The sequence below is a fragment of the Euleptes europaea genome, chromosome 3 (genome assembly GCF_029931775.1).
Source record: "Euleptes europaea isolate rEulEur1 chromosome 3, rEulEur1.hap1, whole genome shotgun sequence".
In the NCBI taxonomy this organism is placed as follows: Eukaryota; Metazoa; Chordata; class Lepidosauria; order Squamata; family Sphaerodactylidae; genus Euleptes; species Euleptes europaea.
Window position 1 is genome coordinate 3,796,508 of NC_079314.1, and position 71,355 is coordinate 3,867,862.

General features: G+C 49.8%; 1 protein-coding gene across 1 annotated transcript; it reads left to right on the top strand.

Annotated features, from left to right (window-relative positions):
- The first annotated feature begins 10,108 nt into the window (after nt 1-10,108).
- On the top strand, nt 10,109-15,475 carry CCDC97 (coiled-coil domain containing 97). Its single transcript, XM_056846077.1, has 4 exons — nt 10,109-10,907; nt 13,162-13,416; nt 14,960-15,086; nt 15,360-15,475. Exons 1-4 carry the CDS (start codon nt 10,109-10,111, stop codon nt 15,472-15,474), a joined length of 1,296 nt encoding a protein of 431 aa, XP_056702055.1. The 3' UTR covers nt 15,475.
- Nucleotides 15,476-71,355: the final 55,880 nt, after the last annotated feature.

Here is a 71,355-nt window from a genome sequence, read left to right on the forward strand (position 1 = left end):
AAAATTGGCGCCGCAGCAAATGCAAAGATTTGACAAACCCAAAATGTCCTGCCAGTTTGGCCCCGTGTACCATTCCCAACACCTCCTTTCTAAGAGGTTCTGGTACATACACTCTACTTCCCTGGAGCCAAAAAGTCCCTTGTCGAGTAAGGTTTGGGGGAAGACTTTGTTTCTCCTCCTCCAACTGTGAGGCTTCCTTAAGCTTCAGCTGAAAAGTCTCTGGTACTCCTCGAAGAGGAGCAGAGTCATTAGCGTGAGTTTGAGACCGGGTGGTTACTGACAGTCCTGGCACTTCCCCCCTCTGTTCTGGAGTGAACAGGGACTCAATGGGTTGGTCAAAGTCATTCCGATATTGGGGAAGTCGGGACAAGGCGTCCGCCAAAGAACTGTCCTTGCCAGGCACATGTTTAAGGACAAACCGAAACTTGGCAAAAAAAACTGCGCCCAGCGAACCTGTTTTGCCATCAGCTTCCTAGTCCCTTTTAAGGCTTCTAGATTTTTGTGATGGCTCCAGACCTCAAAGGGAACCTCCGCCCCTTCCAGGAAATGTCTCCAAATGGTGAGAGCATGTTTTACCGCCGCTGCTTCTTTCTCCCATATAGCCCAGTTAATTTCAGATTGGGAGAACTTTTTGGGAAAATAAGCACACGGTTTCAACTGGCCGCCCTCATCCTGTTGTAGCAGGGCTCCCCCCATAGCAACATCAGAAGCATCCACTTGGACTACGAAAGGTTTCTCACAGTCAGGGTGAGTGAGAACGGGTTCAGATGTAAACAATCGCTTGAGCATCTCAAACGCCTGCTGACAGGCAGAAGTCCATTGCAGTTTGGCAGCCGCTCCCTTCCCTTTCGTGCGCAACAGCGAGGTTAGAGGGAGCGCCACCTGAGCAAAGTTCGAAATAAAGTTCCGATAAAAGTTTGCAAAACCCAGAAATTGCTGTAACTGCCTACGCGTGGTGGGGGGGTCCCACTCGACCACCGCCCGAACCTTGTCGGGATCCATTTCTAAACCTTGGTGAGATATGACATACCCTAAAAAGGTAATGGAGGGTTGGTGAAAGTCACACTTTGAAACTTTGGCAAACAGTTTTTGGGCGCGCAACTGCTGCAGCACTTCTCGTACCAACTGTACGTGTTCTTCCATTGTTTTTGTATAAATGAGGATATCATCCAAATAAACAACAACTCCACGGAATAACAAATCATGTAGCACTTCATTAATCAACTGCATGAACACACTCGGAACCCCCGTAAGTCCCGTAATATCACTAAATATTCAAACATTCCAAAACAGCAAGAAAAACCGGTTTTAGGTTCGTCTCCTTCCCTTATTCGGATGCGGTAATAGGCTTCCACTAAGTCCAGTTTAGTGAAAATCCGGCCCTCCTTCAATTGCGCGAGCAGGTCTGGAATAAGAGGGAGGGGATATGCATTAGACTGAGTAACTGCATTCAGTCTGCGAAAATCAATACATAGTCTTAAATCCCCCGTTTTCTTCTTTACAAAAAAGGCGGGAGCCGAATATGGTGTCTTGGAGGGGCGAATGAAACCCCGTGCCAAATTGGTGTCCAAATAGTCTCGTAAGACAGCCTTTTCGTTTGGGCTCATGGGGTAAATCTTTCCCTTAGACAGCTTGCCGTCCCCCACCACTTCAATCGCGCAATCGGTCTCCCGGTGAGGGGGCAATTCATCACATTCCCGTACATCGAACACATCGGTAAACTGGGCATACTCTTTAGGGAGCTGTGATTTGAAAATCTCGACTGGTGGTGCTTCAACTAAGGCCGCCGCCTGGTTTTTGAGCACCCTTTCCTTTTCGTGACGCTCACACAGAGTGTGAGGGAAAGTAAGGGTCCGTTCAACCCAGTCTATAGAGGGGTTATGTCCCAGCAACCAGTTCATCCCCCAAACCACAGGAGATTTGATGGGGGCGATGGTGAAATGAAGCCGCTCCCAATGTTCTCCCATGCTCATTACCACCACGGCCGTGCGGTGGGTGACTGGACCCCCCTTAAAGTCACTACCGTCCATCTGGGAAAAACGGATGGGCTCGGGCAACTGCACCCTTTTCACCCGCAGTCGCTGGGCGAGTTCCTCACTTATTAGGGTGCGAGCACAGCCAGAATCAACGAGGGCCGTTACTCTCACCAAAGGTCCCCCTCTGGGTAACATGAGGGTAATTTTTACATATACATTGTCCTCTTGCTCGCTTACCATAACTGGAGCTCCCTGCACAAGGTCCGGAGCGGTCTGCTGAGGAGCCCCTTTTACAGCAGACCGGCGGCGTTTTTTGCCGTCGGGTCCCATTCCTCCTCGTCGCTGGAGGAGGTCAACTCGGGATTTGTAATCCGTGGCTCCGATGAGCCCAAGGTTTCATTTGTAATCCGTGGCCCCGATGGGCCAGTAGCTTTTGACGCTCCGGGGTCTGGTTGTGCCTGTAGAGCCGAAGGCGCGCTCCGTCTGCCTGGTGCGCCGCTCCTGCGCACAGAAAAAAAGGAAGTACTTCTTCATACAACAAATAAAACTAAGCCTGGAATTCATTGCCACAAGTTTTGTCAATGGTCTTCAGCTCCAAAGACTTAGAAGAGGACAACTTCATAGTAGTGCAGAGTGCTGTCAAGTTGCAGCCAGCCTGCGGTAACCCACTGTAGGGTTTTGAGGCAAGAGACAAACACAGGTGGTTTGCCATTGCCTGCCTCTGCACAGCAACCTTGAACTGCTTTGGTGGTCACCCATCCAGGTAGTAACCAGGGCCGATCCTGCTTAGCTTCCCAGATCTGATAAAATTAGGCTAGCCTGGGCCATCCAAGTCAGGGCAGAGGTAAACAGAGGTGGTTTGCCATTGCCTGCCTCTGCGTAGCAACCCTGGACTTCCTTGTTCGTTTCCCATCCAAGTACTAACCAGGGCTGACTCTGCTTAGCTTCTGAGATCTGATGAGATCAGGCTAGCCTGGGCTATCCACGTCAGGGCAGAGTCCTCCTAGGACAGTCTATATGTGGAGGCGGGTTGCTTGGGGACGAATACTGGAGAAGACATGCTGCTGTTACATCCTGTATGTGGGTTTAATCTGTGCAGCCAGTCTCCAGTGACCACTCAGAAGCCTTGCTGGGTGAGGGCCCCACCTGTCCACACCTACTTTCTAAAAACACTTGGTTGGTGCCAAGAAAGATATTGGTAGACACCATGGTGTCCACAGGCTCCATTTTGGGGACCCCTGGATCAGGATCTTTACTGCTTGGAGGACCAAAGTTATATGAGTTGTTTGTCATTTATGCATGGGTACTTTCGCTCCTGCGTCGAGGCTGCCCCTCAGCGTGGGTTTTCTCTGGTTCGGCCACCGCTGGCCGGGGTGGTCCCGGATGTCTGGCCCGGGAAGGGCACTGAGAAGCAAAGTGTCCCTTACCTCCACAAAGAGACAGGCCCCGCTCTCGAAGCGTTTGCGGCGCTCCGCCACTGACGGCCCTCCCCCAGAGGGGAAGCGAGAGTCCTTCGGATCGCCTGGCCTGTCTCCACGGACTTTGGTCTCTCGACCCGTGTGCTGTTTGGATAAGAGCAGTAACTGCTTTCGGTTCTCGATGTCGGCTGCATGCCGGACCCAGCCTTCCACATCTGGAGGGTTACCTTGCATAAAGGCCCAGTGTTGCAATTCCGGATTCAGACCTTCACGGAAGTATTGCACCTGGGTAGCCTCACTCCAGTCCAAGATTTTACTTGAGAGCAGTTGAAATTCACTTGCATACTGTGCCACCGTCTTAGTCCCTTGGCGCAGCTGCAGCAAGGCTGTTTTTGCTCTCTCACCCAAATGCGAATCCTCGAACCGGTGCCGGAGGGCTATCATGAAGTCATCGAGCCTTCGCAGTACAGGGGAACGGAGTTCATATTGCAACACCATCCATGCAGCCGCCTCCCCCTGTAATAATGAGGCAATATACTGGACCCGACTCTCATCCGAGGTGAAAGTCCCAGCTTGCTCCCGCATAAAAATATCCACTTGAACCATAAAGAACGTTAACTGGTCACTCGACCCATCAAAGGTAATCTTCAAGTCCCGTCTCGTCGGTGGAGCGGGACGGGCAGGCAGAACGGGAGCGGCGGGTTGACCGCCCCCGCGGGTTGATCGCCTCCCGCGGGTGCCGCAGGCTGCGGCAGGTTCTGCCGCAAATCGTCCAGCGCTTGGGCTAAGTCCAGCATTACAGCGTTCATGGTATCCATCCGGTCAACCATCCCCTGCTGTTCCCTTTGCCATTGCTGGCGTTCCTCTTCCATCTGGTGCTGCCACAGCGCTTCCTTTCAGGCCGGGTCTTCCTCGAAACCAAGCCCGGAAAAAGCAGTCCTCCGAGACCGCGCGTCGTCCCTCGAGAGCGACCAACTTCGGGGGGACTCCAGCCAGGTACTCAACCGGCTCGTCTTGGGTTTTGTATCCAGTCCCGATCCAGCGCCGGCCCCACTGGGCGTCTTCCCGGTCGACTTCCCTTCCGCGGAGTCAGGATCGGGCTTCTCGGGTACAGTGTTGTCTCCATCCTTCTTGTCATCCCCGTTTCCTGCCATAGCTGCCCAAACAAGGTACAGGAGCAGGAGTCGGAGCAAAGGACTTGCAGCTTAATGTAAGGCTTTCCAGCCTCCCTGGGCAATTCCCATAAAATCACTCGCTCAGATGACCATCCAGAAGCAGGTAAGTTTATTGAGAAGCATCAGGTAAGACTAGGTCCTTAGCACGGTTCAAAGCTGCAAGTGCTTGCTATTACAAAAGGGTCAGAATATAAACAGTTCTACATTGCAGATATCAGTTACATGTTTTGGGAACGGAGTGATAACAGCACTAGGCTAAGCTACTGAATAGACATCAAAGACTTCAAGGAAGCTCGTTAACTCAATCCTGCAAAAGCCAAGGTCAGAGGGGGGAGGAGGGAACAAGGAAAGGAAAGCGAGCGGGACATTCCAGCAGGGGCCTACACGGGTAACAGTCCAGCCAAAGCCCGAACCATTCTACTAAAACAGGTCTGACCCGCCGCTTGTACGGGCAGTTCAGAAACAGAACAGAGCAGTCCCTCACAGGGCCCCCTGAAGAGGGGGGCAGGCCGGTCAGCATCTGAGCTTGGATGTGCGCTGCTGTGGCAAGTGCACCCAGGCTGGACATGGAAGGGACCAACAGTGGGTGTCAAGAGCCCAATATTTACAAGGAACTGGGTAAAAGCATTCTCCGACCAGGGCGGGACATGAGAACAACTCATCTGATCAGATGGCTGTCCTTGTGCCCATGAACACCCTGGGGATCCCAGCCTCAAAAGTGTGGGATGTCCAAGCTCAGATGGCGGCAAGACCCCATGAAGTGTGCGGTGAGGCTTTCACTGGGGTGGCCAGGAGAGGCAGACTGGTGATGGCAACTGCCATCACAGTAAGGGGGGCAGGCCCACTGGGTAGGGAATTCAGGACCAGGTATTCTGGCCTGAGGCAGGTGCCACAGAGCCAGCAAGCGGGGGCAGGGGGATTGGATTTTTGGCTGCATAAGGTGACATGCAAATGTGTGCATTGAATACCATGAGAGGGCAGGGCAACCACAACGAGAGCTTGCGGAACCATCTTACCACCCTGGCCCATGCTCATGAGGGAGCTGTCCAGCCACTGGCCCAATGCCTTGGCTGACGCTGGCAAGAGGTAGCCCGAGCTGCAGTCCACCTCATTGACCTTGGGACTGTCAGCTGGACTGTTACACCCTTCCTGGACTATTGTTCCGCTAGGGCTTGGTTGGGCCATAATGGTCACCCAACCCTTGCTCCCTATGTCCATAATGAGGAAACCAGAGTTGTTTGAATGCACGATTTATTATGGGTGTGGGGTTAGGGCAGGGGACGGGGATGGGGACAGGATGCAGGTGAGGTGACCATGGCCGGATGGGTGGGGCTGACTCCGGGGCTGGGTCGGAGAGAGCCACCTGCCTCGAGCTCAGGTCCTGCTGGCGTGCTTGCATGGCCTCCACACAGGTGTCCCCAGTGACACTTGGAAAGCAGAGAAGAAGGCATGGTCACTGAGTATTCGGGGGAGCATTCAGCTGGCTTGCTGCACCAGTTAATGGCTGCCTGACCTGGTGGTTGGCTGGAGCCTGGGAGCTGCAGCTTCACCAGGAGAGCTCCCGGCAAAAGGAAGTCGTGGCTGGTTGGCTGGAGGGGACCGTTGATGGTGTCGTAAGGGAGAGATGAGACAGTTCCTGGGCTTGCAGTCAAGGCAAGAAGCTTCTTGGACACAGCTCCACTACTTCCCCAGTGCTCCTGGCACCTCCTCGCTTAGGTGCCGGCGTCCTTGTCTCATCAGGCGGCAGACCAACCCTCCAGGAGAAGAAAGCTTCTCTCCAGCTTGCTGACTGATTGGACCTGCAGTGAGAGAAGACACAGAGGGTGGAGGGCCATGGAGGTGGCTGGACGGGAGGCGGCCCAAGCCGCAAGACACCCATGGGCCCATCGGGGCTCCCACCTTGGTGAGCGGCCTTGGTCCTGGCCCCACATCAGAGCAGCCAGGGCTGTGAGAGGGATATGGCCTGAGTCGGCCTCAGCTAGTGCAAAACTGGGGCCGGGGTGGCCCCAATGACACTGTAGAGTCCTGGGAAAAGTTGAGGCAGCCCTGGTCAGCATGAAGTGGCAGATCTGTCAGAGTTGGCAGAGGCCATAGACTCAATGTGGATGAGCCCTGGAGTGGAGGTGGGACCCTCGGCAAGGTAAGAGACAGATAAATGTCTGCCCACATCCTGGCTCCTCTCCAGTACCAAGAAGGCCCATTTGGAGGGTTGGGTGCCTGTGAGGGGGCTCCAGCCCTCTGGCCCCTGTGTTCGAAGCTCCCAACCCCGGCCCACGGATAGGAGAGGGCACCAGCCAGAGGCTCCTCCGAGCCAGAAATGCTCTGGCTGGGATGCTGGCGCAACAGGCCGGATAGGTGCTCAGGATGCAAGGTGTCCCCCTGGCGGAGAGGGTGCCTGAGGCATCTAATGGCAAGTGTGGCGACTGGAAGGCAGGGGTCGGCCGTGAGATGGCACTTATGAGGGGAGCCCTGCCCAGACGTTTCCCAACACCACGGAGGTGTGGATGCTTCCGGGACAGCCCCGTTGGGCCAACATCGTGGAGGGCTGCTCAGACGGCAAATGGGAGCCTGCCAGACACCGGTGAGCAGGTGTGAACACTCTGGAGAGCCCTGACCAGGAGGGCGGGTTGTAGTGAAGGACTGGCGCCTGTCAGCGTGGTTTCCTGTATTCCCTAGTAGCAAGAGTGCTTTGCTTTATTCCCTGTGGGCAAGCGTAGGTTCCCTTATTCTCTATGGGCAAGCCTTTTTTGCCTGCTTCTCTATTGGCAGCCATGCATTGCCTATGGGCTATCATAGATTGCCTAGGGGCAATCGCCGCCCTTAGTGTTCAGGTTCTCTATTGGCAAGTGTAGTTTCCCTGTTTCTCTGTGGACCAGCGTGGTCTCCCTTATTCTCCACGGGGAAGCGTGGTTTGCCTCATTCTCTGCTGGCAATCATGGACTGTCAGGGGCAGCCGCTGTCCTTCGCTTTGGCCCGTCCCCCGGTTACCCCCCTCCCCCCTTTCCCTCATGACGGGCACAACTGACATCCAAATCTGTGTGCGGATAAATGTTGTGCGTTGACAGGAAGGCGTTTCTCGCAAAATATTTGTGTCTACTGTATTCCTCCCTTATTTAACTCAATACTTGTCTTGGCTGTTTAATTTTCTTTGCTCACCTTTCTTCCCCTCCCTCCCATAACCAGAAAGACTCTCCCCGGAACCAACGTTTCCGGCGCCACGTTTCCCTCCACGGGGGACCCTCTTCCTCCGCGCGCCGCGCAGGGCGGAAGTGCGCGTCGAAGGCCGCCCGCGGGTGGTTCTGCTCTCCCCGCGAACGAGAGCGGCGGCGCGGCATGGAAGCGGGCGGGGGCCCCTCGCAGGAGCCGCCTTCTGCGGGTGAGCGACCCTCTCTGGCGCTTCTCTTGCCGCTGGAAGCGGGGGAGGGTGGTGTTGCCTGGACATGGGTCCCCCGGGTAGTGGGGTGGGTGCCTGATGGGGTGGGGAAGCCAGCAACCACCTGCTTTCACGCTCCGAAAGAGGAGTTCGTGGCAGGCCTCCTTTTTTGCAGCGAGACCAAATTATCTTTCATTCTGTGTTGGGGACGGGGCCCGTCGTCATAGGATCGCCAACCCCAGGTTGGAAATGTGGAGGGGGAAGGAATACCGTCCACCCTCCGACACAGTCATTTTCTCCAGGGGACCAGATCAATTGCGATTCTCGGAGATCTCCAGGCCCCACCTGCAGGTTGGCAACCCTGGGGGAGAAGCTGGAGATCTTAACGGTCCCGTTATCAATGGGGAGGGAGCATTTAAACTCTCCTACTTTGTACCCAGTTATTCTATTTCAGCCTATATCCTCAACACTACAGCAGTTACACTATCAATTACACACTACCGATCCACTCCAGAGCCCCGTTGAAGGCGCTGGTTTGCCCTTTAAAGCCCTGCTTGGCGTAGGACTGGGGTATCTGAGAGACCAAAATCAGAGGGAGAAGTCCTCCTGAGTGCCCCACAAATTAAAGACGCCCTTTGTGTGGGTACACGAGAGAGGGCCTTTTCTGTGGCAGCCTCACAATTCTGGAACCGCCTCCCCAGGGAGGTGTGTCTGGCCCCATCACTGTTGATCTTCAGGAGACAGTTGAAGACGGTTTTAATTAGGATTTCATTTTGATTGATTTAGCTTTTATTATTGGAGTTTTTAATCTGTGACTTTTATAGGTTTTATAATGGTTTTTTATTGTGCTTTTTGAGCCAGCATTGTGTAGTGATTAAGAGCTGCCAACTCTAATAAGGAGATCCAGGTTTGATTCCCCATTCCTCCTCCTGATTTTGGGCCAGTCACAGTGCTCTCAAAGCTTTCTCAGCCCCACCTACCTCACAAGGTGCCTGTTGTGGAGAGAGGAAGGGATTGTGCTTGTAAGCCACTTTGAGACTCCTTAAGGTAGAGAAAAGCAAGGTCTAAAAACCAACTCTTCTTCTTTTATGATATTTTATTTACATTGTAAGCCTCCTTGAGTTCCACAAGGGAGAAAGGCGATTAACAAATGTTTTAAATAAAAAAAAATTACTTCCCCCCACCCCAGGAGGAGGGAGGATAGGGCTGCCATCCATCCCTCTTCTACCACCTCTGATTTTCCCTCTTAACTTTGAATAGTTTCTTGATAGGTAGAAATAAATTAGGAGTGTTATTCCTCTCCAATTGCATACATTATAAGAGATCAGAACTCCTCTGCAGGGTGGGACCCAGGGGGAAGGAATATGTTGTAGGAATCAGCTGCCCCTGTTGAGTTTACTGCCTGCCATGCAGCTGTTGAACCAAAGTGTCATCAGAGTGGGGGAAGTAAGACCATGAAAGTGACTTGCCTAAAATGGGACTTGAACATAAGTCTGGATCAAAATTGGTTGGAATGCTTTATTGGCCAGAACTCTTGTGCAAAACAGTTTCTTCAGAGAGAATAATAAAATAATATCCAGTGCAAAATTATACGTGTCATCAAAGAACTCGGCACCTATGCTTTCGTCTACTCTATGTTCCCAGCAGTATAATTTTGGGATTCCTCTCCAGATATTTATATCCATTTTTCCAGTTACAGTTTACTCTAGCTACATTCTTCCAAGGGTAATTTTTGGAGCTTTCCATACCTGGATGGCGCAGTCTAGCCTGATCTCGTCAGATCTTAGAAGCTAAGAACGCCCTGGTTAGTGTTTGGATGGGAGATCACCAAGAAAGTCCAGGGTTGCTATGCAGAGGCAGGCAATGCCAGACCACCTCTGTAAGTCTCTTGCTTTGAAAATGCTACGCGGTCGCCAAAAGTCGGCTGTGACATGGCAGCACTTTACACGCACACGTGCGCACCCATCATGTTGTGTGACAAACCCAAGAGTTTCTTCTGTCTTTGTAGGTGTTAACTGTTTGAAGAACGTGGAACAAGGGAAACTAGATGACCCTGCTGCTACAGAGACCCCAGAGCACTGTTTTTCTAACAAGACTGAATCTGCTAGACCCCTTTGCTCTGCGCAAGAGACAGCAGAAATCCCAAAGAGTGGCAAAGGTACTGCTATGTCACTGCAGGTCTCCCATGGGGCTGAACAGATTCCCGATGACCTGAGCTCATACGGCTCTGATGCCCCGCTGCACCGGCCCCTGTGGGGGGAACAGATGTCTGGAGTCCCAGCCCTGCAGAGTGGCCCTTCAGACACAAAGGGAATTTTTAAAACATCGCATCCTAGGGAAGCACAGCATTGGAATGGAGGTTCAAATTTTCCTCCTGGCAAGTATGGATCCACCAGTATATTCTCTCCCTTTTCGATGTGGGTTGAATTAAAAACCGGAATCCCAGCTACAGATAAAATGAGTGGAGCCGCCAAACCAACCCACCTGGACAATAGGAAGCTCAAGATGGCAGCTGCTGCTGTGGACATCCCAGAGGAGGAGACGGAGGAGGATGAGGATGCTGACATCAAACTATTCCACTGGCATGGTAGGAAACTGGCGTCCATCAACTCTGAACAGTCGCCTCCTCAGCCCACCGAGGATGATGACCCTGCTTTGCTAGCCATGTTCCACACTGTAGCTACCAGCCACTTGGCTGTGCGCAGTCAACAGAAGGATGAGCCGGACTTCACACCTGTGCAAAAATTGGCCATCTTACGGGAGCTGTACCACACCAAGCCCCTGGTCTTCCTGGAGCGCTTCCGAACAGCCTTGCGGGAAGATCACCTGGCTTGCTTCCGCCACCTCTCCGGCAACTACGAGGCAGACTTCTACTGTGCCGAGGTGCGCAGGGCTGGCCTGGGCAAAACCCGCCACACCCGGGTGCGGAACAAGCGGTACGCTGCTCTGCAGCAGCTCATTCGAGGTAGAGAGGCTTGAATCCATGTGTTTTGCTCTTAGCATAAGAGGGAATTGGTGGTCTGTTCGCAGAAATTAAGACTCCTGGGTTCCATCCCTAGCTTTGCCATTGACAGCTTCTTCCCAATTCTCTTTGATTTCTGTAAAGTAAAAAAGAACATTATGTTCATCTGATAACAACTTACTGGTGGTCCCCAGCCCTAAGAGTGTGTGGCTGTCCGCAACAAGAGCCAGGGCTTTTTCGATCCTGGCTCCGGCCTGGTGGAACTGCCTTCCAAGCAGGATCAGAGCCCTGTGGGAACTTAAAGAGTCCCACAGGGCAGGTAAAGCGGAGCTGTTTCACCAGGCCTACAACTGAGGACAGCCACGATGCCATCTATGCTGGCCTCCCTACCTTTCCCCTCTCATATTATACTAGTTCAGTGGTCGGCAAACCACGGCTCGAGAGCCGCAGGCGGCTCTTTCGTCCCTTGAGTGCGGCTCTGGAAAGTGCCCTTCTCCTCCTCCTCCTCCTCCCCCCCTTTCCCTCTCCTCACAGCGCGGCCAGGTTTTGCATGCTGTGCTCGAGGGCCGGCGGCGCCAAGGCGGGCTGCGGCAGCCAATCAGCAGGCGGGATTTTTCCCGCTGGTTTTGGCTGGCAGAGGAGGCCGAGGCGCTGAGGAGGGACGGACGGGCGGCACTCTGGCCGGGGACGGAAGGAGCCCAGGTGGCGGCGGCGGCGAGGAGGAGGAGGAGTCTGATATCCAGAGCTCCTGCTCCGAGGGGAAAGAGAGGAGGAGGAAAGAAGCTGGGGACACCGATGTGCTGGAGAAGTTCGCCCCGGTCTGGGCAGCCGAAGCGTTTTTGCCGGGGGAGGATGAGGTGGGTGCCGCAGCGGTGTGGTTGAGCCGTGTGCGGGGAAGGGGAGCCGCTGAGCCCCTGGGGGGAAAGGAGGGAGGGCGGCAAAGAAGAGCTGGCTTTGCCCGCCCGCCTGTTGCCCCCCCGAAGGTTTTCCTGGGTTGGGCTGCAGAAACCGAGGTGGCCTCCCTCTCCCCGTCCTAGTTTGCTTTATCCGGGCTCCTCGTGGTGCAGGGGCGCGCCTCCTTACCGCCCTCGGAGCCACTCCTCAGTTTGTCGGTGAGCCTCCATTAGGCTTACTCCCGAGTAAGCAGGCGCAGCATCTTAGTCTGCGAGAAGCTGTCACGCTAGGAAGGTGAGGGGTTCGTTCCAAACGCTTAAGTGTCTCTGTTTTTTTAATAGTTATGACTGGGGAGGGACCGTGGCTCAGCGGTAGAGCATCTGCTTGCCATTAAAAGGTCCCAGGTTCAATCCCCGGCATATCCAGTTAAAGGGTCAAGTAGGTGATGTGAAAGACCCTCTGCCTGAGACCCTGGAGAGCCGCTGCCTGTCTTGAGTAGACAAGACTGACTTTGATGGACCAAGGGTCTGATTCAGTATAAGGCAGCTTCGTGTGTGTTCATGTGTTCATGAGGAGGAGGAGGAGGAGGTCGGGGCCCGGGGGGTGAAGCCATATTTGATTCATTTGTACTCTCTTTTTGAGATTTGTACTCTCTACATGCACATTTTCCCCATCCAGATTCTCAAAACTCTGCATGGGGGGTTATTGGCCATTTATGAATGGGAGGTTTTGCCTTGGATTTGCCACTCAGATGCACATTTTCCCCATCCAGATTCTCAAAACTCTGCAGGGGGGGTTATTGGCCATTTATGAATGGGAGGTTTTGCCTTGGATTTGCCACTCAGATACTCATTTTCCCCATCCAGATTCTCAAAACTCAACAATAAGCCTCCCTGCAGAGTTTTGAGAATGCAAATAGGGAAAATGTGCATCTAGAGAGCAGCAAATCCAAGACAAAACCTCCCGTGCATGAATGGTTGTTAAAAGGCGTTTTGGCTCGAAATCTCAATCGTTGTACTGTTGATATTTGGCTCTGTTGACTAATGAGTTTGCCAACCACTGTACTAGTTGGTGTATGGCCTATTTGGCTGCCATAGTTTAGCAATGACAATTTTTTGGTATCATCTGTTTTTAAATGTTTGTTTAAGACTGTTTTAATGACTGTTTTAGAGTTTTAATGCAGGCTATTGTGCCTGTAGGCTGGTTTTAATGTTACCCGCCCTGAGCCTGGCTTTGGCTGGAGAGAGCGGGATATAAATTGAAATAAATAAATAATAGCGGTGACTTCCCACCGTCTGGGAATCTCTTCCTGCTTTGTCCCAGGCACTGGATGTTGCAAGCTGGTCTCTCTTCCCCTCTGCAGGTGGGGAGTACTTCAGTGATGAGCAGATGCGCTGCCGGGACCCCCTGCTGTATGAGCAGTACATCGGGCAGTACCTGAGCAACCAGGAGCTGCAAGAGCTGGGCGGCTGCAAGCAGGAGGCTGGCTGCTCTCTCTCTGGCGTCCTGCTGGACTCCTACCAGGAGGACATCATCCAGCAGCGGCTGCAAGTCCAGCAGGAACAGGAGGAGGCCTGTCTGGAGGAAGAGGAGGACAGCGACAGCGACGACGACGAAGGTCAGTCAGGAGGGGATGTGGTATTTATTATTTGTTTTGTTTGCACCCCAGCTTTCTCCCTGGGGGGGACTCAAAGCTACATGCCTTGTTCTATTTTCCTCCATTTGATTCTCACAACCGCCCTGCAAAGTAGGTGAGGCTGAGTGGCCCAAGTTCACCCGGAAAGCTTCCACAGCCAGGTGGGGATTCAAACCCGGAGTCTCATCCAACGCTCTAACCACTATGCAACTCTGGTATCTAGTGGTGTCTAGGGAGCCAAGAGATTCAGCAAATTTTGTTGAGCAGGGGGGAGGTGCTGGAGGCCATGTCAGTCGTGGGAGAACATAGGGGCCTTTTATGCATAGCTGTTTCCCTTGCGGTCACCCCTCTGACGACTTTGAGTCTTCGTGTTGATTATGCATGCCATTTCCAACCATCAGAGGTCGCCTCGCTCTCCCCTTGCATTTCCCTGCGTTTTGAGGGACCTGTTTTATTTCTAATTTGAAAACATGGGCAAAATGCGGGGAAAGGCAGGGGGAGAGTGAGGCCGCCTCTGACGGTCAGAAATGGTATGCATAATCAAAACAAAGACTCGTGAAGGCAAGGGAAACAGCCATGCATAAAAGGCCAGGGTCTAGTGGATGAAGCTGGAGCCCAGGGGTGGAGGGAAAACCAGGACGAAGGAGTCCTCTGGGATCTCAAACAGATCTGTGTTAGTGTTGTTTACTGATGCTAATGAATGCATTTTGACTCCTGAACCAGTGTTTCTCAGGATTGTTGAACTCTTACCCCCTCCCCCCATTCTAAATTTATGGTGCCTTCTGAACCCCCTGCCTGCCTAAACTCAGCACCAGTGTCTGTTGTACAACTGAAGTTGCCATTCCCCTAGTCTTGCATGCCCAGCCTGCGGCTGTGTGTGACACAAAGGCCCATGGACTGAGGGTAGTAATCCCACAATGGAATGTGAAGCAACTGAATTTCCTGGATTCTCCTCCTCCCCACCAGCTGCTCTTTGTGACCTCCCGCAATCACCCTGGAATGTTGGGGTGATAAGGGGGCAGCCATCCTGGATCAATACAGCATAGATCTCAAAAGCAGCCGCTGCCTATCCTTCTCTGCACCCTCCAAAGGTGGCCTCCCCCACAGTTTGAGAACCTCCACTGTAGCTAAAAATGAGAGAGATGTCTCTGCCCTGAGGAGCTTGCAATCTGGGCATTACATCAGGGAGCTGCAGTGCCTGAATGCCGTTTCTGGATTGGGAGAGGTGCGTGAAGCAGTGAAATGGTCCCTATATTTTGGAAAGGAAGAGGGTGCTAGTGGGTAGAGCGGAGCATCCGAGGCGGTGGGGAGAGGAGGAAGGTTACAAACCAGACGTAGATCTGGTGGGTGGGTTGGGGGGAAGTAGGTAGGACGGAAGGCTGGGAACCAGAATTCTAGTCTTGTGTTTTGGAGAATAACGGGGTTAGTGGGTTGGAGGGAGTCAGGGAGTGATGAGAACCAGGGCCTGACCTCTCCAACTTCAGGAAGGTAACTCAGCACCTTTGGAAATGTTGTTCTTCACCAGCCATGGCATCCAACCCCACGGATGACTGGGTCCCTGACAGGGAAGAGAAGGCGTTCCTACGGGAGGAGTTCACCAGCCGTATGTACCAGCGGTTCCTTGACGGCAAAGACCGGGACTTCAACTACAGGTAAGGCAGGGGCTCGTGGGGCATTGGAGCAGGGTTGCCACGGGTTACCATTTTGTGGTTCTGCCAACTAGAGTGCAGCGAAGAGCCAGCTCTGGGCAACCATCGTCAAATTGCTCAGCCGCTGAACACATGAGCTGGCTGCCTAGGAAAGCTTTTGCAACAAAGGCAGGGTGGAAGTTCTGTCCCTCCTGCCCGTAGGAGCAGAGGACCAGCTATGGGGAGTGGGCACGCTTTTGGAGTAAACCCCATTTGTGACCCTGTGCTTTTCCATAGTGAGGTTGATGAGAACCCAGACTTTGACAATCTGGACATCGTGTCCCAGGATGAAGAGGAGCGCTATTTTGACAGGGAAGAACCAGAAGCGGCTGATTCCATGGAAGCTGAGTAGAGGGATCTGAAGCCTGAGATCATGACCCCGACGTAGGTCCACGAGGACATATCGGGGGCCACACATGAGTGTCTCTCTAGCCAGTTGTGCAGTGTTCATCCCGCTGAGTTGGGCAGCGCTGCCTGATAGGCCTTGGAGGAGCAGATCTGGATTGTTGGGAGGAATATGGTGGAGACCCCTTATGTGTGGTGTCTATATCTTCTTCTCCACCCCAAGAGCACCCCTAAAGTTCCTTTCCAAGCTGCTTCCTTGTTGCTAATAGAATGGCGCGGCGAAAAGGAACAGTTACGTTATAGCCATCTGTGTCCTAGGGTGTCTCTTGACTGTGATTGCCCTTGTCCGCAAACAATTCTGCCATAGAGAAGAAATAGTCTTTAATGGGACAGTCTCCCTCCCCCACCCCTTCCCTCGCTCGGCACTGATTTCTCCTTGGTCTGTAACCAAAAGAGGCAGGAATGGATCTCACCTGGGGAGTGTTGGGTCGGGATTGTAAGCCAGGCTCTACTGCTCTATTTCTCAGAGGTGAGCTGCATCCAGGGAATTTTTTTGCACGTTTTTGAGGCTGAAAATAAACAATCTTTTGAGTAATTGCTGCAACTCCTGAAAGGTGTGTTTGTGTGTGTAACAAGGGGATCCAGAACATCTGGAAATTGTGTGTCTTTTTCACCCACCTATCCCAGTGAACTGTGGCAAATGAGTGCATGAAAAGCAGCTAACTACTGTCTCCTCTGGTAGGCTGGTGGCTTTTCCCCACCTCTTGCTAGCTGAGCTCTTTTTCACTGGCGATGCCCCGGATTTTTATTTATTTATTTTTAGTCTTCCAGATGCCAAAACCAGGCTCAGAGAGGCTAACATCAGATAAAACAGCATGAAACACAATAAAAACATACAAAATTACCCCAATTAAAATCAAACAATCTCTAAATTAAAAACAGGTGACACTCATTTACAGGCACACAGGTCCCCTATTAAGATCTAATAAAATAAGCAGCAAGGGGAACAGGAAGGGAGGCCAGCTATGTTGAAAAATCGTTGCTGCCCTCAGCCATAGGCCTGGCGGAATATCTCGTCCTTATAGGCCCTGCGGAACAATGTCAAGTCCCACAGGGCCCTGGTCTCATTGGAGAGAGAATTCCACCAGTCCGGGGCCAAGGCCGAAAAAGCCCTGGCCCTGGTTGAGGACAGCCAGACACTCTTCAGGCCAGGGACCACCCGCAAGTTGGCATACCCAGAGCATAATACTGTTGGTGGGGAGCGTACTGGGAGAGACAGTCTCACAGATACGATGGTCCCAGACCGTTAAGGGCTTTAAAGGTTAAAATCAGCACCTTGAACCTGATCGGGTACTCCACCTGGAGCCAGTTCAGTTGTCGGAGCACTGGTGGAATGTGTGCCCTCTGCGGGGTCCCAGTCAGGACCCTCATGGCTGCATTTTGTACCAGCTGGGGTTTCCAGATCAGTCTCAAGCGTAGCCCAATGTAGATTGAACCTGGCTAGGGCCTTCTCCACACAAAGCGGGCGTTCCACCACTGACCCACTGCTCTCCCCCTAAAATTGAACATAAGAAGCTGCCTTTGGACCAAGTTGGGCCGTGGCTCCCATTCAGCTGTTCAACAAAGCTATGCGATGCAGGAAGTTTGTTTAAAAAGGTAGGCATCTTGGTTTGATTGGAAAGGCACAAGGACTAGGATCTTAGGTACCGCTGTCAGCTGGAGGGACGGAGGGAAGGGGGTTTGGCATGAAGTGTGGGAAGCAGGACTCCTGGGAAGGGAAGTAAGACCTCCGGAGCACAGGGAGTGTCAGAAGCCCAGACGCTTGGTTTTGGAGGAGCAGGCTTGAACGTAGAGCAGTGGCTTCCAGGCCCTTTCTGTGATCTGCTAAAGAATGCTGTGTATTATGTATGTGTTTGCTTCCAGCTCAGAGAGGGTTATGGAGCCATCCGGTTGCTCTAAACCAGGAGTGTCAAACTCAATTGTTAGGAGGGTCGAATGTGATATAAATGCCATTTGGTCAGGTCCAGGTCAGGCCATGCCTCACCAGCCCAGATCGAGGTGGGGAGGTGGCTGCCTCAGCTGTCCCGCGGGCCGAATAAGCTCTCAAAGGGCTGGATCGGGCCCACAGGCCTTATGTTTGACATCCCTGCTCTAAATGCTTTCCCCATCCAAAGTGAAAATGCATCCCATCAACATGCAGAGCTCCCTGGTAATGCTCTGTTCTGGCATGGCCAGCAGAGGGCAGCAGATAATAAGTAAGCTGAGAACAGGACTCCAGGGTACTGTCCTCAGCTCCAGGAGGGGAGTGAAGTATAGTGATTAGAGATGCGGCTGTTCTTGGAAGTCCTTTGTAACTCTCTGAGCTGTGTTGATGCTGAGGGATTTCTCCTTTCCTCTCTGCTGTCAAATCGTTGTGCTTATGGGGAATCCCTTTTCTGAGTCTGTGGCCATCACAGGTAAGGAATCAGCTGGCACCATCCTCTTGGGATTCTGTTAGGTCTCATCTTGGAAAACAGAGGCAACAAGATTATGACTGGCTACTTTTACTGAGCGTTTCCAGGATTCGCCAAAGGTGCTCCGCTAGACGTAACTCACCCCTGAGGGCTTGATTCTGTGCTAACTTCCCTATAAGTTGCATTACCCCATATGAATACATGAAGCTGCCTTAAACCGAATCAGACTATTGGTCCATCATGGTCAAGCATTATCTACTCAGATTGGCAGCTGCTCTCCAGGGTCTCAGGCAGAGGTTTTCCCCATCACCTCCTTCCTGATCATTTTAACTAGAGATGCCAGGAATTGAACCTGGGTGCTCTACAACTGAGCCACAGCTCCCATCTACCTCAAATTGTGAAGGTCCTCATTTGTGGATGCTAGGGTGGTCCCTCCCCCCACCAAGTCCTTTTTATCTCTGGAGAGAAGGTATAACACCTCCTAGCACATGGGCATGAGAAGATCATCTCTTCAGCTGATCTATGGAAATGTCTCCTGAGGCCTCTCTCTGAAGAAGAGAGGCCAGGAATTCATTTGGGATTGGGAGCCTGTAGGAAAAGATGTGGATCTTGCCGTTGGAAGATGAGGTGCTCCCCTCTCCAGCACAGGCTGTGCCACAGTTATGTTGTGAACATCCTCTCTGCTGAACTGGCAAGCGCTAGTGATGGAATACTGGCAAACGGTGCAGATTCTGTGAGCAGAGTGAGAGATCAGTTTGACTAGAATAAATTCAGTTCACACAAGGTCTCGAGGTAGAAAATTTGGAGGTGGAGGGGCTGTTAGCCATGAAAGCACTGAGGCCAAAGGGACATGGGAGGGGTTTGAAGGTCACACACTGACCCACCCGGCTGTTTGGCTTCAGGGCCATCATCTTTGTGTGAATTATACAATGAATTAGCTGCTGCAGTCCTTACGGAGTTCTCCAACTGCAAAGAAAGGGAGATGAATAAGGATTTGTGGGGGGGTGGGAAGGAATGCTAAGATGTAGAGGGTGATGTGTCATGCGTATGATGTGAGACGTTGGTTGAACATCAGAGGCTTCCCACTCATACCCCTCCACTTATTGTCCCCATATTTTCATCACCACCCCCTTCTGGCGGAGAAGGTTAGTTTTCGTGCGTCGGCTTTGCCAAAGCTCCCCACAAATGCTTGACTCACCTCCACCTCCAGCGTGGGGGTTTCCATGAAAATCCTGGCTGCTTTCCTCTAAACGCTCGAAGACTCTCCCACCTCTAAGGCCTCCTGCCCACTCGGGCATGATGAGTTATGTCTTGGCTGGGGAATAGCTGGTGGGAGGGAAAGGCGGGATCCTCCCAACTGGGACGTAGCGGGGTGTCAGATGGTGGAGCTGCAATGACCAGATGTGCCACTAGATGGCTCCTTGCATCTCCAAGTGCCAATAGGCCACCTGTTGGCCATGAGGGGAGGAGGGACCCTTTGCACCCCTCTTTCTTGCACACTTCAGAACTTGGGGGTGAATGGCAAGTTCAGATGGTTCCCCTGTGTAAACAAAAATTATATATAAAGATATCCACCACAAGGACATACAGTACAGTTATTTCCTTAATTCATATCCTGCTTTTCTCCCCAATGAGGGACGCAAAGCTGCTTACACCATTTCCCTCTCCTCCATTTTATCCTCACAACAAGCCTGTGAGGTCGGTTAGGCTAACATTGTGTGACTGGCCCAAGGTCACCCAGTAAGCTTCCATGGCAGAGTGGGGATTCAAACCTGGGGATCCTAGATCCTAGCCTGACACTAACCGCTACAGAAAACTGCCTCTCATTTACTTGATCTGCTAGGGTTGTTTTTTTGACCTGCAGAGAGGTTTTGGTTTTTGAGAACTTCAGTTGTACTCTGTTGTACGATACTCTGATAGTTCAAGCTGAAACGGAACGTTCCCCACCGGAATGTCTCCTCTGCTGTTAACTCAACTGAAAGGTCTGACAAACTGCGGTAAACCCCCACCCCCATCTGCAGAAAAGCTTATTTTTGAATTTATATTCCGCTTTTCTCCCTGGTCGGGGCCCAAAGCAGCCTTTCCCATCGTTCTCCCCTCCTCCACTCCATCCTCCCAACAACAACCTTGTGAGGTTGGTCAGGCTGAAAGATGGGCCAAAGACTATGCTGACCAGCCTAACAGGGACATGGTAATTATTACAGAAAAGTGACATGTGAAGCCATTTGAAATGTGGTGTTGGGGGCGAGTTCAATGGACACCGTGGCCCGCCAAAAAGACAAATCAGTGGGTTCTAGATCAAATCAAGTCTAAACTGACCCTAGAAACTGACTAAAGTGAGAGTATTGTGCTTTGGCCACTATACAAGAAGACAAGACTCCCTGGAGAAGCCAATAATGCTAGGAAAAGTTGAAGGCAGCAGGAAAAGAGGTGGATGGACCATCAAGGGAGCCACGGCCCTCCGTTTGCAAAACGTGAGCAAGGCTGTTAACAGGCTGTTTTGGAGGACATTAATTTATAGGGTTGTTGGAATCAACAGCACTTAACACACACACAGGTGAAGCGCCTGAGAAACTCCGTTGCTGTTTCCACACAGCCAAGATGGGGTTTGACGCCCATGGCAAGGGACCGGGGTTCCTTTCCTGGTATAAACCGGTCTTGTTTTTTCTGGAATCAACATGCAAGCATTTCTTTTAGGAAGTTCTGTGTGTGTGTGTAATATATGTGTTTTTTTTGTGTGTTTTTTGTCGGTTGCCTCTCCAAAACAAGATTGCCTGTGGCACCTTTGGTGTGGTGCCATCGAATAATTGTGAGAGGCGGAGCCTCACCAACCTGCCCCCAGGCCACAAAACTTCACTCAAAGGGATCATTAAAAGTACAAACAACTCAAAGTTGTTTGTCCTTTTAATGATCTTATTAAAGCAAGCGGGAGCGGCATTTCAGGTGGTGTTGCCTCGATCGCTGAAAGCAGCGCATCTTCAAAAAGCTTGATTCTGCAAGCCTGAGTTACAAACAAGCTGGCAACTAATTTGCATTTTACTTTTGCTAGCTATGGGGGAAGGGCAAAGATGGACTGCGCAGGCAGTGTATAGGTGCCGGGAGAGTCCCAAGATGTCCTTTTCTGTTCCTCATCTAAAGAGGTACTTGGATTAACACTTCAACTCCTTTACCCGGGGAAGGGGCCATGGCTCGGGTACAGCATGTGCTTTACATGCCATGTTCGATCCCCAGTATCTGCAGTTAAAAAAAGGACCAGGTAGGAGGTGATGTGAAAGACCTCACATCCTGGAGAGCTGCTGCCAGTCTGAGTAGACAATGCTGACTTTGATGGACTGAATAAGGCAGCTTCCTGTGTGTTCATCTTTGTGCTCATCTCTGCAAAACTACACAGGGATTTCCACGAGCTGTCAAACCGAGCGTCAGGGCTGCGGGGGACAGAAGATGGAATAGATTCAGAAGAGAGGGTGTTCCAAAGGTTTGAGCCACACTGCTGTGGAGAGTCAGTAGTAATTGTTTGGATACAAACTGGGCCCAAGTGAAAGCTCATGCACGCTTGGGTGTCCTGCAATGACTTGCATGTATAAATGAGCCACATTAGTGGGAAAGCTGCAGCTGCAACTTCGCTGTCACTTCAGGCGCCATCTTCTCCATGGAGGCTGCAGCCAATCTACAGCTGATGAGGCCTCCGGCTGACTGCAGGTGTGAATCAGCCCCAAAAGAGGAGTTAAAGTGAGGCAGGAGGAGGCAGAGAGAGATCCCCTTGAGAGGACCATTCTGGTCTCCTGGGTTGTTATTCCTTTTGATATTAGCCCAGTAGGGTCCTTCCTACCTGCCTGCCACAGAGGAAGTGTGCATACCCCAGCAGAGCTCTGAGATATCCTCACATCACTTCAGTGGCCACAATCCTCCTGGTGAGGAATGAGCTTGAATGCTTGCACATCTGTGCAACTGCAGAAATAATGCAGCCTCCTAGGTTATTTATTTATTTATTCAGTTTGTACCCTGCTCTATTTCCCGGCCAAGGCGAGACTCAGAGCAGCTACCGATCGTTGAATAATCAAACACATTAAATTCAACTAAAATCAGTAAAAATTATAAACAATGAGCCATTAAAACCTAATTATGCTAATTGGCGCCATTCATAGGACACTAAGCCACAGAGAGGAGGGGGGGATTGTCCAGGAGGGGGGACAATCAGGACCCCCACCATAATCAATAAGATGGAAAGAGAGATGAAAAAGGGTGGGAGGGGAGGCCGTTTCTGCCTTCAACCGTAGGCCTGGTGGAGGAGGCTGAAGTTGGTTCCCTATTCCCAGTGCAGAACTGTGCTGGGTCCGTAGGGCCCTGGTCTCACTAGAGAGAGAGTTCCACCAGGCCGGGGCCAGGACAGAAAAGGCCCTGGCCCTAACTGAGGACAGCCAGATACTCTTCACACTCATTCTGGCAGCCCTTGGGATATCTCTGCGCTAGTCCCAGACATCATCCTGTTTCCCATGCGCCTCAAGAAGAAAGGTTTGAGGGGGCAGATACAAAGCGGGCCTACCACAGTGGGCACAGCCACAAAATAGCAAGCGCAGGGGTGGAGCCAGCAATGAAATGGCTGCTGCAGTTTATTTTCAGTCACAGCGAAGATCTTTGGTAACTGCTGCCAATCAATATCTAAAAAAACCCTGCACATACAATGAAATGTCCAGTTGCCCATCAGAAGCCCTGCTGGGCAAAAGCCTCACCTGCCCCACTCCACTACACCTGGTAAGGTGTTGATGGGCACCACACTGGGGACCCCTGCTCAAAGGGGTCTCCCCAAAGATGAATCTGGCCTGGATACTGACTTCCAGTTACTGGACTCAAATGTAACTGATTTCCAGGAGTTCCAAGAACCCAAGCAGGTGCTTATATAAGCCTAGTCACCTGTTCGGATCCCATAAATGTGCAGAGCCTTTTGGCACCCCAGCCCGCATCCCAGCATCTTTCCCCTGCCAGGTTCCTGTTGCTTCTCTGTGCATTCCACCGACTTGAGGCACTGGGTTGATTGTCAGCAAGCTGGGACCGTGTACCGTGGGCGCTTAAACCCAGCCCCAGCCAGCTGCCTCGGGGCAGAGCAAAGGGCATTGCCCAGCTCACTTCTTGATCTCTCACTACTTTCCCGGGGAAACCTGAGGGGAAACACCCCCCAATGATTCAGCTGAGGTTGCTAAGCGACCATCAGGCCTCGCCTCGCTGCTAGGCTCATCCTCAGCCTGCCACCTTTCCCTGAGAAACTTGTATAGGAAGAAATATCTTACGAACAGGATGCCGTCTGGCTAGGCGGTGAGGGTTTCCCCCCAAGGCGTAGAGATTTTTCCTGACTCACAGGGCTTGCAAGGACAGCCTGAACCATGTTCCGGGTGTCTGCATATCTCTGGCACAGTTAAACCTGGAAGTTCCTCGCTGGCACCTGTACTGAGCGGCAGGCCCACACAACTCCCCTGTCTGCTCTCCTGGGCTTCTCCCCTGGCACACACCAAATTACACTTGCTCCCAGATCCATCTGAACATGACATTTAACACACCAACTCAACTCTCTTGTTTCCCACACCCACTTTTCTGCCATATGCTGGATGATTGGGACATCTGCCCTTGAAAGTTGTTCCCAAAAAGGTCTGAGTGGGTAGAGCAGGAGTCCCCAACCCTTTATGAGCCTGCAGACACCTTTGGAATTCTGGCACACCATGGTGGGCGCTGCCACAAAATGGCTGCCTCAGGAGGCAGAGCCAGCCACAATATGGTTCCCCACAGCTTACCTTCACAGGTAAGTCCTTGTGCTGTGGTGGCAGCTGCTGCCAAAGCAGCATTTGTAAAAATCAAATCTCCAATGGTCAAACAGAAGCCTTGCTGTGAAAAAGCCCCACTGGCCCCACCCACTGTCCAAAAACACGTGGTGGGCACCAGAAAAGGTGTTGGGGGCACTATGCACCCCATGGGCACCTGGGGTAGGTAATTAGGCCTGCATGGAGAATGATTTCTCTGTGCATGTTCTGATATGGGAAAACAAACCAACAACAAAAAATCCTGATCCAAATACTCTGCATCAAGAAAACCCGAATTCTGCATAAACGATGCAGTTAAGGCATATTTGCATATATTTTGTGTGATTTATTCTGCTACTGCTATCCATTGGCGAGCGATTTTGGGGGAAGTGTGGCACAGCATCTGCTTTATATGCAAGACAGTCCCAGGTTCAGTCCCTGGCAGCTCCAGGTAAAAGTAGTCAGTGACAGGGAAGGCCTTCATCAGTGAACCTGGAGAGTTGCTGCTAATTTAGACAAGACTGACCTTGATAGACCAATGTGTTCTCTTTACCCGACAGCAAGTTTTCAGTATTTTCCTGGGACAGTTGTCAGAGGTGTGAATAAGGGCATCTCTTAGATCACCGTGAAGGTCCCACATTAGATCACCCACATTCACTGTGGCGGAGGTTTTCTCAAGCTGGGCCTCACTTCTTTGGATGCAGGGTCGCTTTTCCTTGCCAGATATGTATGCGATAAAAGAACGTGGTGCACAGACAGAAGGAAGGCGGGGCAGTTGTCATAAATGGGAGCCAGAGTTCCCAGCATATATGTCTCCAGGACTGACAGTTCTGGGATGGGAAATTTTTGGGGTGGAGCCTGGGAAGGACAGAGTTTTGGGGTGGGAGGCAGCTCAGCAGGGATGTGATGTCATAGGTTCTGCCTTCCAAAGCTCCCATTTTCTCCAGGGGAATCTATCTTGGTAAAAATAAATAAAGTAGTCTGGAGATCACAGAGAATTCCAGGAGAATTCCAGGCCCTCCCTGGAGGCTGGCAACTCTAAATAAATTGCAGATCACAGGCAAAAAAGTAGATCCAGTCGAGAGTAAACAGCCCACTAGAAACGTAAAGTTTCTTTCAAAAATACTTTCTTGGAAGGCTGGGTCTCTTCGCACATAATGCCCTGAAGATAAAATGGTGGGGTACGTGCAGTACAAGTGGGAAGTCACAGCAAAGCATGCAGGATGTCTTTGCTCCCTGGCTGGCTTTCTCAGCAAGGGCCATCCATGTTGGCAGTTTGGAACTGGAAGATGGTGGAGAGGAGTCTCGCATGCTGAGGTCACAGCTAGGAAGATTACAGGGTGCAGTTGGCCTGGGAGACGCTTGTGGTTTGACACAATGGTTTGTTTTTCTCTGCTTGTCGCTCTCTGTCCTGTTTCCCGGGAGCTTGTGGGAGTTTGGTTTGGCTGCGGCCCAATTTGCTAGGTCCCGAGAAACTTTCCCAAAGGACGGTCATTTGTGTGTGAGTCTCCAAGGATGAGGCAGTGCAGGCAATCTACCAATCTACCTCAATCTCCTCTTTCTCACCCATTTAATAGACAGATTCAAATCCTACTAATAAAATCTTAGGGTTGCCAACTCTGTGTTCAGAAATACATGGAGATTTGAAGGTGGAGCCTGGAAGAGTGGGGTTTTGGGTGGGGAGGGATCTCGGTAAGGTATAATGCCAGGCAGTCCACCTTACAAAGCAGCCTTTTTCTCCAGGAGAAGTGGAATAAATGATTTAAATAAATAGTGATGTAGTCTGGAGATCCCCAGCCCCCACCTGGAGGTTAAACAAACAACAACAAGCACTGATGGCTCACAACTATTATACTGACATAGGTATGATCCCATTCAAAATATAACAATATACAGAAAAATCAATGAATCCCGAAAAAGTCTGTAAGATTTTTACAGAAGGTAAGGTGTTATACTGAATAGTGATGCGGCTCCAGTCGAAGCGGAGACGAGGCGGCGCTCCAAGAAGGTAAGTGGAAAACCTGGACAGGAATTCTGTGGCGCAAGACACCAGAGGCGTGTGTCAGCGTGTTCAATGAAACAAAATTCATCTGATAGGGCCGCAATTATGATGTAATATTACTTCGTCCCGAGATAAGAGACCGGTAAAGCCCCTTTCGCCGTGGCTTTGTCCATCGGAGAAGTATGATATAGCAAGAGATGACTATCTATCTGTATAATATAAAATATAATTACAATGGGATTTCAATACTAAACAATATTCTCTCTTAAACTAATATTAATAGCAAAGAAGGGTATTGTGAGGGCCATGTGTCTCTGACTCCCCTTCCCCTTTCTTGCTTCCCCTATCTCTGTTCCTTTGAACTCGTAAAAGCAGTTCACACCTCCCTTGCCTTCCTGGGCCCCGGCGCCTCATCTGCCTTTCCCAGGTGCCGCTCTTGCCCTCCCCTGTTGCGCTTCCTGCATGCACTCCCTCGGGCCGAATATGGCCTTAGGGATCTGATAGTCCTAACAGTCTCTCTGGGACCCGTTTGATGTTTTGTATTGCACCAATCTATCTTGTAACTTCCCACGACAGAAGAGCCTTGTGGTAGATATATTCTGTAACCCCGATAAGCTAGCTCACTTGCAACTTCAAACCCGTGTCTGTCTTGTACTATCTGAAGTCTTCAATAAATCCTTTGTTTCTGCAGCCAAGTCTGAGCAAGTGATTTTGCGAAGTTAGCACAGCTAGGTTGAGACTCTCACATTAAGTTGCAAGTCTCTGCCTTTTCGTTCTGCATCTGTACCTTAAGGGACAGTAATGCCAGGCGAGGAGGATACCTCTTCTCCCCCGGGTTCACCGGACACATCTGAGGTTCCGGAGAAACCGGACCCTAAGGAGGAGGGTGCCAGGCGGAAGGTACCCGATGCTCCCCACCCGGGACCGGGCTTGGGTACGAAGCCCAAGAACACCTTTAATTCCTGGCTGGACTCTCCTAAGGGCTGGTCGCTCTCCCGGACTGAAGCGAAGCACCGCCGCTTGGGGTTGTCCGGTACGGGACTCGTGGGGAAGTTTTGATGGACGAGGAACGGAGGCAATGGCAGGAGGAACGCCAAGCCATGCTGGAGCGGATGGATGCCATGCAAGCCGTGATGGGTGAGATGGCTGCCGCCATGGACGCGCTGAAGGTGCAGCCTCCCCCCGGTAACCCCCCGGATGGAACGCTGGCGGCTCCCCCCGTTCCTCCCAGCGCTCCGACCTGCCGTGACCTGAAGATCACGTATGATGGGTCGGGGGATCAGTTAACCTTCTTTATGGTTCAAGTGGATATTTTTATGCGGGAACAGGCCCGGACCTTTACCTCGGAAGAGTCCCAGGTCCAGTATGTGGCCTCCCTCCTACAAGGCGAAGCGGCCGCGTGGATGGTGTTACAGTACGAGCTCCGCTCCCCTGTGCTGCGGAACCTGGATGAGTTTATGATTGCGCTCCGCAATAGGTTCGAGGACCCGAACCTGGGGGAGCGGGCCAAGGCCACCCTGATGCAACTGCGCCAAGGGACTAAGTCGGTGGCGCAGTATGCGAGTGAGTTCCAGTCTCTGTCGAGCAGAATTCTGGATTGGAGCGAGGCTACCCGGGTGCAGTGCTTCAGGGAAGGACTAAACCCGGACCTGCAACATTGGGCCTTCATGCAGGGGAACCCCCCGGACGTCGAGGGCTGGGTGCGCCACGCCGCCGACATCGAAAATCGGAAGCAGTTGCTGACCCTGTCCAAACAGCGCACCGGCTGCGACCTTAAACCGAGGGGAGACAGACTAGGTGGTACCAAAGACTCCCGAACCCCGGGCGGCGGCGGCGGCCCCTCAACGGCCGAGCGCCGCAAGCGCTTCGAAGCCGGGGTGTGCTTGGTGTGCGGAGGTAAAGGCCATTTTGCCTCGCAATGCCCGTCCCGTTCCGGACGCCCGACTCCCCCTCGCCCAACCCCGACCGAACCGGAGAAGACCCCGGCGGAGGGCCAACCTCGACGCCGAAGCGGCGCCCCCGGACGCCGGAGCGCACCCACCGCACTACACGCGAGCGCCCAAGAGGGAGCATCCACCTCCACTGGTCCATCGGGACCCCGGATTACAAATGCAGCTTTTGACTCGACCGAGTCACGGATTACAACTACCACGTCTCCTTCATCCAGTGAGGAGGAAGAGTGGGAGATGCCGGCAAAAAACGCCACCGGTCTGCTGTAAGAGGGGCTCCTCAGCAGACCGTTCCTATCGTTGTGCAAGGAGCTCCACCGATGGTAAGCGCCCAAGAGGAGAATGTGTATATCAGGGTCCACCTGTCTTTACCCAAAGGAGGGCCAGTGTTAGAATTCCCCGCACTAGTTGACTCTGGGTGTGCCCGTACCTTGATTAGTGAGGAAGCAGCCAAGAAATTACGCGCCCGACGTAAACGGCTCCCGGGTCCTCTCTGTTTCTCTCAAATGGACGGTAGTGACTTTAAAAAGGGGCCCGTCACTCACCGTACCACTGCGGTGGTCATGGCTGTGGGAGAACATTGGGAACGACTGTACTTTACCATTGCCCCCATAGTTGCCCCCGTAGTTTTGGGGATGAATTGGTTACAGGGACACAACCCCTCCATTAACTGGGTCAAACGAACACTCACTTTCCCCGAGGACCCCTGCGCAATGCACGACAAGGACCAAGTGCTTTGCGCTCCGGCCGCCGCGTTGGTGGGTTCCCCCGAGCCCATCCCCGCTACACCCCATCTTCCCTCGGAGTACTCCCAGTTCGCGGATGTGTTTGATGTGAGGGAGTGTGATGAACTACCCCCACACCGAGAAACCGATTGCGCAATTGAGATCGTGGGAGATGGCAAGTTGTCCAAGGGGAAGGTTTACCCCATGAGCCCTAATGAAAAAGCAGTGTTGCGGGACTATTTGGACACTAACCTAGCGAGGGGCTTCATACGTCCCTCCAAAGCTCCGTACTCCGCCCCCGCCTTTTTTGTCAAAAAGAAAACGGGTGACTTGCGACTGTGTATTGACTTTCGTAGACTGAACGCTGTCACTCAGTCTAACGCTTACCCCCTCCCTCTCATTCCAGACCTTCTAGCGCAATTGAAGGAAGGCCGAATCTTCACCAAACTGGATTTGGTGGAAGCCTATCACCGTATCCGCATTAAGGAGGGGGACGAATCCAAGACGGCCTTTTCGAGTTGTTTTGGCATGTTTGAATATTTAGTGATGCCGTTCGGACTTTCAGGGGCTCCGAGTGTATTCATGCAATTAATCAATGAAGTTTTACATGATTTGTTGTTTCAGGGGGTGGTGGTATTTCTTGATGATATTCTCATTTATTCTGAAACCATGGACGAGCATGTCCGCCTTGTGCAGGAAGTCCTCCAGCGACTGCGGGACCATAAATTGTATGCTAAGGTGTCAAAATGTGAATTCCACCAACCCTCCATCACTTTCCTGGGCTATGTGATTTCCCACCAGGGGTTGGAGATGGATCCCGATAAGGTTCTGGCGGTACGAGATTGGGAACCCCCCACCACACGCCGGCAATTGCAACAGTTTTTGGGGTTTGCCAACTTCTACCGCAACTTCATTCCCAATTTCGCACAGGTGGCTCTCCCCCTCACTTCCCTTTTGCGCACCAAGGGGAAGGGGGCGAACGCCGCGCTACCCTCGGCCCGGTTGCAGTGGTCCCTCCCCTGCCAGCAGGCATTCGATGAGCTAAAATTGCTCTTTTCGTCCGAACCAGTATTAGCCCACCCGGACTGCACTAAACCATTCGTGGTCCAGGTGGACGCCTCGGACGTGGCCATGGGAGGGGCTCTCCTGCAGAGGGACGAAAGTGGGAATTTGAGGCCGTGCGCCTACTTCTCCAAAAAGTTTTCTCAGTCAGAAATCAACTGGGCTATTTGGGAGAAGGAGGCGGCGGCGGTGAAGCATGCCCTCACCATCTGGAGACATTTTTTGGAGGGGGCAGAGTTTCCGTTTGAGGTGTGTACCGATCACAAGAATTTAGAAGCTCTCAAGGGGGCTAGAAAGCTCAACGCCAAACAGATTCGGTGGGCTCAATTCTTTGCCAAGTTCCGTTTCACCCTCAAGCACGTCCCCGGGAAGGAAAATGCCCTGGCCGATGCTCTGTCCCGACTCCCCCAATACCGCAATGACTTTGACCGTCCCGTGGACTCCCTGTTCACCCCCGAGCAACGGGGGGAAGTCCCAGGTTTAGCCGTCACCACCCGGTCCCAAACCCGCCAGCCGGGTAGTCCCTTGCTCAAAGGGGTCCCGGAAGCCTTCCTACAAAGGCTCCGAGACGCGTCTCTGCAGGAGGCGGAGCAGCAGATTCTCCCCACCGGCATGGAACAGCGGGATTCCTACTGGGTGCAGGGTGGAAAGCTTTACGTCCCGACGCCTCTCCGAAAGGAGGTCTTGGGACTCGTCCACGGAGCCAAACTTGCGGGTCATTTTGGTTTTGTAAAAACTCTGCACCTGGTAAGGCGGCAATTTTGGTGGCCAGGCATGAGAGCTGATGTGGAACTATACGTGCGCAGCTGCCCCATCTGCGCCACTGCAAAGAAGAGGATGGAAAGCCCCCGGGGCTTCTAAAACCCTTAGAAACTCCCACCCGACCGTGGGAAGTGATTGCCATGGACTTTATCACCGATCTACCTCCTAGCCGGGGTAAGACGGTCCTATGGGTGATCACGGACCTTTTTTCCAAACAGGTCCACTTCGTTCCCTGTGCCGGACTCCCCTCGGCCCAGGGACTGGCCAAACTGTTTGTTACTCATGTCCTGAGACTTCACTCGATTCCCAGAAAGGTCCTCTCCGACAGGGGGGTCCAGTTCGTTGCCAAATTCTGGCGGGCCTTCCTGAAACTGATGGGGGTGGAGGAGCAGGGACTCTCCTCGGCTTACCACCCCCAAACCGATGGTCAAACCGAGCGGGTAAATGCCGTGGTCGAGTGTTACCTCCGATGTTATGTCAATTACCACCAGGACGATTGGGTGGACTTACTGCCGTTCGCTGAGTATGCCTAAAACAACGCCCCCCACTCCTCCACCGGTTTTAGCCCTTTCCAGGTGGTGTACGGGACGGAATTCGGCCCTTTCGGCTCCACCCCCATCACTCCTGAGCTCGAGGCGGTCCCGGAAGTCCAGGAGTGGGTGCAGGTAGTTCGGTCTACTTGGCCCTGGTTACAAAAAAACCTAGAACGGGCCAAGCGCAAATACAAGGAACAGGCCGACAAACATCGGTCCCCGGGCTGGGAGCTCAAGGTGGGGGAGCAAGTCTATCTCTCCACCAAGAACCTACGCTCGCTCCGGCCCTGCAAAAAGCTAAACGATCAATATGTGGGTCCTTTCCCCATTTCCCGGGTAATCAATGAAGTCACAGTGGAATTGGAACTGCCAAAGACCCTCAGGGGCGTTCACCCCGTCTTTCACATTAGTCTTCTCAAGCCTTATGTACCCGCTCCCCAATTCCACTCCCCCCCCCGACCTGAGGTTCCGACAGTAGTGGGCGGGGACACGCACCTGGAAGTGTCCAAGGTATTGGATTCCAAGTGGAAAAAAGGGAAACTGTTTTACTTTGTCCGATGGAAGCATCTGGGACCTGCACATGATGAATGGGTAGCAGCCCCCCACATGGCGGCCCCCCGCCTCGTTCACGAATTCCACTACGCCTACCCTGATAAACCTCGGCCTCCCGACCTTGCGGGAGGGGGGCCTTAAGGGGGGCAGAATGTGAGGGCCATGTGTCTCTGACTCCCCTTCCCCTTTCTTGCTTCCCCTATCTCTGTTCCTTTGAACTCGTAAAAGCAGTTCACACCTCCCTTGCCTTCCTGGGCCCCGGCGCCTCATCTGCCTTTCCCAGGTGCCGCTCTTGCCCTCCCCTGCTGCGCTTCCTGCATGCACTCCCTCGGGCCAAATATGGCCTTGGGGATCTGATAGTCCTAACAGTCTCTCTGGGACCCGTTTGATGTTTTGTATTGCACCAATCTATCTTGTAACTTCCCACGACAGAAGAGCCTTGTGGTAGATATATTCTGTAACCCCGATAAGCTAGCTCACTTGCAACTTCAAACCCGTGTCTGTCTTGTACTATCTGAAGTCTTCAATAAATCCTTTGTTTCTGCAGCCAAGTCTGAGCAAGTGATTTTGCGAAGTTAGCACAGCTAGGTTGAGACTCTCACATTAAGTTGCAAGTCTCTGCCTTTTCGTTCTGCATCTGTACCTTAAGGGACAGTAATGCCAGGCGAGGAGGATACCTCTTCTCCCCCGGGTTCACCGGACAAATCTGAGGTTCCGGAGAAACCGGACCCTAAGGAGGAGGGTGCCAGGCGGAAGGTACCCGATGCTCCCCACCCGGGACCGGGCTTGGGTACGAAGCCCAAGAATACCTTTAATTCCTGGCTGGACTCTCCTAAGGGCTGGTCGCTCTCCCGGACTGAAGCGAAGCACCGCCGCTTGGGGTTGTCCGGTACGGGACTCGTGGACGACTCCGCGCGTAGGGAAGTTTTGATGGACGAGGAACGGAGGCAATGGCAGGAGGAACGCCAAGCCATGCTGGAGCGGATGGATGCCATGCAAGCCGTGATGGGTGAGATGGCGGCCGCCATGGACGCGCTGAAGGTGCAGCCTCCCCCCGGTAACCCCCCGGATGGAACGCTGGCGGCTCCCCCCGTTCCTCCCAGCGCTCCGACCTGCCGTGACCTGAAGATCACGTATGATGGGTCGGGGGATCAGTTAACCTTCTTTATGGTTCAAGTGGATATTTTTATGCGGGAACAGGCCCGGACCTTTACCTCGGAAGAGTCCCAGGTCCAGTATGTGGCCTCCCTCCTACAAGGCGAAGCGGCCGCGTGGATGGTGTTACAGTACGAGCTCCGCTCCCCTGTGCTGCGGAACCTGGATGAGTTTATGATTGCGCTCCGCAATAGGTTCGAGGACCCGAACCTGGGGGAGCGGGCCAAGGCCACCCTGATGCAACTGCGCCAAGGGACTAAGTCGGTGGCGCAGTATGCGAGTGAGTTCCAGTCTCTGTCGAGCAGAATTCTGGATTGGAGCGAGGCTACCCGGGTGCAGTGCTTCAGGGAAGGACTAAACCCGGACCTGCAACATTGGGCCTTCATGCAGGGGAACCCCCCGGACGTCGAGGGCTGGGTGCGCCACGCCGCCGACATCGAAAATCGGAAGCAGTTGCTGACCCTGTCCAAACAGCGCACCGGCTGCGACCTTAAACCGAGGGGAGACAGACTAGGTGGTACCAAAGACTCCCGAACCCCGGGCGGCGGCGGCAGCCCCTCAACGGCCGAGCGCCGCAAGCGCTTCGAAGCCGGGGTGTGCTTGGTGTGCGGAGGTAAAGGCCATTTTGCCTCGCAATGCCCGTCCCGTTCCGGACGCCCGACTCCCCCTCGCCCAACCCCGACCGAACCGGAGAAGACCCCGGCGGAGGGCCAACCTCGACGCCGAAGCGGCGCCCCCGGACGCCGGAGCGCACCCACCGCACTACACGCGAGCGCCCAAGAGGGAGCATCCACCTCCACTGGTCCATCGGGACCCCGGATTACAAATGCAGCTTTTGACTCGACCGAGTCACGGATTACAACTACCACGTCTCCTTCATCCAGTGAGGAGGAAGAGTGGGAGATGCCGGCAAAAAACGCCGCCGGTCTGCTGTAAGAGGGGCTCCTCAGCAGACCGTTCCTATCGTTGTGCAAGGAGCTCCACCGATGGTAAGCGCCCAAGAGGAGAATGTGTATATCAGGGTCCACCTGTCTTTACCCAAAGGAGGGCCAGTGTTAGAATTCCCCGCACTAGTTGACTCTGGGTGTGCCCGTACCTTGATTAGTGAGGAAGCAGCCAAGAAATTACGCGCCCGACGTAAATGGCTCCCGGGTCCTCTCTGTTTCTCTCAAATGGACGGTAGTGACTTTAAAAAGGGGCCCGTCACTCACCGTACCACTGCGGTGGTCATGGCTGTGGGAGAACATTGGGAACGACTGTACTTTACCATTGCCCCCATAGTTGCCCCCGTAGTTTTGGGGATGAATTGGTTACAGGGACACAACCCCTCCATTAACTGGGTCAAACGAACACTCACTTTCCCCGAGGACCCCTGCGCAATGCACGACAAGGACCAAGTGCTTTGCGCTCCGGCCGCCGCGTTGGTGGGTTCCCCCGAGCCCATCCCCGCTACACCCCATCTTCCCTCGGAGTACTCCCAGTTCGCGGATGTGTTTGATGTGAGGGAGTGTGATGAACTACCCCCACACCGAGAAACCGATTGCGCAATTGAGATCGTGGGAGATGGCAAGTTGTCCAAGGGGAAGGTTTACCCCATGAGCCCTAATGAAAAAGCAGTGTTGCGGGACTATTTGGACACTAACCTAGCGAGGGGCTTCATACGTCCCTCCAAAGCTCCGTACTCCGCCCCCGCCTTTTTTGTCAAAAAGAAAACGGGTGACTTGCGACTGTGTATTGACTTTCGTAGACTGAACGCTGTCACTCAGTCTAACGCTTACCCCCTCCCTCTCATTCCAGACCTTCTAGCGCAATTGAAGGAAGGCCGAATCTTCACCAAACTGGATTTGGTGGAAGCCTATCACTGTATCCGCATTAAGGAGGGGGACGAATCCAAGACGGCCTTTTCGAGTTGTTTTGGCATGTTTGAATATTTAGTGATGCCGTTCGGACTTTCAGGGGCTCCGAGTGTATTCATGCAATTAATCAATGAAGTTTTACATGATTTGTTGTTTCAGGGGGTGGTGGTATTTCTTGATGATATTCTCATTTATTCTGAAACCATGGACGAGCATGTCCGCCTTGTGCAGGAAGTCCTCCAGCGACTGCGGGACCATAAATTGTATGCTAAGGTGTCAAAATGTGAATTCCACCAACCCTCCATCACTTTCCTGGGCTATGTGATTTCCCACCAGGGGTTGGAGATGGATCCCGATAAGGTTCTGGCGGTACGAGATTGGGAACCCCCCACCACACGCCGGCAATTGCAACAGTTTTTGGGGTTTGCCAACTTCTACCGCAACTTCATTCCCAATTTCGCACAGGTGGCTCTCCCCCTCACTTCCCTTTTGCGCACCAAGGGGAAGGGGGTGAACGCCGCGCTACCCTCGGCCCGGTTGCAGTGGTCCCCCCCCCTGCCAGCAGGCATTCGATGAGCTAAAATTGCTCTTTTCGTCCGAACCAGTATTAGCCCACCCGGACTGCACTAAACCATTCGTGGTCCAGGTGGACGCCTCGGACGTGGCCATGGGAGGGGCTCTCCTGCAGAGGGACGAAAGTGGGAATTTGAGGCCGTGCGCCTACTTCTCCAAAAAGTTTTCTCAGTCAGAAATCAACTGGGCTATTTGGGAGAAGGAGGCGGCGGCGGTGAAGCATGCCCTCACCATCTGGAGACATTTTTTGGAGGGGGCAGAGTTTCCGTTTGAGGTGTGTACCGATCACAAGAATTTAGAAGCTCTCAAGGGGGCTAGAAAGCTCAACGCCAAACAGATTCGGTGGGCTCAATTCTTTGCCAAGTTCCGTTTCACCCTCAAGCACGTCCCCGGAAAGGAAAATGCCCTGGCCGATGCTCTGTCCCGACTCCCCCAATACCGCAATGACTTTGACCATCCCGTGGACTCCCTGTTCACCCCCGAGCAACGGGGGGAAGTCCCAGGTTTAGCCGTCACCACCCGGTCCCAAACCCGCCAGCCGGGTAGTCCCTTGCTCAAAGGGGTCCCGGAAGCCTTCCTACAAAGGCTCCGAGACGCGTCTCTGCAGGAGGCAGAGCAACAGATTCTCCCCACCGGCATGGAACAGCGGGATTCCTACTGGGTGCAGGGTGGAAAGCTTTACGTCCCGACGCCTCTCCGAAAGGAGGTCTTGGGACTCGTCCACGGAGCCAAACTTGCGGGTCATTTTGGTTTTGTAAAAACTCTGCACCTGGTAAGGCGGCAATTTTGGTGGCCAGGCATGAGAGCTGATGTGGAACTATACGTGCGCAGCTGCCCCATCTGCGCCACTGCAAAGAAGAGGATGGAAAGCCCCCGGGGCTTCTAAAACCCTTAGAAACTCCCACCCGACCGTGGGAAGTGATTGCCATGGACTTTATCACCGATCTACCTCCTAGCCGGGGTAAGACGGTCCTATGGGTGATCACGGACCTTTTTTCCAAACAGGTCCACTTCGTTCCCTGTGCCGGACTCCCCTCGGCCCAGGGACTGGCCAAACTGTTTGTTACTCATGTCCTGAGACTTCACTCGATTCCCAGAAAGGTCCTCTCCGACAGGGGGGTCCAGTTCGTTGCCAAATTCTGGCGGGCCTTCCTGAAACTGATGGGGGTGGAGGAGCAGGGACTCTCCTCGGCTTACCACCCCCAAACCGATGGTCAAACCGAGCGGGTAAATGCCGTGGTCGAGTGTTACCTCCGATGTTATGTCAATTACCACCAGGACGATTGGGTGGACTTACTGCCGTTCGCTGAGTATGCCTACAACAACGCCCCCCACTCCTCCACCGGTTTTAGCCCTTTCCAGGTGGTGTACGGGACGGAATTCGGCCCTTTCGGCTCCACCCCCATCACTCCTGAGCTCGAGGCGGTCCCGGAAGTCCAGGAGTGGGTGCAGGTAGTTCGGTCTACTTGGCCCTGGTTACAAAAAAACCTAGAACGGGCCAAGCGCAAATACAAGGAACAGGCCGACAAACATCGGTCCCCGGGCTGGGAGCTCAAGGTGGGGGAGCAAGTCTATCTCTCCACCAAGAACCTACGCTCGCTCCGGCCCTGCAAAAAGCTAAACGATCGATATGTGGGTCCTTTCCCCATTTCCCGGGTAATCAATGAAGTCACAGTGGAATTGGAACTGCCAAAGACCCTCAGGGGCGTTCACCCCGTCTTTCACATTAGTTTTCTCAAGCCTTATGTACCCGCTCCCCAATTCCACTCCCCCCCCCGACCTGAGGTTCCGACAGTAGTGGGCGGGGACACGCACCTGGAAGTGTCCAAGGTATTGGATTCCAAGTGGAAAAAAGGGAAACTGTTTTACTTTGTCCGATGGAAGCATCTGGGACCTGCACATGATGAATGGGTAGCAGCCCCCCACATGGCGGCCCCCCGCCTCGTTCACGAATTCCACTACGCCTACCCTGATAAACCTCGGCCTCCCGACCTTGCGGGAGGGGGGCCTTAAGGGGGGCAGAATGTGAGGGCCATGTGTCTCTGACTCCCCTTCCCCTTTCTTGCTTCCCCTATCTCTGTTCCTTTGAACTCGTAAAAGCAGTTCACACCTCCCTTGCCTTCCTGGGCCCCGGCGCCTCATCAGCCTTTCCCAGGTGCCGCTCTTGCCCTCCCCTGCTGCGCTTCCTGCATGCACTCCCTCGGGCCGAATATGGCCTTGGGGATCTGATAGTCCTAACAGTCTCTCTGGGACCCGTTTGATGTTTTGTATTGCACCAATCTATCTTGTAACTTCCCACGACAGAAGAGCCTTGTGGTAGATATATTCTGTAACCCCGATAAGCTAGCTCACTTGCAACTTCAAACCCGTGTCTGTCTTGTACTATCTGAAGTCTTCAATAAATCCTTTGTTTCTGCAGCCAAGTCTGAGCAAGTGATTTTGCGAAGTTAGCACAGCTAGGTTGAGACTCTCACAGGTATTACATATCAGATGCTGGAAAGCATGTAGCTTACAGATCGAAGGATGGCTATTAGCAATCTTACAAGGTAGTATGCTGCCTGAATTTTATGTATGCTGATTACCTACATACATTAATATACATCTTAAATAAGATATGAACAAAAATGATATATAGTGACTGCACTTAAAGACAATAACGCTATAATACTACTATAACTATTCTATTTAGAAGAAGGTTACATGCTAAACTGCTTATGTAATATTAATATTTCTATTTTACAAAAAACAAGTATAATCAGAAGCAGAATTCAATCCATGGGGAGATATGGTATTGAAGAGAAATATGAAGCGTGATTCCTGCTGAGAAAGGATTCTATCAATGTTTTGTTTAATGAATGGTTTAGGTTTATATTGCCAGATTACAAAAAATTGCATTTCTGTGTCAAGATGATGCAAGGCTTGATAATGCGAAACTAATGGGGCCTCAATCACATGATTCCTGATTCTTGAACTATGTTCACCCACTCAATTTAATTTATCTTCTCGTTTTGCCCACATATAAAAGCCCGCAGGGGCATCTGAGGAGGTAAATGACATTTTTGCTAGTACAATTAGAAAATTGCCTCAGTTTAAACACGAAATTGGAGCTAGTGCTTCTAAACTCTTTTACCGGTAAGGCAAAAGGACACATGTTGCATTCCCCACAGCGAAAATGCCCTAAAGGCATGTTAGAAATATATTTAGGTGAAATGTCTCTGTGTGTAAGATAGTCTCTTAGAGACTGAGTTTTACGATATCCAAAGCGGGGCATATCATTGCAACCGGGCAGATCTTGAACCAGGTGCCAATGCTTTAAAACAATGTTTTGAATGTCTCTCGTGTAGCTATTGAATTCCAGCGAGGAAGTGATGCCTGCATGGGAAGAGCGTTGTTTTTGTGTAAATAATTGAGAACGCTTTATAGCATCCACTCTAGTTTTGGCACATTGAATGACTTCCTGTGGATAGCCTCTAGCTTGTAAAGTTGTAGATAAGGAAGTGGCTGCTGTCATGTAATGCGTATGTTGTGTGGCGTTTCTTTTGAGTCTGAGAAGCTGTCCATAGGGGAGATTTTTTCTTAGTTTCCTTTATAAAAGAGGAAGAGGAATTAGGGCCAAGTGGTTTCAGTGGAAACCCATAATTGATGTAAAAAGCCCCCAGCAACTAAAGGGATGTTATAGTGGAGAAGGGCCCCCTTATTAGTGGTCTTTTTGTAAGGTGTTACAATGAGCTTCTTGGAGCTATCAACAATAACTGTTAAATCCAAAAAGTTAACATTTGTTGGATGAGCTGTGCCTACAAATTTGATGTTAGGATTTCTGGATTTAAGCCAGATAATGAACTCTTGAAAAGTGGACATATTGTCTATCACCATAAAGGCGTCATCAATAAAATGTTTGTAGACTAATATGTGATGTAAGTATGGATTATTATTGTAAATATGTGTGTGTTAAGTGCTGTCAAGTCGCTTCCGATTCATGGCGACCCTCTGAATGAAAGTCCTCCAAAATGTCCTATCTTTGACAGCCTTGCTCAGATCTTGCAAATGAAGCCACAGCCTTTATTGAGTCAATCCATCTCTTGTTAGGTCTTCCTCTTTTCCTGCTGCTCTCAACTTTTCCTAGTATGACTGTCTTTTCCAGTGACTCTTGTCGTCTCATGATGTGACCAAAATATGATAGCCTCAGTTTAGTCATTTTAGCTTCTAGGGTCAGTTCAGGCTTGATTTGATCTATAACCCACTGATTTGTTTTTTTGACAGTCCACGGAATCCGTAACACTCTCCTCCAACACCACCTTTCAAAGGAATCTATTTTCTTCCTATCAGCTTTCTTCACTGTCCAGCTTTCACACCCATACATAGTAATAGGGAATACGATGGCATGGATTAATCTAGTCTTGGTGGCCAGTGACACATCCTTACACTTCAAAATCTTTTCTAGCTCCTTCATGGCTGCCCTTCCCAGTCTCAATCTCCTCCTGATTTCTTGGCTGCAGTCTCCCTTTTGGTTGATGGTGGAGCCAAGGAATAGAAAGTCTTGAACAATTTCAATTTTTTTGATTGTCTCATCATGGGGTTTTCAAGGTAAAGGTTGGTCAGAAGTGGTTTACCAGTGCCTTCCTCTGCGCAGCACTAACCAGGGTTAGCCGTAGTAGTACTGCCGTTGTCTACAAAAGTTCCTCCGCCAGTGTCACCTTCCACTACTGCTGCTGCCCAGTAGCTAACCTTACCCCATCCCCACTGGAACTGCCTGTTCTCTTCTGCATATGTGGCCATTGATCCCTTAAGGGGTGGATACATCTTTGTCTGGTGTCTCAGCTGTGACCATTCCGTCTTGAGTGACTGCTAGGAGTTTAGTCTCTAGACCCCTTACGGTATTGCTCTCAGCTTCCCTGACACACACAAACCCCCTCACCACGTTAAGGTGTGCATCCAGAAGGGGTCAGCATACTAGGTTTTAAGTTGTTGTCTCACTCCCCCATAGGATTTAGTTTAAAGCCCTCCTGATCAGGTTTGCAAGGCTCTCACCAAATACATTTTTCCTACCCTTGTGAGGTGCAAACCATCTCCCGATAGAAGAGCTTCTTCTCTAAAACATAAGCTATGGTCCAGAAATCCAAACCTTTCTTGATGACACTATCTACCCATCCAGTCATTAATTTGTAGTATTCTTCTTTCCCTTCCTAAGCCACGACCTTCTACAGGCAGAACTGATGAAAACACAACCTGCGCCTCCAGGTCCTTCACGTTCTTACCCAGAGCCGCATAGTCTCTTTTAATATGTTCTGGGCTGTATCAGGCAATATCATTTGTTCCCCCATGAATGAGCAAGAAAGGGTAATAATCTGTGTCCTTTATGAGTCTTCCTACCCTTTCTGTCACATCCTGGATGTGTGCACCTGGTAGACAGCAGACCTCTCGAGGTGACAAGTCTGGTCGGCATATTTAGACTCTACCCCTCTCAGTAGGGAATCCCCAATTACCAGAACACGCCTCTTCCTAAATTGGGGAGCGGAAGATTGAGTCATGCGCAGGAGCCTGAGAAATTTATTTAGGGGGGTAGCCTTTGTTCCAGTGGTCCAGAATCAGTATCTATGGGGAGATCCTGGAACCGATTGCTGAGCAACAGAGGATCAGAATGAGTCCTGATTTTCCTACTCCTGTGGGTCACATTCTTCCATGCACCCTCCTCCTGTGTTGCTTGCACTTCCATTTGTTCAGATTCCTTACTTTCCTCCTCCTGTTGCCCCCTAAAGAGTGCTTCATGAGTTCTGTCCATGAACTCTTCACCTTCCTTTATAAAATGGAGTGTGGACAAGCGTGTCTCAAGACCCTGTATCTTCTCTTCCAGCAGGGTTACCAATTTACACTTGCTGCAAGTGTAATTATTGTTACCCTCAGGTAAAAATACAAACATGCCACAGACCTTGCATGTTACTGCCTCAGCTCCCTCACTAGCCACACTACTGTGATCCATTGCTGAAGTTGTTCAGTTTCTTTCCTGCGCTACTCTGATCGTTCCCCTGACTACCTCTCAAGTCTCCCTGCTTGAAGAAGCAAAAACACTCAACATATAAAAAATATAGAAACTTGTCAGCTGCTTACAGGGCCCCCAGGCCAGACCCCCAGGGCTCATGCCAAAGGCTTGCACCTCTGAAGAGAGGAGCCTTCTTAATGAAAAGCTCTCAGTCCCACCCCTCAACAGCTAACAGCAGAGGGTGCAGCCAGCAATTACCTCCACTCACACTAGCCCTCCTCACCCAAAAAACAGCAACTCTTTAGAAACTCTGGGTCCTGCAGACTCTCAGCCCAGGTGCCTCAGGTTCTGCCTCTGGCGAGAGGAGCCTTCTTAATATGTGCCACATGTGGGATCCTACAAGATCAGGCCCAGTAGGAGATGGCCTCAGCTACGGACTTTAGGGAAGCAGCACATTTTGGAAACATCTTCTCCCAAATCTGCCTGTTTTAGGGACAGGGGGTGGGCATCATTCCCCTGCTTGTTTTTTTTCCAAACTACACGTGATTATTCCTTGGAATTTGATTTCTGGGCAGCTTGCACACTTCAGTGATTGAACCGGTCATTGTTATTAGCAATCAAAATAGACCTGAATCCTAGGTAAGCATGCCAAAGGCACAAATCCTTGTTATTTTCTTAAAAAGAGAGGGTTGGGGGAGTTGATGGACCTATGTAGTTATAGTTATGGATATATATTTTAAAAAGAATAAATGCTCTTAAAATACACTTTTTAAGTTAATCTCTGTGTTCAAGAGTTGTATTTAAAACTTGTATTTAAAATCTCTGTATTTAAAACTTGGCTAAGAATTTCTCAGTATTCGAGTCCAGTAGCAGAGACCAACAAGATTTTCAGGGTATGTACTTTAGAGAGGCCCTCCTGGCTATCGGCAGGGGGTGTGGGGTGGGGGTAGGGTTGCCAGCTCCAGGTCAGGAAACGCCTAGAGACCTCAGTGGGGTACAGTGCCACAGAGTCCACCCTTCAAAGCCTCCATTTTCTCCAAAGGAACTGATCTCTGTAGTCTGGAGATGAGCTGTAATTCCGGGGGATCCTCAGGTCCCACCTGGATGCTGGCATCCCTATTTGAGAGTCAAAGCTCCCTTCATCACACACAGTAGAATAGAAATGTAGATCTTAATCCTTTTATCCAATCAGAAGGTGGGTGGGGTGTTGTAAAGGATGCTTGTAAAATATGCAAAGGTACAATATATATTGTCACCACTTTGATTAAAGCAGAAGGGAAATGCTCGGGGGGGGGGGGCAGAAAGGCAGTGTCTAAGGGATCAGTGCACGTGAGCTTGTGAATTAACTCTCGAGTTCAGCCATTCCTATTGTCCACCTTTCTCATTTGGACTCAAGGCGGATTACACAGTGTGAGTCGATACAATCGACATGTTGGGACATTCTATAAACAATGCAATAGAATTAAGGTTGTAGAGCCAACCAGAAGTCTAAAAACAGAACTGAAGCAAAGCATAAGTATTAACATGACACATTAAATGATGCACAATTCCATAGTAGTGTCAGCAGGCTGTACACAGTAATATATACTACAGTCCCTAATAATTTTCCAAATAACTTTGTGAATCATTTAGTACAGTGCTACTCGATTTCCCCTTGACATTTCTTTGTTTGAGGACTGCCATTGTTTTTGTTTGTTGTTAGCCAGTTTCTAGTTGTTATTAGCAGATACCTTTGGAAGTACATGTATCCAGTCTGCTGCAATCTCAGATGCCAGGAGAGTGCTGGGATAACACTAATATCCAGCCAGTACCTTTCCACCCACAATTTAAACCCATCACTGCGACTTCTATCCTTTGCTGCCAACAGGAACAGCTCCCTGCCCTCCTCTAAGAGACAGCCCTTCAAATACTTAAAGGCAGCAATCCTGTCCCCCCTCCACCTCCTCTTCTCCAGACTGAACATTCCCAACTCCCTCAGCTTTTCCTCATGGGGCTTGGTCTCCAGGCCCCTGATCATCCTCATCACGCTCCTCTGCTCCATTCTGTCCACATCCGTTTGGAAGTGAACTAACAGTCTTTAAGCAGAGGCTGGACAAGCACTTGTCAGGAATGCAATAGGCTAATCCTGCATTGATCAGGGGGTTGGACTAGATGGTCTGTATGGCCCATTCCAACTCTATGATTCTATGATTCCAGAGGTACACTGAAGAGGCTTCAGTGTTTGGTGTATCTCAGATCAGGAATGGAAAGGAAGGAAGGGCAAAATAATTGCGCAATTTACGCATTTTATACGTTTGTTTTTCTGGGGGCAGAATCTGGATTGCCCTGGCACAGAGGCATTTCCATTCAGTGCAGGTTTCTCACAATGTGGAGCGCTTTGCAGAAGTGTTGAAGTCACTGGCACCAAAGAGCTTACAGGCTAACTCTCCAGAGGATCTGGAGACAGCAGAGGTAGGAAAGGAGAAGGAAGGAGGGTGACTGGGCGGTCCACTGAATCCAGTACTGGATAAGTTTTCAATACTTGATTATCAGCAGGCAGCATTTCTAGCACTGTTTTGCCTGCTCTTGTTTAGACCCTGCTGTGTGGCTGGCACAGGGTCAGGGAGGCCCTGGAGCTATTTCGATCTTCTGTAGGCTGTTTTAATGATACCTTCTTTTTTGGTGGCCTGAAATTACACTGTAGTCCTTGAGTCACCTGCCCCATCTCTCAAGATTCCCAGCCCCGCTGTCCCCAAGTCTGAGCCCCCACCTGGCCCATGAGTCACACATTGATGAGTGGGTATCAACCCACGCAAAAGAGCAACTTGATTCACCTGTGTAAACGTTTCAGGATATGGCCTTTTTTTGGGGGGGGGCAGAGGGACCCCATGCAGGTATGGTTGCAGATGGTGGCTGGAGATCTGCTATTACAACAGAGCTCAATTCACCTGGAGAAAATGGCCACTTTGGAAGGTGGACTTTATGGCATTATACCCCATTGAAGTCCCTCCCCTCCCTAAACCCCGCTGTCCTCAGGCTCCACTCCCAAAATCTCCAGGTATTTCACAGCACAGAACTGGCAACCCTATAGGGTTGTCAACCTCCATGTGGGGCCTGGAGATCTCCCAGAATTACAATTGATCTCTGATAGAAATCAATTCCCCTGGAGAAAATGGCTGCTTTGGAAGGTAGCCTCTATAGTATCATATCCCACTGAGATCCCTTCCCTCCTGAAACCTTTCCCTCCCAAGCTCTTCCCCAAGCTCCACCCCCAAATCTCTAGGAATTTCACAACCTTTATCTGACAACCGTAATTTTGCTGGTTCAGTGAAGGAAAGACCTGCTTCTTATCCATGCCCCTCCAAAGATCATCCCAACTGAGTCAAATATTCTTTTTACAAAACAACAGCTCAGTACAAATACTTCTGGAGGCATCACCCACCACCCCATTGTTAAGGCTCTACGTATTACTTATTGATTGATTGAAATATTAGCCAACTTTCTATCCTATAGGAACACAAGGCAGCTTACAATGGAAATTAGGAATCCCCAACCCTTTTCAGCCTGCAGACACCTTTGGAATTCTGACACAGAGAGGGGGGCTCAACAACAAAATGGCACCGAGGATATTGTATAAAGATGTAGAAGGAAGGATTCTGATGGTGGAGATTTTGTGTGGTTTCCGAAAAATAACACTAGTTGGTTTCTATGCACCTAATAATAATCAGAAATTATTTTATACGGATTTAGCGTCAATATTGGCTGAACATGCTACTGAAAATATGATATGGATGGGAGATTGTAACGGGGTAGTAGAACCACGATTAGATAGATCATCGAAGAAAAAACGGGAAATCTGAAGGTAAATTACCTGGTATTTTCAACCATTTAACAGATCAATGGGAAATGTTTGATGTATGGAGATTGAAAAATGGTAATAAAAAAGGATATACTTTTTATTCTTCAAGACACAGTTCTCATTCGAGAATAGATATGTTATGGTTATCTAAAGATGTTGTAGGTAAACTAGACGACCTCGAAATTTTACCTAAAGTATTATCTGATCATAATGCATTGATGCTTCAAATGAATATGGGAATTAAGAGAAATAAATCTTGGAGTATCAATGGATATTTATTAAAAAATAAGATGATAACAGACAAAATAAAATTAGAAATACAACATTATTTTCAGGAAAACGCAGATAAAGGAACCCCAGAAGATGTCTGGGATGCGGGGAAGGCAGTAATTAGAGGTATATTAATACAACAAAATTCGAGGTGGTTTAGACAGAGAGAGTGGAAAAAGAAGAAAATATTGGAGGAAATCAAACAGGCAGAATTAAAGTTAAGAAAAGCACAAAATAAATTACTTAAACAAGAACAGATTGATAAAATAAAAAATTTGCAACAATATGAAACTTTAATAACTGTAGATATAGGGGGGAAAATGTATAACAGACAAAAATTTTTTGAACATTCAAATAAACCAGGTAAAATGTTAGCATGGCAGCTTAAACACAAAGAGAAGAAAATACCAATTTTGAAAATAAGGAAGAATGGTAAAGTTGTATCAGATAAACAAAAAATTATAGAAACTTTTATAGACTATTATTCAAATCTTTATAGACAAGGAACGGTTTCAGAAAAAGAAATAGAAATGTATTTAAAACAATTTGAATGGGATAGAACATCACAAGAGTATAAGGATTTGTTAGATGCTGAAATAACAATAGAGGAATTAAAATCAGTAATAAATAAAAGCAAATTAAATAAAGCACCAGGAGAAGATGGATTCACAGCTTCTTATTATAAAGCTTTCATAGACCAACTTTCACCATATTTATTGAAAGTAATGAATAATTGCTTGCAGGGAGGATCTATTCCAAATACCTGGAAAAAAAGCAAATATAGTTTTAATTCCTAAACTAAATTCTGACTTAATGGAACCTAAAAATTATAGACCAATATCATTATTGAACAATGACTACAAATTTTTTGTAACGATTTTAGCAAATAGACTGAAGAGGATATTAAATAATAGTATACATGAAGATCAAGCAGGATTTCTTCCAGGAAGACTGATTAGTCAAAATGTCAGAGTAGTGTTAAATCTTTTAGAATATGCAGAATTTGATACTACACCTTTCACAATGATATTTTTAGACGCAGAAAAAGCGTTCGATAATGTAAATTGGAAATTTATGGGGAAAGTGTTAGATTATATGGATTTTGGGGGAAAATTTCAAAGGGTTATTGGAAATATTTATACTTCTCAAACTGCTGGTTACTGATTAATGGGGAATTATCCTCACAATTTGAAATCCAAAAGGGCACCAGGCAAGACTGCCCTCTTTCACCTTTGTTGTTTATTATCATATTAGAAGTACTGTTGAGAAAAATTAGAAATAATGTAGAGATAGTAGGTTATAAAATAGGGAGAAATCATTATAAGGTTAAGGCATATGCAGATGATTTAGTTTGTTTTTTAACTAATCCTATTACTGAAATTTTTCAATGGAATAAAATGATTGAGGTTTATGGAAAACTTGCAGGTTTTAAGGTAAATAAAACTAAAACTAAAATATTGGTTAAAAATATCACACCCTTGCAGCAGCAAGTACTGGACAAAAGTACTGGCTTTGTTATTGAACATAAAGTAAAATATTTGGGAATTTGGTTAACCTCTAACAATTTTAATTTATTCAAAAATAATTATGAAAAAATTTGGCAGCAAATAAATTTAGATTTGAAAAATTGGGAAAAAATACCCTTATCATTATGGGGTAGAATATCGGTAGTTAAAATGATGGTACTACCTAAGATGCGTTTTTTATTTCAAAATTTACCGATTATTAAAGGATCCAAAATTTTTAAAATTTGGAAAAAAGATATTTTGAAATTTTTATGGGGAAAAGGAAAACACAGAATAGCTTATAATAATTTGATTCAACTAAGAGCAACAGGAGGATTAGGACTACCAGATTTACAACAATATTATGAAGCCTCCTGTTTTTTTTGGTTAAAGACTTGGATCAAGTTAGTAATTCTCGAATAGAGTTAGAAGGTTATAATCTTCGTTTTGGTTGGCATGCATATCTATGGTATGAAAAGGAAAAGATAAATAGGGACTTTAAAATTCATATTATTAGAGCGGGGTTATTCCAAATTTGGAAAAAATATAAGATGATTTTAGAAAATAAGACTCCGGGATGGATTAACCCAATAGAAGCTTATATGAGAAGGGGAATACAGCCAAATTTAGATATAGAGATGTATAGAAGTATTATTGAGTGGAAAGAGAATAAATGGGTTTTAAAAAGTAGGGAAGAATTAAATATAAAGGATTGGTTTGTATATTACAGGTTACAAGATATATTTAATAAAGATAATCAACTCGGATTTAACAAAAACAAATCCGAGTTAGAAAAAATATTAGATAAAGGAAACAAGGGAATGATAGGTAGAATGTATAAATTATTAATTACAATTAATTTAGAACAAGAAAGAATCAAACCAGTTATGATTAAATGGATGAAGGATTTAGGATTTAATATTGATCTGGACATATGGGAAAATCTATGGAAGAGGGAATTTAAATTTACAATAACCAATGAAATTAGAGAAAACCTATATAAAATGTTTTATAGATGGCATATAACCCCAATTATGATATCTAAGATGAATAGTCGAGATAAAGGAATATGTTGGAAATGTGGTAAAGAAAGAGGAACATATATGCATGTATGGTGGATGTGTAAAAAAATCAAAAACTTTTGGAAAAAAATAGTGAAAGAAACAAATAATTTGATTAATAGTAGAGTAAAAAGGAAACCATCATTTTGTTTGTTGGGAATCCCACCAAATAATATTTCTGACCAGGATAGGATTATTTGCCAATATAGCTTTGCTGCTGCAAGAATTGTGATAGCTAAAATATGGAAACAAGTAAATGAACCTTCAATTATAGACTGGAGAGAGAAATTATGGTTGTATATGAGGGTGGCCAGACTAACGGAATTTCTGCATGGAAAAGATATGGAAGAATTTAAACAAACATGGTCTAAGGCCACCTCATATTGGGATAAGATGGCAAAAATGGATCTTACGATATTATTTAGTGAGTTATAGAAAAATAATGTTTAAATAAACTTAATTTTAGATGATAGGTAAAAAAAAACTATCCAGACACTTCTTCGGAAGTAGGGTGAAGGGTCACTTTTTGATGGGTGCAGGGGAAAGGGTATTATTAGATATTTTGATTGACTATGATTGTATTAATTATGCTGTAAATACCCTTTCACAATTTTCTTTTTCTTTAATATTATTGTATTTTACTTTTTCTTTTTTTCTTTTTTTTAACTTTTTAATTTTTCTTTTAATAATTTTTATATATTGTATGTTTTGTTAAAATTTAATAAAAATTTATAAAAACAACAACAACAACAACAAAATGGCCACCGCAGGAGGCAGAGCCAACCACAAAGTGCCATGGAATGTGGTTATCATAGTAAATCTATAACACAGTAAGACAAAGGCTCTCTTTAACAGGATGCATTGCCAATCAGTAGCTCTGCCCACTTTCTATAAGCACTTGGTGGGTGCCATGGCAACACGGGCTTTGTGTTGGGGTCCCCTGATGTAAATAATAATAAAATTATTACATTCCACAACCAGTAGGACACATTAAAGGAAACATTAATTACAGAAAGAATAAAATTCATATACAAATGATCTTGACAAACACAGAATAACCAATCATTTAAAACTGCTGGTAGGCAGAAGAATTAATCAAACTCCATCATGAATATCACCGTCTTCAGCTGCCTCCTAAAGATGGAGCTTTTTCCATCCCTGGGGAGCTTATTCCATAATCGTGGGGCTGCCACTGAAAAGGCCCTCTCTCATGTAAAGACCAGATGAGCTCCTGTGGTCAATGGGACAGGCACTCTGCATAGCCAACTAATCTTCAGAAGCCTTGCTGGGCAAAAGTCCTACTTGGCCCCACTCACTTTCTAAAAACACTTGGTGGGCACCAAGTAAGGTGTCGGCAAGTGCCATGGTGCCCCCCGGCACCATGTTGGGACCCGTGATCTAGGCACAGGCACTCAGCTTGCATCATTAAAATGGGTTGCAGAGTCCACAGGTTCTAGGTATAGGAGTAGCACAAATAAACCAGAGCTTTTGCTCATAGTTCTAGCCTTAGTTCTAGATCCTGCTAGCTTGTTGGGTCTTCTGATGGATGGCACACGTATTCAGGGCATATCAATGAATAAGGCTCAATGCAGGAACCCAGAAAGAAAGAATAGAGTCCCCCTGAGCATGTACAGAGTGCTTTCCCCTCCCACAGCTGACCATCACACAAAGAGAAGGGTAATTTCGGAAATCCCACATCTGCCAATGGGCACTTTCTCCTGGAACAAGGAGACTTCCTATGACGCAATGGGTTACATCTGGAGATGACTCTCTGTGTGGGGAATGGATCCCTGCTGTCCGTGGAATGGATCCGGGGGAACTCCACTCCCACCAGGTCTGGTAAATCTCACTATGCCTGTGAAACTGCTGCCCCAAGATGTTCAAACACACATGGGCGGAATGGTGCGTTCAGCATGCCAGGAATCTCAGCTATTCTAAACCAAGCAAGGAAACCTTGGCGGGCATGTATGCCCATGCCTGCAAGAGAAAGCGCATAGTACAGTGTGGGCAATGCCTGGAGCTGGTGGTTTCTGCAGCGCAAATGCTAGCACAAGGCCATAGGGAAATGGCCCTCCTCAGTTTGGGATCTACCACCTCTGTAGGGAAATGCCAGCTTCGTCCAGAAGGGCCAGATGAGGCAGGAAGGTTCCTAATTAATAAGGACCCAAAGTTGGACCCAAAGGCCTCCATTGGAGTACATGCAGGAAGAGGCAGTTCTTAAAGTGGTTGGAGATCTCCTGGAATCACAACTGACCTTCAGTCTGCATAGATCAGTTCCACTGGAGAAAACGGCTGCCATGGAGGTCCCTCCCCTCACCAAGCTCTGCTCTCCCCAAACTCGGCCTCCAAAACTCAAGGAATTTCCCAACCCAGGGTTGGCAAACCTGGTTACCAGAAAGCTTCACTTAGTTGCAGTGAAATAGGTTGTAGTTTTGTGGGGTTTGTACATGGCCCTCGAACTACAGCTATCGATAAAAAGCTGGATCCCCCCATGCCCCCCTGATGCTCGGCCTGTGGTTGTTGACCAGGCTGGGGGGAAAGAGAGGAAGGCCCATAGCTCAGTGGCGGAGCTCATGCGTTGCAATGCAGGAAGCCCCAAATCCATTCTGCAGTGGAAAATGCTCTCAGCTAGAAAAGTCTGGGAAGACTCTTCTCCTGTGCCTGCTATGGTAGGGTTGCCAACCTCCAGGTACTACCTGGATATCTCCTGCTATTACAACTGATCTCCAGCCGACATAAATCAGTTCCCCTGGAGAAATTGGCCGCTTTGGCAGTTGGACTCTATGGCATTGAATTCCCTCCCCTCCCCAAACCCTGCCCTCCTCAGGCTCCGCCCCAAAAACCTCCCGCCAGTGGCAAAGAGGGACCTGGCAACCCTATGGTAAGGGCAAGAGTGAACAATGCTGCTGAGGCCATTTATGCAGGGCTGTTTCCCCACCGTCACCCCTGCCGACTGCTCCGATGCTTCATTTTGATTATGCATGCCTTTCCGATTGTCAGAGGTCACCATGCTCTCCCTGCACATTTTGCCCACATTTTCCAAATTCTGGCTAAAACAGCACCTGGAAAACACAGGAAAATTGCTTGTGGAAAGCAAGACAACCTCTGACGGGCAGAAAAGGCACGCATAATCAAAAGGAAGCACTGGAGCAGTTGGAGGGGGGGCCACGGGGAAATGTCCCTGCATAAAAGGCCAAGCTAAAACAGCATCTGGAAAACACAGGCAAAATGCACAGGGAGCACAAGGCGACCTCTGATGGTCGAGAAAGGCATGCATAATCAAAAGGAAGCCCTGAAGCAGTTGACAGGGGTGACCGCGAGGGAAACAGCCCTGCATAAATGGCCTGAGAGATGGTTCAGTATGAGGCAGCTTCATATGGCAAGGAATGTGGGGGTAAGGCTAGGGTTGCCAACATGCAGGAGATTGCCCGGAATTACAACTGATCTCCAGGTGATACAGGTCAGTTCCCCTGGAGAAAAAGGCTGCTGAGGAGGGTGGACTCTGTGGCATTATATCCCGCTGAGATTCCTACACTCCCCAAACCCTGCCTTCCCTCAAATCTCCAGGATTTTCCTTACCTGGAGTTAGCAACCATAGATGCATGCCTGCATGTTGAGGGTTTGGGGGAGGGTGTGATGTGGTGGGTGAGCCATGAGTTGAACAGGAAGCTGTAATGACTCTTGGAGGGGATGCATCATGCGCTGCTCCCCTGCACGCACACACGCGCGCGCACACACAGGGTCCATTTTCTTCAGAGTCAGCTTTTATCAGTCACCTGGCCCCCTTGGGATTCTGTTGTGCTTCCCTTTGATGTGGGCTTGGACTTGGAATGCGGCTGGACTCTCTGACTCTTCTCCCCCCACCCCATGCCACACAGGGGGTCTCAGATGTGGTCTAACTCAGCAGCTGCTCCCAGCAACCTCCAAGTCCTGTTTCCTACCCATCTTCCAGGAATCGGCTGCTGGCTGCCCTCCCAGCTCTAGAAACTGCTCCTTGTAGGAGCTACAAGAGACCAGATGAAGCTGCCCAGAAAAAGAAGGGGATCAGCAGGTGCAGGAATTCGGGGGAGAGGGAGCATGCCAGCCAGTTAGGGTGGGGAGGACTAACCTGGTCTCTAGCAGGGGGCAGAGGGAGAGCAGGCCGGGGAGAAGGAGTTGGAAGGCGGGATTCTGGGATTCTGTTTTATTTATTTATTTTTACAGCATTTATACCCCTGCCTTTCTCCCCACTGGGGACCCAAAGCAGCTTACCCCATTCTCTTTCTCCCCAGTTTATCTTTACAGCAATCCCATGAGGCAGGTCAGGTTGAGAGTATGCAATTGGCCCAAAGTCACCTAGTCACCTTCCATGGCAGAGTGGGGATTGGAACCTAGATCCTAGTCTGACATTCTAACCACTACACCACACTGGTTCTTGCATCTGGATGAAGCCGTGGTTCACATAGTTTACAGCAAGAACTCTTACAGAATTAGACTACAGAAAGTTTTTTTCCCATGTTCAAAGCGCTTTATGTGAGTTCATAATCTTTACAATAGCCCTGTAAGGTAGGCCAGATTTCTTATTCTCCCTCCGGCTGCACCCCTGTTACAGATTGTACCATTGAGACTACTTTAGGACACTGTGCCAGATCATCAGCTTCCCTAACCATGAACTGTGGCTTGGTGTGCTGTCTGAATTGACAAACCCCCATATGCGAGTGGTTTGCAAACCAAAATCGGGAGTCGTGGTTTGAAGCAGCTTTGCAGACTGACTGGGGTTTTGGGTTATGTCTGCTTAGACGACTGTAATTACTGTCATTCTTGTTGCCAACAGAGGCTGCCTGCACCATGGAGATTCGGGTGAATTTGTGAAGCAGAGTGGGCAGGAACCACAAACTGTGGCTTGGCAGGGTGTCTGAACTCTTGCCCAAGATACTGGCGGCATGCCACAGGTCACCCAGAGAGTTGGTGGCTGAAAAGAGATGTGAAGAGGAGATTTTACAGGCCTCGTTCTTAGCATCTAATTGTGCATTTAACTCTTGCATTTTTTTTTCCATCTTCACCAGCAGTCCCCCTTGTTAGATGTTTTCTGTTGCTCCAGAAGGTCAGACCAAAACCAACAGGTTGAAATTAAATCAAAAGAGTTTTCGACTAAACATTCCAACAGTTAAGAGCGGTTCCTCTGTGGAACAGGCTTCCTCGGGAGGTGGTGGGCTCTACTTCTTTGGAGATTTTTAAGCAGAGGCTGGATGGCCATCTGACAGCAACGTTTCTGGAGAGTGCAGAATCTTTGTAGGTTGGGGCTGAGAGTCAGAATCCTCAAGCTCTCCCACTCTGTCTGTTTCTCCATGCTGGGCAAATACGGCCATGGTGAATCAGACCAAACATCTGTTTAGATTAGGGTCCAGTTTTGAAAGCAGCCTGCCAGAAATCTCTTGGGACCCCTAAGCAGAGCAGGAACACAAAAGCCCGACCACCTGAAATTCCACGCAGCCATCATAGACTCAGAGGAAGACCAATCATATGTCTAATGTATTTTTTAAACCATCTTAGACAACAGGTGACTGTTCATCTGTTTGTCATTCTTCTTCTTCTTCTCCATCAAGTTGCAACCAGTTTATGGCAACTCCTTAGGGTTTTCACGGCAAGAGACTTACAGAGGTCTGCCTCTGAGTATCAACCCTGGACTTCCTTGGTGGTCTCCCATCCAGGTACTAACCAGGGCTGACCCTGCAAGATCTGACGAGATCGGGCTAGCCAGGGCTATCCCGGTCAGGGCATTGTCATTTTAGACAACAGATGAACAATCCGACAAAGGGAGCGTTGACTCTGGAAAGCGCTTACCCTGGAAACCTTGTCAGTTTCTAAGGTGCTCCTGGACCCGAATCTAGCTCTTCTATTTACATGGCTGAAACAGTCGGTGACATGTTTGTTTGATGGCTGTGAACTGCACAAGTCAACCATGGGTTGTGGGTTCTAAGGTGCTACTGGACTCAAATCTAACTGCTCCTTTTATCTATTGTGAATCCAGCCTGTCATTTTTATTTGGTGATGTTTTTTTAAGGGAGCAGGGGAAAATGTCAATTTTATCCATCCCAAGCTGCACTTGTTGAATTTCAACCCACAGAAAGAGCTGTCGAGTTGCAGCCAACTCATGGCGACCCTGTAGGGTTTCCCTGGCAAAATACGAACAGAGGTAGTTAGGCACTGCATGCCTCTGTGTACTGACTAGGGTTGCCAACTGCCAGATAGTAGCAGGAGAGTTCCTGCTAATTCAACTGATCTCCAGCTGATAGAGATCAGATCCCCTGGAGAAAAATGGCTGCTTTGGCAATTGAACTCTATGGCATTGAAGTCTTTCCCCTCCCCAAATCCCACCCTCCTCAGGCTCCACCCAAAAAATCTCCCGCCGATGGCAAAGAGGGACCTGGCAAGCCTAGTATTGACCCTGGACCTCCCTGGTGGATTTCCCTATCCAGGGCTGACCCTGCTTAACTTCTGAGATCTGTTGAAATCAGGCTAGCTTGGGCCATCCAGGTCAGGGCAAGAGGTGGTGGTTCGCCGTTGCCTGTCTCTGTGTAGCAACCCTGGACGTCCTTGGTGGTCTCCCATCCAAGGCTGACTCTGCTTAGTTTCTGAGATCTGATGTGATTGGCCTAGCCTGGGCCATCCAGGTCAGGGCCTACCCACCATGCAGATACAAAAAGGATTGATTGATTGATTGAATAGCACAGATGCCCGGTCAGGAAAAAGAGCCGGCACCCTTCCTTTTTTGGGTTCAGCCAAGAACCTCTCAACAGCAGATCGGGGAGTAAATCTCAAACAACAAGAGCTCTAGAAAAGAGCAGGAGTCCAGAAGCACCTTAAAGACTAATGAAATTTCTGGCAGGGTATGAGCTTTTGTGAGTCACAGGTATCTGAAGAAGTGAGCTGTGGCTCACGAAAGTTCATACTCTGCCAGAAATTTTGTTAGTCTTGAAGGTGCTACTGGACTCTTGCTCTTTTCTACTGCTACAGACAGACTAACACAGCTACCCATCGTGATCTATCAACAAGAGCTCTGTTTGTGTCCAGGCAAACCCTGCAACCCTTGGGGGGTGTCAGGCTGACAGGCGCAAGGAAAGTTTGGCTCCTCTTTCTGCCCCAAATAGCCAATCTCCCAGTTCTCTCTCTGCTCTACCCTGTCATAGAATCCATTCCTGTCTGACCCACAATAGAATTCATTCATCCTCCGGGGGCACTGGGTGTCTGGTCTCTGCTGCTTTTGGTTGTATGGGGGACAACACCCTGGACAGGGAAATCCCATCCATGTAGGTGGGAAACAGGTGCCCGCCTCTTCGGTCAGCTTGTAGCATTGGCTTGAAAAACCCCAGATGTTGGAGGAGGCAGGTGAGGCTTTGCTGGGATGTGATTTTAAAATATCCCAAATTGGGCCTGTCCCCACCCTGCTTGGTCACCCACACTGGCTCCTGCATGAAGATATACCATTTACAAAGAATGGCAGAGAGCAGTTGGGTAATTCTGTATAGTGTGAGTGAGTGTATAACCCAGTTGCTCCAATGTGGAGTCTTAGCAGAGAGAGCTGGTTGCCTCCAAACGTGGTTCCTTTTGGCCATCGTTTCTAACAACCGTGGAAAAACCTCTTCTCTGTAAAATTCTCATCGTTGTTTATTAGCGTGTTGTATTCCCTTTTTGTGGGGTATTTTTTGTAAATTTCAGTTTCCCATTAAAAACTGCATGTGTGCATTTTGTGTGGCTGTTTATGCTTCTTTGTTTCTTGGCTATTTACAAACAAAACATTTAAATAGCTAGCTTTCTACCAGTAGGCAGGGGGGCCATAGGAAGGAAACAAGGTCGGAAGGGGGCCACGGTCAGAAAAAGGTTGAGAACCACTGCTCAATATGACGGCCCTTCAAGTACATAAAGGTGGTTATCATATCACCTCTCAGTCTTCTCTTCAGGCTTAACATACCCAGCTCCTTCAACCTTTCCTCATAGGACTTGGTCTCCAGATCCCTCACCTTCTTTGTTGCCCTCCTCTGGACACATTCCAGCTTGCCTACATCTTTTTTTAAATTGTGGTGCCCAAAACTGAACACAATACTCTAGGTGAGGTCTAACCAGAGCAGAGTAAAGTGATACCATCACTTTGCGTGATCTGGACAATACAGCCCAAGATCGCATTTGCCTTTTTAGCTACCGCATCACTCTGCTGACTCATGCTCAGTTTTTGGTCTACTAAGACTCCAAGAACCTTTTCACACACACTACTGCTCAGACAAGTCTCCCTATCCTATAATTATGCATTTTATTTTTCCTACCTAAATGCAGAACTTTACATTTATCTTTGTTGAAGCGCATTTTATTAGTTTTAGCCCAATTCTCCAGCCTGTCAAGATCATCCTGTATCCTGGCTCTGTCTACTACTGTATTTGCTACCCCTCCCAATTTAGTATCATCTGAAAATTTAATAAGCATCCCCTCTATTCCTTCATCCAAATCATTTATAAAGTTGTTGAGCATTTAAATGATTTAAAATCATTTATAAAATTGCTTGGAGAAGGGAGTATAATGGGATATAATGCCATACAGTCAACCCTCCAAAGCAGCCATTTTCTCCTGGGGATCTGATCTCTGTAGCATTTAGGTCAGTTGTAATTCCAGAAGATCCCCAGGCCCCACCTGGTGGCTGGCAACCTTAGCTTGCAGAATAAGCCTTTGCATTACAACATCTCTGGGACGTAGGCCAGTCCCATGTTGCAGATAGGGATGTTGAGGCTGAGAAGGGATCGCTTGAGGCCAGATGACCGAAGGGAAATCTAGAGAGTTCTTGGCTCACACTTAGCCAGTCTGCTACGCTAGCCCTGTTTTGTAGGGAGGAGAAGGAAGAATAGGCTATCTCCTTTTCATTCTGTGGGCCAGGGACAGAGAGATGACCAGCAGGGTGGGGCATCACTATTGGAACCGATTTTCCACCATTGCTGCTGCTTCTCCTTCACTGCTGGCCCTCCAAGATGAAATCCAGATTCCCCTGTCTCATCAATCTGTACATTAATCAGCTATAAGTATTAATGCAGTACAGGTGCCAAAGAATTAAATCAGGCTTTTGACTGGCTCACTTGGGATTTCAGCCAGTTGGCAGAAACTGGAGGGTTCAAAACTGAGGGGGGGGGACCCACATTCTTCCTGTTTGTGTGCCAATATGCTGCACATGTGTTTGATGTGCTGTCTTGTGAGAGAGGTGGCTGCAGTGTGCATGTCTGCAATGTCACAGCTATGTCAGCAAAACATCTGATTCCACAACACGCCAGGCGAGAAAGCTTTTTCCCCCCCTCCACAAAGGCCTTCTGCACAATCTCGGTCATAATCAGTCCTCTATGGGGGTTTTGTTTGTTTTTGCCAAAATACTTTTTTTGGTGGTGGAAAGTACTATCAAGTCACAGCCAATGTATGGCGACCCTGTAGGGTTTTCAAGGCAAGAGACATTCAGAGGTGGTTTGCCAGTGCCTGCTTCTGTGTGTAGCAACCCTGGACTTCCTTGGTGATCTCCCATCCAAGAACTGACCAGGACTGACCCTGCTTAGCTTCCAAGATTGGGCTAGCCTGGGCCATGTAAGTCAGAACAGACACATTCAGAGGTGGTTTGCCTGCCTCTGCGTAGCGACTTTCTTGGTGGTCTTCCATCCATGTACTAATCAGGCCAGACCCTGTTTAGCTTCTGAGATCTGACAAGGCATTTTTCGCCTCAGGGAAAACTCCTCACATGCTCAAAGGCACCCTTGCCCTCGGTGCTAGAATCTCATGAACAAAAGACAGCAGCTCTGCAAACAGGCAGGGAGTGTGTGTCTTTGTGTGTGTGTATGCTTGAGAGAAAGAGGGACTATTTCCAGAGGCACATCCATCCCACGCTACCTTGCTGTGATGTCTGCTAACTTTGTTGAGTAGCTCCTCTTCCTTTGCCAGCTGTCTGGATTGGGAAATTTTTGGCAGGGTCTAGGCCTTCTGAGGCAGGGGGTAGCTGCGCCCTAGAGAGTTGTTTTGCTGAGCAAGCCTGCCCTTCTTCTGCCAGAGAGGATTACCCACTGATAGGACTGGTGAGTCTCATAATTTACGCACACAGAGATTCATCCCCTCAGGAGGGAGTATAATCTCCTCTTTGAGTCACTGCCATTGGGGGGTTACTCGCATCCTGTGGTGGTGTGATGAAGATGGGACAGGAGGGTCAGCAGACGTTCCCAAGAAGCTATGCCTTCTCCTCAAGGTGATGGGGGACCTTGTTTCGGATGGCAGACAGAAGGTGGGCATCACGCCCCACACAGCACTTAAATCACATTAGTATCCTTCAATCCCAACCTACACAATAATCTTAGCTCTCATCCCAAACTAATCCTTCATAAACCAGGTGTGCACTCAAGAGCTAGGGTTGCCAACTCTGGCCTATTAAATTCCTGGAGATTTGGGGGTGGAGTCTAGAGAGGGCAGGGTTTGGGGAGGGACCTCAGTTGGTATAATGCTATACCAGGAAAAGCTTTACCTTTTGCGTTTCCACCTGACAGAGGAGCCCCACAGATAGAAAAACTAACTGCAAAGAGAATTTAAGAACCACAGGTTGTATCCTGCCTGCCTGTAAACCATCCTCCTCCCGGAGCTGGAAACAGAGCTCTGAACTCTTGGTTCATACATGCACACACCTTGGTTCATACATGCAACTCAGAGTTGGCAACCCAGGTGTCTTGGCACTCATTTGCACTCCAGCCTAGGGTTGCCAACTCTGAGTTGTGAAATTCCCGGAGACTTGGGGTGGGGGCTGGGGAGGGGAGGGACCTCAGTGGTGCATAATGCCTTACAGACCACCTTGCAAAGCACCCAATTTCTCTAGGGGAACTGATTGTATTACCCATGGTTCGGTAAAGAAATGATTCCAACAGGCAAGTGTTGGGGAAAGTATGCAGTTTTATTAAACAAAAAATACACCCTTTTACCCAAGCTAAGTAATCTTTCAACAAAAATAACCTTTTATCCAGGCTAAGTCTGAAATAAGGATGGGAAGTTGTCTCCTGGGAGGCAAGCAAGCCGCTTCTTCTCTGGCAGCCGTCCTGGTTCTCCAGACGCCCTCCTCCTGGCTGGCTCCTTATCTGAAGCCCTCCCCTTCTTTTAACAGAGAGTGAAAACTAACCTTTTCCCCCATCACCAGGTGCTCATCATTTACAGTGCTGTGTGAAAGTTAACTCCCTAATGACCTGAGATTGCTCTCACATGGGGAAGGGCTGCATTGATCACCATCTACCTCCTTGTAATACAATGGTCTTCCGCAGTTTCCACTACACTGATCTCTGTTGTCTGGAGATCAGTTGTAATTTTAAGAGATCTCCAGGTCCCACCTGGAGGTTGGCAACTCTACACATCCAGCCTAATCCAGTAGCTACTACTCCTACCAGGGCCACATCTGGAAGGTACAGAGGGCTGCCTCTAATCTCCTCTGCTTCACCTCTCCCCTAACCTGCCCTTCCAGACCACCCCAGAGTCCAGGATCCCTTAGCCTAACTTCCTCGCACGTCTCTTCCCAACCATTTTGCATTTGAAGCAAAATTTCTTTCCAGTGACCTAATGGCAGTTCTGTCCATTAGAAAAGAGCTGCTCTGCCCAGCCCTCCCCCCCATCGCCGTACTTGTTTCTGGGGAGACTCCCCCGGGGCCGCTGATGCATCATGAGGGTCTGTGGCTTGGCTTCTCCTGTCCTGCTTCCCCCCTTGACAGTTCCCTGAAGCTCAGCCAAGAACCATTTCCCTGACCCGGCTTTGCTTCTTGGGTGGTGCCTGGAGAGCATGACTCAGGAAATGGACTCAGTTGCCCCTAGGGTTGCCAACCTTCCGGTAGTAGCTGGAGATCTCCTGGGATTACAACTGATCTCCAGGCGACAGTGATCTGTTCACCTGGAGACAATAGCCACTTTGGAAGGTGGACTCTATGGCATTATGCCCTATTGAAGTGCCCCCCAAACCTCACCCTCCTCAGGCGCCACCGTCAAAATCTCCAGGTATTTCCCAACCAGGACCTGGTAACCCTAGTTGCCCTGGGAGAACTGGATGCCAGGGCACCTTGTTTCCATGAGACAAATGGACATCTATTGGATTGGTGGGTGGGGAGAAAGCTCAAAGGCAGAATTTGGGGTTTCAGTCTACTCAGGTAGGGTTGCCAACTCCAGGTTGGAAAATTCCTGGAGAATCTAGGAGTGTAGCTTGGGGAGAGCAATGTTTGGAGGGGGAGGGACCTCAGCAGGGAATAATGCCATAGACCTGTGAAGCTGCCATGTTCTCCAGGGTGAGTAGTCACTATTGTCTGGAGATCAGTTGTAATGCCGGGAGATCTCCAGGCCCCACCTTGAGCTTGGCAACTCTAGTCTACTGATGTCAAGTAGGAGTCAGGCCTAGTGGGACTGGCCCTGTGTTCATTAACCAGTGTGGTGTGTGTTTGCAGGGTTGCTAGCGACGGGCTGGGAAATTCCTGGAGATTTGGGGCTTGCACCTGAGGAGGGGCAGGGGGGGACCTTAGTGGGGTACAATTCTACCTCCCAAGGCTGAAATTTTCTCCAGGGAAATGAACCAGGCAGTCTGCAGATCAGTTATAATTCCAGGAGATCTTCAGGCCCCACCTGGATGCTGGGAACCCTTTGTGTGTGTTGGGGGGGGGGGGGTCTGGTTTGAATTTTCTGCCTCCAGATTCAAAAATATCCCTGCCTGGCCCTGCAGAGAAGGTTGAAATCCAAAAGTGTTCTGCTTTCCTGAGCCCTGTGGAATGAACAATTATGGAAGAGAAGGTTTTACATAGTTGACGGAGTGGAGGTCATTGAATGTGGATTGACGTGTCCTTTTTTCAGCAGAAGGCCAGCTTGTCATTCTGAGTTCTGTAGAGGACCTGGGGATTGCTTGGAAGCAAGGGGAAAACAGCTCTTTTCCCAGGTCATCTGGAGACTCTTTTTGACACTGTGGAGAACCCCTAAGCAGGATGTCAAAGGGATGTCCAATCTAGGGGCAACAGTCCCCCTTTTACAATCTCACCTCCACTGTTGCTCTGGATCTTGTTTTTAGGCTAGGGGCCAAAAGCGTGCCCCAAAGTCTCTGTGTGTGTTTGCCTTGTTGGTTGTGTTTTTGCTGGAAGAGGAGTCAGTTTTAAACTGTGGTCTTTGTTTTAGTTTAGTGTTTTAGCCAGCATCCAGCAATCGCGGAGGAAATGTATGGGGAGAGCAAGGCCCCAAAGCCCCAAAGTAGTCTACTGTGCATAAAAGGCCTATGGCATTACGCTCTGCGGAGGTCCTTCCCCTCCCAAACCCCACCCTCCCCAGTCTCCACCTCCAAAATCTCCAGGCATTTCCCAACTCAGAGTTAGCAACCCTGCTTGCCGTGAGTCCCCACAGTTCCACAACCACTCTGCTATGCCCCAAACCCTTTCCAGACCTTCACATTTGGAGGCCTTCCTACTCTGCTTGGGGTAACCATACCAGACAGGGCTTTCCAGCTCCCATATGACTGAGCCTCAGTCCTTGGGAGGGGGGTTGAACAGTGGGTGCTCTCTTGTTGCACACGGGGCTGTGCATCATGCGCAGCAGGCTTCCCCCTCGGCCTGGGAAAGTTGTGCTGTGGTTTTGAGACGGCTTTGAACTTCCCTAACTTTCACCCCCTCAGCACTGGTGTGAGCAGGAAATGCCTCTTGGATGGGTCAGCGAAAACAGCCACTAAACACACACAAGGGCCCTGGGGATGCATAACAGGGAGGAGGCAGCGGGAGCCCCATAGTACGGCCTGCTTGCACATGATTTCTCGTAGCCTGACAGTACGAACCGAGCTGAACCCCTCGCCGTGATGAGCAGAGCAGCTGGCTGTGATTCTCAAAGCAACATGCTAACCTGGTTCTGTGCCAGGTCTAAGTCAGTGGCTTCCTAGCTTCCCCCTTCCCTGAAGACAGCTTGTCCAGATCTTCCTCCTTGATGCACAGCTGCAGGGGAGTGCACGTCCCAGTGCATGCTCTCGATCCACAGAGAGCACCTCCTCTGAGGCTGAGTGCGCTCCCCACAGCATTGCACCGTGTCTTCAGCAGGCCCTTTGAGGTTCCACAGTTTTGGCAAAACCAGTTGAACAGAGGAATGGTGTGGTAACTGCAGCTCATGTGAGGAGTTCTGTCCTGCTTCAGCGAGCGCAGGATCAGGCAGCAGTTGCTATGTGATAGGGTTGCCAAACTCCAGGCGGGGCCTGGAGATCTCCAGAATTTTACCTGGTTTCCAGATGACAGAGATCAATTCCCCTGGAGAAAATGTATGTTATGTAAGGGTGGACTGTTTATCACTATACCCCATTATACCTGTTCTCTTTCCCAAAACTCCGCCTTCCCCAGGCTCCACCCCAAATCTCCAGGAATTTGCCAACCCGGAGCTGGCAACCTGATGACTGCTGTGTGCGTGAGAGAAGGAGAGCAGAGCACTCAGGCAGACACGTGATCCCACCACTCCGGTAGATAATCCCATATCCCTTTCCCAAAGTTTGACTTTTCTGCTCCCCTGGATTTGCGCCTCTTTCAGAAGCAAAATCAGAAATCTCAGCATCCAATCCCTCTTTTTTTCTTCATTCAATCCAACAGGGGTGAGCAAATTGTTCGGACTGTGGGCTCTGTATATTTGGACAGCTCAGACTATCAGCTCCTCCTGTGTCCGGCAATGGATGGCTCTGCAGACAGAAAGAGACGGGATTCAATGCAGAACCTCCCAAAGCCAGTAGAGACCCGATCACAGCCCACACCCCCATTTTTTCATGGTCCTTGAGGGGTTTACGGTGCAATCCTATGCACAGTTACCCAGTCTAAGCCCATTACACTGGCCGCTAGCAGACGCTGAAGACTGGTGGGCTGATTCTCTTGGTAAATGGTTAAGCAGCTGATGGGCTGGATGACAAGCTCCTGCCAGCTGGATGTAGTCCCCAGTCCACAACTTGCCCACCTCTCTGCTAGAAGAAGAGTTGTTTTTATATGCCTATTTTCTCTACCTTTTAAGGAGAATCAAACCAGCTTACAATCGCCTTCCCTTCCTCTCCCCACAACAGACACCTTGTGAGGTAGGTGGGGCTGAGTGAGAGTTCAAAGAGAACTGTGACTAGCCCAAGGTCACCCAGCAGGCTTCATGTGGAGGAGTGGGGAAACCAACCCGGTTCTCACCAGATTAGAGTTTGCCACTCTTAACCACACCGCCACACCAACTCTGGCTTGGGAAATTCCTGGAGATTTGGGGTTGGAGCCTGCGGAGAGCAGCAGTTAGGAAGAGGAGGAAGCTCAGCGGTTCCTCAGTGGAACAGGATTCCTTGGGAGGTGGTAAGCTCTCCTTCCCTGGAGGTTTTTAAGGTTAGATGGCCATCTGTCAGCAATGCTGATTCTGTGACCGTAGTCAGATGATGAGAGGGAGGGCATCTTGGCCATCTTCTGGTCACTAGGGGTGTGGAGGGGGGAGGTAGTTGTGAATTTCCTGCATTGTGCAGGGGGTTGGACTTGATGGCCCTGGTGGTCCCTTCCAACTATGATTCTATGATTCTATGATTTGATTGCATAGAGTCCACCCTCCAAAACTGCCATTTCCACCAGGGGAACCCGTCTCTGTAGTTTGGAGCTCAGTTGTAATTCCAGGAGAACTCCAGGCCCTACCTGGAGGTTGGCAGCCTGACTGCTAGAACTCCCCCCTCCAAAGAGCTATGAAAAGTTTGCCGCCTGCTTCTGCTGCAAGGTGTGGAGTGGTTGCCAGGCCTCAGAGGGGGACTCTGTTTTGCTGGGGGCCATGTGGACGCATGTGAGAGATATCCACCCAGATTGGGTGTGGGAAATGCTTAAAAAGATGTGTCATTTCCTGAGGAGTGAGCAGCTGAGAACCCAAGATCCACAGCTGTCCCCAACTGCAGAAAGAGACGGCATCTGTCTTGGCCAGTGGGAGAAAGGCTGACTGGAAGAACTTTCAAGAAAAGCCTGAGCAAATTCTGTCCAGGCTAACATTCTCTGGGCTGCCTGATACTCTGGGAACCTGGCAAGCAAATGCTTTGAAGTGCTTAGCTGTGCCTCCTGCTTAGCCCAGCAGCCGGTTCCTTAAGACAGACTGTTTCTAAATGCGGAGGTTCCATTGAGTTTGTGCAGCTTCATCTTGGAAAGACCCAGCTTCCATTCATTTGCCTAAAATCCTTTTGTTTAAAGGCCACTGCCAGATCTGCTGGCAGTGAGTTCCATTAGCTAACTATGTTTATTAATCACCTCTACTCACTTTATTACCATAGTCCACCCAGACACACTTGGCCAGTGGAATGGGGGTTATGACACAAAACTCACACAACTTCTTTTAAAATGCATCTTCCTTTAAAATTCATTGCTGTCCTTGTAAGCTCTCCTTCCCTGGAGGTTTTTAAGAAGAGGTTAGATGGCCATCTGTCATTAATGCTGATTCTATGACCCTAAGTAGATGATAAGGAAGGCCATCTTCTGGGCATGGAATAGGGGTCACTGGAGGTGTAGGGGAGAGGTAGTTGTTAATTTCCTGCATTGTTCAGGGGGTTGGACTAGATGACTCTGGTGGTCCCTTCCAACTCTATGATTCTAAATGGAATACCTCCCTCCTCGCACCTTTTGGGGAGAAGGAAAGCTTGAAGGGGGAATGGAACCACATACTGGCTAAGGAAAGTCTGAGCGCTTATTAGTCCTCCTGATCCTCCAGTGGTAAATCCTTTCATCTGAATGAAGGTAGCCAGTAAAAAGCCCTGCCTTACAATGGCCCTGCCCACTTTCTGAAAAGCTCCACAGGCGCAAAGGAAAGTACTTGTGGGCACCATAACACCTATGGGCACCATGTTAGGGAACCCTACCTGAAAGCTTAAAACAATGGGATCTTACATGATTTCTGGGGAAATCCTTGTATTTCATTCAAGAGAAGAAAATATACATATTTCCATAAATGAACACCTTCAACTTTCCAGGAGATTTACCTAGAAGAGCTGCAAGCCCCATTTACAGCCAGGTTCTTAAATATGCAAAGGGGCATTAACCCAGAATTTCCTGAACTGTGTGAAACTCATTTTCCTGGATAGTTACCTGTGCAGTTATAGGGGGTATCGTTGCCCAGGTGCTTCCTGGAACATCAGAAAATCATCTTGCCTTTACTGTGCACCTACATAGCTGAGCTCAAATTCCCCTGGGAATTTACCTGTGGGTTCTGTTGACATTTCTTCAGACTGTTAAAGTTAGTGTGGATAACTGTTAAACAAATAAATCTACATCCCACCTTTTGCTTAGAAAAATCAAAAGCTGACATGCAAATGAAGCAGCTTTGCAGAGTTACCTATCACGTTTACACCCCCCCCCAAAAAAAAACCCAGATTCAGGCCTTTTATGCATGGCTGTTTCCCTCACACTCACCCCTGACTTCAGGTCTTTGTTTTGATTGTGCGTGCCATTTTCGACGTCAGAGGTTGCTCTCCCCCTGCATTTCCCCACCTTTTGCCTGTGTTTTCAGAGACCTGTTTTATCTAAATTTGAGAACGCAGCCAAAATGCAAAGAAACGCAGGTGACGCCTGATGGTCAGAAGCGGCATGCATAATCAAAACAGACCCGAAGTTGTCGGAGAGGTGACTGTGAGGGAAACAGCCATGCATAAAAGGCCTCTCTTCCTCTCAGCCCTAGGAATGAGGCCTTTTGACCTCCCTCTCCAGGCTAGATAGCAACGAGGCTTGGTCAGAGTCCTGCCCCTGTCTAAGCTGATGTATGTTTGTCTGCCTTTTGGCACACCCATGGGAATGAACAGTGGAGGTACTTTAAGGGAGACTTCTGCCAGAGCCTCTTTTGCTGCTCATGATGGTGGGGGAAAGAAAGGGTTAAAGAGCCCTTTGCCTAAGTCTCCCTTGAGGAAAGTTGCTGAGATGGTGGGTGTTTGAGCTGCTCGAGATCAATGGGCAGATCAATGGGGAGGGGCTGTGGCTCAGCGGAAGAGCCTCTTCTTGGCATGCAGAAGGTCCCAGGTTCAATCCCCGGCATCTCCAGCTAAAGGGACTAGGCAAGTAGGTGATGTGAAAGACCCCTGCCTGAGACCCTGGAGAGTCGCTGTCTGTATGAGAAGACAGTACTGACTTTGATGAACCAAGGGTCTGATTCAGTATAAGGCAGCTTCATGTGTTGAGGCTCAACTCTGGCAGCCCTGTCTACCCTCCCTTCTAGGGTTGCTGACCTCCAAGTGGGGTCTGGAGATCTCCCAGAATGACAACTGATAGCCATACTACAGTGATCAGTTCCCCTGGAGAAAATGATTGCACTTGAGAGTGGACTCTATGGCATTATACCCTGTCCATCGCCTCCCCAAACCCCACCCTCCCCAGCTCTACTCCCAAATAACTAGGAATTTCCCAGCCTGGAGTTGGCAGCACTACCCCCTTCTGATATTTCCCTGGCCCTGCCTGCTTTTCTTTGAAACAGAGAGAGCTAGTAACTTGCTTAAAAAAAAAATTAAGTGGAGCTTTTTCCAGAGCTTTTTGTGGAGGTTTTTGCCAGGCAATTGTGGACGTCTAGAATACACCCACGTCACCAAATTAGTTTTGTTGGTGGGGGTGGAGATTGTTTTAATTTTATGCCCTGACTCATGATCCTGGTCAGGTCGGTGCTGATACAAGAGTCCATGGAATATGTTTCTAAGATGCAGACGGCCCTAGCCACTGGAACTCCTAATTCAGGGCACATTTTTGTATGCCGAGTGAAATGGAAACTTGTCTTCTCCTGCACGTCTGCTCCACATCTGGATCCAATACCAGCAGAGACTTTGGTGGTTGAGTGGGCCGAGAGTCACCTCAGACAGTGACCCTGTCCATGATTAGGATCTTGGACGGCTCTGCCTTAGGACAGGAGATCTGATTTCTTGGCCCTAAACCGGACTGGGAGGGGGGCATGATCTAGAGAATGAGTTTGCCGGGGGGGGGGGGGAGTTAGTCACACTCCATCCTTCATGTACATCAAAAGGAGGCCCCAAATCCTCTGATGATTCTGGCCACAGCTGGGGGAGGGGCAAGAGTCCCAGTACTGTCAGCAAGTTACTCAGATACTCTTCATTAAGCCAAGAGGCTTGGCCAGCTGGTGGTTGAAGCAGCATGGCGAAATCAGATTTTAGACTACCTACACCGGGGTCCCCAGCATGGTCCCTGACACCTTTCCTGGTGCTCACGAAGTTTTTTTAGTAAGTGGGAAGGGCCAAGTGGGCTTCTAATTGGCATTGGAGATTTGATTAGCTGTGCAGATTCTTTAAAATGTTGCTTTAGCAGTAGGGTTGCCAGGTCCCCACTTACCTTGGGCTGGAGCTTCTTGTGGGCGAGGCGGGGTGGAGGGATTGGTGCGCGCTCCTGATGGATTGAGCGCTCCATATCTCCAGTTTCCTGCTTTCCTAGCCCCACTGTGTGAGGGCTCTGTGGAGACAGAGTGCGCACAGCAGGTCTAGGAGGAAGGCTCTTGCCTCCTTCTCCAAGTTGCAAACCAGACTGGGACCAATCTGGCATGCATTTGGAAAGGGAGGCTGGAGCATTCCTGGGACAGCTCGCAGGGAGGGATCTGCTTCTGCCTGCTGACCCTCAGCTGGTCAGGGGGCAGCCCGGTTGATTGGTGGGCAATCACCTGCCACAACCGGGCAGTTGGGAACCCTACACCGCAGCTCAAGCGACTTCACTGTATGACTGAAGGTAAGCAACAGCAGCCATTTTGTGGCTGGCTCTGCCTCCTGCAACAGCCATTTTGTGGTAGCCATTTTTGTGGCTGCACTCACCACCCTGAGTAAGAATTTCAAAGGTGCTTGAAGGCTCAAAAATGGTTGGGGACCCGTTCCTAGGGTTGCCAGCCTCCAGGTGGGACCTGGAGATCCCCAGAATCACATCTCATCTCCATATTACAGAGATCATTTCCCCTGGAGATAGGGTTGCCAACCTCCAAGTGGTGGCTGGAGATTTCCTGCTATTACAACTGATCTCCAGGTGACAGAGATCAGGTCCCCTGGAGAAAATGGCCGCTTTGGCAATTGGACTCTATGACAATGAAGTCCCTCCCCTCTCCAAACCCTGCCCTCCTCAGGCTCCACCCCCAAAATCTCCAGGTATTTCCCAACCCAGAGCTGGCAACCCTCCCCCCCCCACACACACACCCATTTCCTCCTTCATTCCAGGAAGACTCCAGGCTCCACCTGGAGGTCGGTAACCCTATCCCATAGGGCATGGGTTTCAAACATACGGCCTGTGGCCTAGATCCGGCCTCTTGAGAGCTCTTATCCGGCCCATGAGCCAGCCAAGGCAGCATATCCCCCATCCCCATCTGGGCTGGTGAGTCCGCTGCAGGCTCACCAGCTGAGGCAGCCACACACACACACACCAGTCCCTGTAGGCTGTGGTGGAGCTTGAATTGTTGCTCCGTCTCCAAGAACGGGATGTTTTGCGGGTGTGTGTGTGTGTGTGCTTTGGATGTAAATTGAGGGGGAGGGCGCTGCTTCCTGCGTGCTGTTCCTTGGATCTGTCCCCCAACAATCACTAGGGCGCCAAGTTCACTCCAGGCTTAGTTCTGACCCCTGGCTGTTGTGCATTTGGGAAAGCCTTCCCGGAGAGAAAGAGAGCGATTGTGCCCCCTCGGGCCAGCAGCTACAGCTTCAAGGTGACTACCGGGATGGGGGGGAGTAAATTTGGGTGGGGGGGATCTTGCGAATGGGGAAAAATGGCTAGCAGGACATGATGGACATGTCAGGCACTAGCCTGAGAATGGTATGCTGTGGTTGAGCCAGATGCCAGCCAAGGCATACGTATTATTCCTCCTTAGGTGTTTTGACTTTCTTCTGTGGGAACCTCCAGTCCGCTCCAGGGAGGGGGGTTGCCATGGTACCCTGAGCTATCTGTCTTTTGATTATCTATATATGCCATGCAATGTACAATTGAACCTCACAAGTATCCTCTTGTTTCCTGGCTTCTGTTACCTGTTGAACTTTCCTAATAAATCAGCTTTCGTAGGACTCCCTGCCTGCTGAGTCTGTTTATGGGATTATCACGGGATTAGAGCTCACATAATGTGAGCTCTAGTCCCGTGATAATCCCATAAACAGATAATCCCATAAACCGCACTGGCCCCAGGACTGCCTCAACTGGGTCCGACGGCACCTTCACCGGGGGTGCCGGTTCAACCTGCGGTTCTGCTCCAACCGGCGGCACCACTGCAACCTGCCGCCCCACTCCAGCCGGCGGCCCCTGTTCAGCCGGCGGTCCCAATTCCGCCAGCGGCACCCGCGATACTATGGCAGCAGCCCCGTCTGTGAGTGACTTTTGATGGGTCTGCGGAAATGTTACCTTGCTTCCTGCATCAAGTGGATAGTTTCATGAGAGAACAAGGGCACACTTTCCCCACAGAAGACAGTCGGGTGAGGTTTGTCTTGTTGCTATTGACAGGGAGGGCTGCTGAGTGGATGATTTTACAATTCGATACCAGGGCCCGATCCATTCGTTCCTTCAATGAATTTATGCGAGCTTTAAGAAGACGTTTTGATGACCCGTTTCAAGGTGAGAAGGCCGCCATTCTACAACTACGTCAGGGATCCTCCTCAGTCAGGGCATTCGCATATGAGTTCCAGAGACTAGCGAGTAAAATCATTGACTAGAGCGAGGCCACCCGTATACATTAGTTCCGGGAAGCCTTACATCCTGAAATCCTAAATTGGGCATACATGCAGCGGGATCAAGCCACCCTGGAGGAGTGGATTCTGCTAGCGGAGGAAGTGGAGAGCCGTCGCCAATTCGTGTCCCTTGCCCAACGCCTAGCTAAGGAAGGGGGCAGGTTCCCTACTAAACCTCCTGTTGCTGCACCGCAGAGGCAAGCCCAGCCCTCGCAGGATCGGGCGACGAGCTTCCAGAAGGGAGCCTGCTTCGTTTGCGGTGCCATGGGTCATTTCGCTGCAGCCTGTCCGTTGCACCCGGAGCGGCCAACCCAAAGCCCCCAGGCGGAGGGTACTCCTCATGGGAGGGGGAGCTCTCGGAGGAGGAGTGCTGCAGCTGACCGTAGCATCGCCCCAGGGCGGAAGGCACCCCCAGCGCTCCACATCAAGGAGGCCACCAAAGACCCTCCACCGTCGGACCTGTCAGGGTCCAGGATTACAGTTGCAACTCCCCCGGATGTGGACAGCTCCACTTCTTCCGAGGAAGTCGGACAGTGGGACTCCCCTGCCTTAAACCTTGTATCACCCTCCGAGAAGCCAAAAAACGGACAGGGTCTGCGGTAGACGGAGCAACACCGCGGACCACTGCAGATCGCTCTGCACGACCCCAGGCTCCACTAATGGTGAGAGATGTAGAAGAGACTGTATATCTGGATGTGGTGTTGCAGCATTATAGAGGGGCCCCCCAGTTACGGAGCCTTAGTAGACTCGGGGTGTGCACGCACTCTAATCAAAGAAGACACTTTTAAAGCTCTAAAAGTGAAAGCTGTGCCGTTACCGGCGCCAGTCCGGTTCACCCAAATGGATGGCAGTGACTTTAGGGGAGGGCCAGTAAACTGCCGCACAAGGAGGGTAGCAATGGGAATAGGTCATCACTGGGAACAGATTTATTTCACTATTGTTCCTGGAATTCGTAATGTCGTTGTTTTGGGGGCGGTCCCACCATAGACTGGGAGACCAAAACATTAGCCTTCAACCACCCACAATGTGAACTACACCGCCGAGAGGTAGCCGTTTTAACCCCAGCTCTAGCATTGGGAGTACCCAATTCTTCCCAAATGCCTCCCGAGTATCGGGACTTTGCAGATGTTTTTAATGTACAAGAATGCAACATGCTACCCCCCCCCACCGCCCTAAAGACTGTGCAATTGAAGTGGTGGGGGATGGCAAACTGCCTAAAAGCAGAATTTATCCCATGAGTCCTACTGAGTGGACTGTGCTCCGCGAGTTCCTGGACAAGAATTTGGCTCGTGGTTTCATCCGACCCTCCACGGCACCTTACTCTGCTCCAGCTTTCTTTGTGCGTAAAAAGGCGATTTACGATTGTGCATTGATTTTCGAAAACTCAATGCAGTGACTCAAACAAACTCCTACCCTATTCCCCTAATCTCCGATCTCTTGGGGCAACTGAAGGAGAGGCGCATTTTTACCAAGTTGAACTTAGTTGAAGCCTACTACCATGTTAGGATTCGGGAGGGGGATGAGCCCTTGACAGCCTTTTCAAGTTGCTTTGGAATGTTTGAATATCTGGTGATGCCCTTTGGCTTGAAAGGGGCCCCAGGGGTCTTCATGCAATCAATAAACGAAGTCCTACATGATTTATTGTTTAAGGGGGTAGTAGTTTATCTGGACGACATTCTTATTTACTCTAAAACCCACAAGGAACACATTGCTCTGGTTAGAGAAGTATTACAACGTCTCAGAGACAATCAACTCTATGCTAAAGTATCCAAATGCGAGTTTCATCAAAAACAATTGACTTTCCTGGGCTACATCATCTCGCATCGTGGGTTAACCATGGACCCAGAGAAGGTGCAAGCAGTGATTGACTGGGAGCCACCCACAACTCGCAAACAGGTTCAAAAATTTCTCGGCTTCGCAAATTTTTACCGAGGGTTCCTCCCCAACTTCGCGCAAATTGCACTACCCATCACTGACCTCCTCAAAATGAAGGGGAAGGGGAGTGCGGCTGTTCTGCCTTCTGCCCGGGTGAATTGGACCCCTCAATGTCAAACTGCTTTTGACACTCTTAAACAACAGTTCACTTCTGAACCAGTGTTGCGACACCCCGACTGCAAACTGCCCTTCATAGTCCAGGTAGATGCTTCTGAAGTAGCAAT

Excerpts from the sequence above, each read along its gene's own strand:
- CCDC97 (XM_056846077.1), top strand. The coding sequence starts at position 10,109 with ATGTCACTGCAGGTCTCCCATGGGGCTGAACAGATTCCCGATGACCTG. Across the intron at positions 13,417-14,959 it reads CGACAGCGACGACGACGAAG|CCATGGCATCCAACCCCACG; the intron begins GTCAGTCAGGAG and ends GTTCTTCACCAG. Across the intron at positions 15,087-15,359 it reads GACCGGGACTTCAACTACAG|TGAGGTTGATGAGAACCCAG; the intron begins GTAAGGCAGGGG and ends GCTTTTCCATAG.